The 72,089-nt window shown below is 42.5% G+C and overlaps 3 long non-coding RNA genes across 7 annotated transcripts; 2 read left to right on the top strand and 1 right to left on the bottom strand.

Annotated features, from left to right (window-relative positions):
• Nucleotides 1-19,372: 19,372 nt before the first annotated feature.
• On the top strand, nt 19,373-26,116 carry LOC137167151 (uncharacterized). Its single transcript, XR_010924024.1, has 3 exons — nt 19,373-19,477; nt 24,266-24,496; nt 25,981-26,116. It is a non-coding gene; the product is annotated as an uncharacterized lncRNA (long non-coding RNA).
• Nucleotides 26,117-33,713: 7,597 nt separating this feature from the next.
• On the top strand, nt 33,714-54,418 carry LOC137167069 (uncharacterized). Of its 5 annotated transcripts, XR_010923961.1 has the most exons (4): nt 44,593-44,692; nt 51,180-51,242; nt 52,707-52,813; nt 53,879-54,418. It is a non-coding gene; the product is annotated as an uncharacterized lncRNA (long non-coding RNA). The 5 variants fall into 5 exon arrangements; XR_010923963.1 differs by lacking the exons at nt 44,593-44,692; nt 51,180-51,242 and adding an exon at nt 33,714-33,874 and having other exon boundaries at nt 53,879-54,224; XR_010923965.1 differs by lacking the exon at nt 51,180-51,242 and having other exon boundaries at nt 44,594-44,726.
• LOC137167070 (uncharacterized) lies at nt 52,517-58,466 on the bottom strand. The gene is made up of 2 exons (XR_010923966.1): nt 58,336-58,466; nt 52,517-52,762 (listed from the first exon to the last, which is right to left on the bottom strand). It is a non-coding gene; the product is annotated as an uncharacterized lncRNA (long non-coding RNA).
• Nucleotides 58,467-72,089: the final 13,623 nt, after the last annotated feature.

Genomic DNA, 72,089 nt, shown 5'->3' with positions numbered 1-72,089 from the left:
TTTAACAGACTATAGGGAAAATAAAAATAAGAAACATACTGGTGTAGCCCCTGTAATGAGGAATGGGACCGAAAGCGTCTCTTATTTAGTATTTTAGATAACATCAAGGCTGAGTTAATTTTCAATAACATTTTAATAGAAATATCAGCCGTGTAATGCCTCTGCCTTTGTTTCTACTAGGTTATGGAGTAGGCCGTGCCCCATTCATGAGTTAGAGGTGCTGCTTTCCAAGGCCCTAGAAAAAAAAATGTGCTCCTTTTCAGACAATATAAAGGAATCAGTGATGGTGCACAAAGGGCTAGACTAAATTGTATCTGCTTGGCGTGTAGCAGCTCAGATGGAGGTGCACATATACCCCAAAAGAAGTGTTTTATTACATGCACATCCTCCCACAATCAGGCAGGCCTTTGAAATATACTAGAGCTCCAATCGTTCTTGTTTTAACTATTTTTTTCTGAATGGAAGAGAGTTGCACAGCTGTAATATTGCACAGCAAGTCACTCGGTGGAAACCATCTCCCTAAAGAGTGTGTCAGGTACACACCCGTTTGGGGGTGGGTGGGTGGTGTTTGGGGGCTGTGTAGAGCTGGGTAGGGCTCTGCTGTTTCGTTAGCAACCTAGCGGCTCGGCTCGGATCAGCTCCATCCTGAGCCTGAAACCTGGGTGGTCGCGTCTCTTCCTCTTAGGAAGAGCCGGGCCGAGTTTCACGCTGACAATGCCATCTGGGAACTCACAAAAGATTGGGGGGAAGGCAAGCTCATCAGGGGGCGAGTCTGGAGGGAGGGCAGCGAGGGGCGGATTCCAGACGGCCAGTGGGGCAGCAAGGCAATCTCAGGGGCCTTTGAGGAGGAGGGGGGGGGGCAAACGAGGGCAGAGGGGACAGATCCAGAAGTCAGTGGGGCAGCTGCCGGAACAACAGAACAGAGTCGAAGGCAGCAGGTCAGGCGATAGCAAGTGAGCAGGCTCAGAGCGCAAAACGTGGCAGCGAGGACTGAAGATTAGAATCGGGGGACATGGGAGGAGCAGAGAACCTCTATTTTTTCATCATGATCCCAGGCAGTGCCAGTGCCCACCCAGAGTGTAACCCACCCCCCCCGACTGCTCAGCCACGTTTCCACGAGAAATGCCCCTTGTGCTGTCCCTAAGCTATGGGGTCCGACCAGAAACTGGACAATCCATCCCAAGGTGCTGCTGCTGCTGTTTTAGATAAACGAGAATCTCCCTCCCTCTAGCGACTCTACTTCATGAGGGATGAAAATAATCCTTGCGTCGAGTGCCCGCAACAGGCGTGAGAGTTAAATGGTGCCTAGTGCTGGACCTTCATCCCTCACCCTGGGTGCCTCAGAACCTGAGTTTTTCTTGACGATTGCTTTTTTGTTTTCAAAAGTGGATGCTTACCCGCTTCCTTCCCAAAGTCCCCTCCCGCTCATTTCAGCTGTGATGCTCAGCAAATTCTGACTCTTCTGCATATAAAGTCAACAGACAGCTTAAAATGACCAGTGCCAGCAATGTACCAGGTATATGTTATGGCCATGGTGTCATGAAGGGGTTGTATTTCACAAGTGTGAGCTCACACTCACCCCTATAAAAGAGGCCGTTTTTAGAAATGTAAAAAACAAAACAACCAACAAATATTAATTATTATTTTTAAAACTTTCCCCAAGCAGAACTTTCTGTACTCTAGAAGAACAAGAGACTTCATTATATGCACTAGAGACTTGCTACTGCCAATCTGTTTTCCATGGAAAGCACTCAGCTACTTTAATGATGTGGGCAGTAGTACAAACCCATAAGATAGGTTTATACACATGTCCAATAAAAAGAAGTGTCTGTCCCTACTATGGTGTATTGAAAACTGTGTTGAAATTGAAGGCTGTCACTTTCAGGGTTTGGGGGGGGAGGGGTGTTGTTTTTGTTTTTCTGGTCCTGCTTGGAGGCTAGGGTTCTGTAGTGAAGCATGCTATCTGGGCTTTGTGGCAATTAGCAGACTGTCAACAGGGAGTAAAGTGGAGTGAGTTCTGTCTTTGTTATAGGGAGCAGCCTGTTTTGTCTCCTGCTGGTTTTGGGTTCTTGCATATTGTTTTGAATTCTAAGGAAAAAAGTAGCATTACACTGCAACCTTCTAGCAAGAATACTTATGTTTTTATCTAACTTCTCCTGGTACATGCTGTGAACATAACACCTTGCATTAGGCATTTCTCAACAATTCCTTAAATCTCCAACTATAAAATATAATACTTCTGTAATACTTCATTAGTAATCAGGTGACAGAAACTATTAGTTTGACATAGTTGATGTGAGATGTTCAATCTCATTTTATTTTCCTTGCTCAAATAAAGCTATATTCACATGTATCATTTTCTTCTTAAGCCAAATAACAAAAAAACAACAGTATCGCTTCAAAGAATGGTGAAGTGCAAAAGAAGTCTGCACCCAGCAACCATTTAATGTAGCAGATGAAGAGATTAACTGTGGCTGAAGACAAAAACATCAGGGTGAAATGGAAGAGGGAAAGAGTCAGAAGTGGGAAAGAGTAGGAGACGAGATGAAGTAGGGAGAGGAGACATGATGAGGGTGCAGCAGAAGTGGAGGCGTAAGAACAGCCATACGGGGTCAAATTGATTATCCATCTAGCCCAATATCCTGTCTCTGACAGTGGCCAGTGCCAGATGCTTCAGGTGGAAAGAACAGAACAGGGCAATTTTGAGTGATGCATCCCCTGCTGTCCGGGCAAGACAGATAATACATAATAGCAAAGAAAAAAAATAATGTGCTTTGTTACTGTATATTGCCACAGACAAAAGAAACAAAATCATGCATTTAAGGCCATAATTCTATCTTGACATACAGGTGACATCGAAACCCTCAAGTTTTGCTCTCTATGTTTATGATGACCCCACAACATCCTTAGTCCAATGCCCTCGTTCCCATTTTAAGGAACTTCAAGGATACTTAGGACTCAATTCTAACACTGCTCAACGTGTTTACATGAGTCTGCAATGGAACAGCAACAGAACTGGTAATTAGTGCACTATTCTCCTTGTCATCCATGTCTGAACTTCCATTAACATGTATAGCACAAGAGTGAAACAAGAAAAGAACATGCCGCATCTTATGCCATGTTTCTTATGCATGTAGCTAGGGCTGAGGATGTGTATCCATTATATTATTTGTTAATTTTTTTATGCTGAAAAGGATGTCCAGTCACAAATCTTGGCGTCCTAACCATTATTTAAAAGAATCTACAAGCATCATTATCCAACCGCAAAAAATCATTTCCACACCCTCAATCTATATTTGTGCTTTTTAAATATAATATATATAATATGGGAAGAGGGGTGGCAAAGATGCATACTATATCTATCCAACTTTACAGAGCACTTTCTGCTAGCCCTGGAATGGGATCAGATATCAAACGTCAAATTGTGAGTGTTTTCTATAGAGAAAAGCTAATTTTTAGAGATTAGGGTTAAAGGCAGTTCAGAATCAGGTCCGTAGTAATTAACATACTTGCCTTTACAGCTGGAGGAATACAGAGAGTTTTAGAGTTTAGAAATGTTTTAGAGTTGATATTAGATAAAGTAGTTTTTCTGCAAAAATATGTGGACTGTCCAGGGTACATGTATAGTATAATTTTTCATAGTCCAGTCTTTTTGGATGATCTGTGTAACTCACTTGTGATTTTGCTATGCAAGGCAGTTATCTCAAGGTTTAGGCTAGGTATTAGGAAAAACTTTCTAACTACAAGGATAATTTAGTACTGAAAGAGGTTACCAAGGGGGATTGTGGAATCCCAGTCATTGAAGGCTTTTAAGGACAGATTAGACAAGCACCTGTCAGGGATGGTCTAGGTATAGTTGGTCTTGCCTCAGCACTGGGGGCTGAACTAGATGACTTCTTGAGGTTCCTTCCAGCCCTGCATTTCTATGATTCATGCCAATAGAATATGCCACACCACCACATCATCATTATTATTTATCATTGTTATCAGAGGGTTACCTAAGGCCCCGATCTTAGTTGGAGCCTTCTATTGTTCCAGGCACTGTAAAGACACAGTAAAAGGAAGTTCATACAATTTAAATGCACAAGATAGACAAAGGGTAAGATAAACTGACTTGTTGAAGGTCATATACAGTAGCAGAACGGAGGCCTCCTGAGCCCCAGTCCAGTGCCCAATCCAGTGGATGACACTGCCTCTAATAAGCTGTTTAAATGTTGGATAACATAAAAACAAGTAATATATGACTTCGGAGGTCAGTGGAATGAATGTTGAAGTGATGCTAAGTCATTTGACAACTGCGAATGCCATTTACTGAAAGGATACGCTAGCACCCAAGAATATTATATCTAATACATGACAAGAAAGATACCACAAACCATAAAGTAAACATACAATATATGGTTCTTCCATCATTGGAAGTGTTGTGATGTCCTTGTTCTCTCAAACATCCCAGAACTGTCATATTTAGGGAGTGACTTTTGAGGGTGGATTTAAAAAATGAACAGTTGCATAATGGCAGATTCTTTAAACCAAATTATTTTCCAAGGTAGTTAGTAGTCTGTGAGGAAAAAGAGTGATGCAATTAGGCATGGTGTCTAAAGGTGTAGGTGTCATTTGTAAGGGGAGAGCACTTGATCTTCTTTAGGTTGTGTGTTGGCTGAAATCCTTATTGTGTAAATTACTCTGGACACATTTTTTCATTTTTGTTTTATTTTTTGAGTGGGAGAGCAGTGTACACTATATCTGTGCAGATTCATCAGAGAGAATTCCATATTTCTGTATTACAACCTTAGTACTGAGCGTGGTCCTTTGTAAATGAACCTCTAAGTTTTCAAAAAGCAACATTTAACCAGAGATGGCACTCAATACAGATTAGCAGCTTCTTAGCCTGAGCCCTGTGAGCCTGAGTCAGCTGGCAGAGACCAGTCATGGGCTTTTAACTGCAGTGCAGACATAGCCTGAGTGAATCTTGTGAATGTGGACAGAGTTAGAGTAGGGTACCACTACTTTTTTCCAGTCTGAACTTTGTCAAATATAATTACTATCCTTCACCCCTTTCATAGCCTATGTGAAACAAACTGGTGGTCTCATTCCAGTTCCTAGTGCCAGTAACAATCTTGATTCACACTATAAACTGCCAGTCTCAGCAGAGAGACTACTAAACGTACCAGCAAAGGACAGAAATATTTTTCCCTCTCATCCATAAATGTAGTCTCTTGATATCAAGAATGCAGCGTACTTTTCAGGCCTGCACTTCTTTTCTCAGGCAACACTTCTATTGAAGACAAATGCAAGTTTTTCTTGAGTAAAGAGTGCAGGATTGGGCCCCCAATGGGCATGAATTTAAGTTAAAAGATTTTTAAAAGAAAGCAACACAAATTAACAAAAAGCACAGGCATAGACAGCAATATCACTATATACACAGACATTTTTGTCTTTAAGATCATTTTACTTTTTCTCATTTGTTTATTTTCAAAGCCAAACACATGCAACGTATAAAATACAGTGGTGGCTTTAAAGTTTAAATAGCTCCAAAAGGCAGCGTGTTGCAACAGTCTCATAGGAAGATTCAGCCCTCTTGAATTAGTTATAGAAAGAAGGGCTCAGAGCTATTAGATTATCTAAGAGATGGGCTCTAGGAATTATTTTGAGGACGTTCCATGGCCTGTGTTATACAGGAGATCACAGTGGACTCTTCTGCCCTTGGCATCTATGAATCTAAACATTGTTTCCCCACACATTGCTTTGTTGTAAATTACATAAATTGCATTATATTACATAATTACATTACATAAATTTAGGCTCCCCTTTATTTATGAAATGCAACATTTGATAGCGGGAACTACCATCAAAATGGAATGAAAAATAATCTCATGAAAATTGATGTAGTTAATAAAATATAACTCCCTCCCTCTGCAACCAGCCCGTTGAATAAGATATTTTTAAATGTAAACGTTATATGGCTTGAGCTCATTATCCTAGAAATGATATAGGAAGGAGCCAGAGGCACTACAAAGATGATCTGAGAAAAGCCTCCAACTGCCTTTTTGTGTGTTTTATGGGATATTGTTATAAAAGTGAGTGCAATGTAGGGTAATAGCTTTATTTTTAGAGGTGTGATCAAATGCTAGAAGATCTCTATGTTATTATCTGTATCAGTAAGGATGAAGTCATTTTTCCTAGGGAAAGCATTATCTACAAAAAGGCTGGGAGGGCATTCATGTGTGAAACTGTAACCTGTTAAATCCTCAAATCAATCAAGTCTAGCAATAGCCTTATATTTAATATTTTAAAAATAAGCCTATAAAGCAAAGGGAGATTATTGTAGATACAAGGATTTACTGCAAGCCTTCCCCTCACCTTTCAGAGTTAATGTTTGGCAGAAATCCTAGGAACATTAATGAAGCTTGCAGTTCACTAGGCAGCATCAGTGATCTTCTTAAGGATATATCATTTAATTCTCCTCAAGGGTAAAATTTACCCTCCCAGCTCAAGTAATTTAATTGGGCTTTGTGAGAGGAACTCCTCATGGGTTTAGAGACGGGAGTGGAATTCTGCCCCAGTCTATGGACAGGCCACAAGAATCCAGTAGCCCCACACCTACAGCTGCCCCGGGCCATTCATTTTGATATTACATTCCTTTTATTTATCGTCTTCAGGTATTTTAAGTGTTGCAGGTTTTAAGTATGAAAATGCATAACTGAATCATAGTAGTTGGGTAGGACCTGGGTAGACCACTGGGGCTTTTGATATCTGGGAGGTTTGGGAAATGATTAGGAATTGTGTAAAAGCTGGATGTTTCCAGTACTGTGATCAGCAGCTAAACAGTTGACAGTATTGACTGCCATCTTTAGGTTTCAGAGTGAATAATCCATTGAGATGAATGAGGCAGTTCACCCCTCTCAGAGCTAATTTTTGGATGGCCACAAATTCATTTTGACAATGATTTATGCTTGGTTCATGCTATGATGCTGGCAGACTAGGTGCCAGTTCTTGCCAAGGCCTCTGGATGTCACTGACCATAGATCAATGCACAGCTGGAAACCAGTCTGGCTCACTACCTGTGTGTTAGTGTTTTTAAATGGATGTTAGAGTAACAAGAAGGTATTTAGTGTTTAGACTTTATGAAATTCTTGTAGGATGCTGCATGTATCGATCTTACTTATAATGTGTGTATCTTGTAAGGGAATATTTAAATGTTTGCTCTAACTATAAAAATGTTTGCCAAGACAGTAAACCCCCACCATCAAAGGAGAAGCCTTACCAAGTGTGGAAACTTTACCACAAGAGGTGTCATCTCCTCCCCAATAGAAGAAGGTCTATAGACATGAGACAAGCCATTGTGGACACATCAGTGGACAAAAGACCTTGTTGATTGCTTCCCCCACACCCAGGAAATGGGTACCTACACAAACCATCATCCCATCACAGCTTGAACACTGGGGGGGAGGAAATAAAAATCACTATTAAGGAGTAATTATTATCCCTGTGCTGCTTGAATTCTGAGGGGTGAAGAATCCTAAGCATAAGCAAGGGATTTCCCAAGCTGCTTAGCTTGGGTTGGCCCTAAAGGAGACACAGGCTTGGTCTACACTTACCCAGGTGATTTGGCAGCAGTCGACGGGAGTTACGCAAACTACGCAGAAAACTTGTGTCACTCCCGTCGACTGCTGTGCTTCCCTTCTGCACGCCGTCTTCACTGCACTGCACTGATGGGAACCACATTCCCATCGACACAGTGCTACACCACTTGCGGGGGTGGATTAACAGTGTCAATTTCTGGATTGACTGAGTGGGTCTTCACTGACCGCTCAGTGGATCCAGATAAGTCGATCTGATGGCGGCGACTTTGCTGCCGTCAGTGTAGAAATAGCCACAGAGCTTGCACATTACAGCAGCTTCTATTACTTTTTGAAACCTAGGATTGTAACTGATTTGTGTGTGCATGCTCACCTGCTTTAACCTTGTAAATAACTCTCATTTCTTTTTCTTAGTTAAATCTTTAGTTGATTTATTACAGGATTGGCTACAAGCGTTATCTTTGCTGAGAGATCAAAGGTGCACTTGACTTGGGGTAAGTGACTGGTCCTTTTGGGATTGGGAGTAACCTGAATATTGTTGTGATTTTTGGTGCAAGAGGCCATCTATCACAAAGACAGGCTTGCCAAGGTGGCAAGTTAGACCAGACTGCCCAAGGGGACTGTCTGAGATGCCATGTTAAGGCTATTGTAGTGCTTGAGGAGTTCACACTTGTTACTTGGTTAGTGAAATCTAATTATAGAACACACAGCCAATTTGGGTTTTGTGCCCTGCTTCTTGACAGTCTGCCCTGACGTTGACACCCATGTTCTTGAACCACTCCAGAAAGCTGGATGCATACTTTTAATCGTTTCTCCGTAGTCATCATTGCTAGAAACTTGTTAAAGCTTAGCTCCTGGAGCACATTTCTTGTATAACAGGTGAATTCCATAGTAAATGCCATAGCTGCAGAAGCACAGAACAGACAATGCCCTGTTTATAACACACTCTCATCCTTCTTACTCAGGCAGACATAAAGTGGCAGGATACTATGCTACAAACTCATGCTACAAACTCATGCTGCAAACTCATGCTGCAAACTCATGCTACAAACTCATGCCACAATGGGCATACCTCCTGCCTAGCGATTATATACTCCCCCAGCACTATATATGCACACCCATCTAGGACAAGGTTTTCAGAAGTATCTCTAGTGACTTAGGAGCACAAATCCCATTGATTTTTCCTTTTGGCACATTTGAAGATTCCAGGCCTAGTCTAGAGCAGAAAGACATCTGGCTTAAGGGCTGGTCCTAAGTACTATTGTACAATTCTGGTTGGTGGTGCTGGTGTAGGTAGTTACTGGGTGGAGCTTCTGGGACTTGTGGATTAATACTTTAAGTTTCTGATAACGAGTTTAATATTTACATTTTTCTGGTCTGCCACAGTTTTTCTCTGTCCTGATGAGTCACTAAATGACCCTGAAGCATGGGCATCACCATCACCCCACTTATTACATTATTTTTTCCAGTATTTAGGTGGTCACTTAATGTTAGTTAGATAAAATTACAACGGTGTCACAAAACAAAGAACAGTTACTATATATCCCTCCCCCGGTTCCCTCCCCCAGCAAATTCTGAGGCCCTTTCAGTTACCTGCTGCTGTTGAGGTTCTTGTGAGTTCCTGTTTCCATATCTGATGAAAGCCAGCCACAGTGGCCAAGTCCAATACCTTCTGTTATTCTCATCTCCTCAGGCCAATATTTTCTCCACTTGACATCACAGGGCATCTGAAGTTCCTCTCGAAGCTGGAAACAGGAGCTGCTCATGACAGAGGCTTGTACACAATGATACATTAGAGTTCTGAATAACTTATAATTTAAAAAAGTAATAAAATACTCAAGGGGTAGCAATTAGGCCTCATTTAAACTGTCTTTTTCATTTGGAGTAAAATTCACCTCCACCCAAGGTCCTTCATGAAAATTAAGCCCCATGTTGCCCCTCAACAGGGATGGTACAGGCAGTGGCTGTATAGAAGGAATCTTCACTCTGTGGAGGGCACTCCATGCTGGGTCCAAGTAGGCTGATGAAGATGGGATCTTTGAGAGGAGGCTAGTATTATTGATGTTCATATTTATTTCAATAAAACCTCCATTTTGAAGTATTTTAAATAAAGCTGCCACAGAATTTCCAGCTGGTTGCACCATGGTGCCGCTGAATCCAGGGTGCTGTGCTGCAGAATTTAAATCCATCTTCTTGGATATTTTATGCAGCCTTGGATAGAAGATGACTGGTAAACTGCCTAAAGAGAGAGGAGATGAGTCAGAAAAGAATGGGAGATTGAAGTGGAGTGAAGCTGCATTCAGGAAGACTGTGTGACGTTTACACTGGAGGCAAATGGCAAGTGTTAATCAGCAATGGTATGAGAATATTAAAGAGAGAAAAAGATAAAGAGGGATACAGGCATCCTCATCAGTACTTGAGAAGGGTCAGAGAGACTCAGTGGAGTGTCTGGAGGAAAAGAGAATAGTCAGAAGGGGAATGTATAACTTTAGCTTAATACTTTTCTTTCCATCCTAACCACAGGTATAATTAAAGGCACAGTTTTAGCCAAACTTGCCTTTGTTCATTTTTTCCCAGATCTGTTGCGTAAATTACACATGTAAAACATTTGAAATGACATGGCAAACTTTGCTTGACAGAATCAAAGACACTTATCTTCATGATGGGCTTTCAGTTTAGATATTTGCTGCTGCTAAACAGTACTGTAGGATGGGCTGCTTGACAGCGTGTGAGGCTCAAAGCAAAGATAGGGTCTTGCAGACAGCTGGAGATGTGAAACCAGCTGTGAGCTGCTTTTCCCCCCTCTGATCACACTGATGGAGACAAACTCTAGAGCAATATACCCTGGAACTTGGGGGCGCTAGTTAGAACCTGAACCGAGATCAGCATTCTGCATCTTGTGGCCATCTCTAATTTTCATGAATTCTGCTTTAAGGAACATACAAAACTGAGAGATCTAGGGTGAAGTCCTAGCCCTATTGAAGTCAATGGGAGTTTTGCCATTAACCTCGGGTGGCGGGGGATATGTTGAATTTCATCCCCTTAGTAGTTAATCAATGCTGTTTGGTTAGGTCTGAACAGTAGTGCAGGGAATGTCCCCCAGGCCCAGGTAGCCCAAGGTGTTGCTTGGGATGAGGTTACTCTAGGGAAGACAGAATCCACTCAAATGAAACAAATCTCATGTAAAAGCTGATGTTTTCTCACTCCCCCTCCCTTCAGCTTTCATGTCATTGACTCAGTTAATTAAAATTGAAGTAATGGGGGAGTGGATGGTTTAGCCCATTGGTAATGGGATATAGAGAGCCTTTCACCTCCAGGTCACTGGTTAGATTGTGGCCCAGGTTGGTAGTGACCAAATATTACCATCTAATGGCTGTTCAGTGACCTATGTGAAAAGAGGTGGTGATTTCAATCCAGCTCCTAGCAGACAGGTGTCCACATCACAAAAGCTGCTAGTACAGTTGGCACTAATTGACAGCCTCAGCAAAGAGACCAGGGACTAAATGGGCATGGGGCTTCATTACCCCCTTACCCTGGTGGTCTTTTCCATTCCTGTCAAGGTCTGAGGTACCTTAGAGTGGCTGGTGGAGGAGGATGAGGAGCTTGCACTGCTGTGGCCTAGTTCTGTGAATAAGGAGAACTCCAGCATCCAGGGCTGCTACTGAAGAGCTTCCTGCCAGCACCAAAGCAAACGTGAATGAGCTAACGGGACAGTTGAACCCTATGGTTCGTGGGAATGTTAGTCTGATAGTACAGTTACTTTCCTACATAAGCAGGAAAGAAAGTGGGTGTCAGTGAGACAAGGTAGGAGGACTGAGGCAGCTCAAAAAGCAGGTTGCCCAGTAGGAAGTTCAGGGCAGTTACATTGAAATTGAATCAGAGTCAGCTGCCAAAGTCCTAATCAATAGGCAGCAGTGAGTCGATCAGTTGGTCTTAGTGGGGTGAAGACTGTGCAGGGGCAAAAGAATGGTGTTTGGCAAGCTAGTCCACGATATAAATGTATATATATGTACATGGATCAACTGGTTATAGACACTCACAGATCCACAGCCTCTGGGGAGGGATGGGGACAGGGTTTCTGCTCTCCAGCAATCCAGTCCCAGTGACATCCACCCATGTCAAATTCAGCGAGTTTGGCTTCCTTGGTGGGGGGAGGGAGAAGGGCTAAAATATTCTGTCTCTCTAATGCTTAATTTAAAGTGCTCTTAGAGCTAAGTCTTCAACTATTATTAATCGACGTAGCCCCAGTGAAGTCACTGGAGCTGCTGAACTGAGTTATACCAGCTGAAGATCTGGTCGTTACGATTTGTGACTATTCCATTAGTCAGGGAAAACTTTGATCATATTTTTATTTGTAAAAAATGCAGTTGATTCAAAGTCTGCACCCAACAGCTGCATGGTTGCTGGGGATGCTGTTTGGAGTTGGGAAGATAAAACAGGAGGACTGTGTTTCTTCCTGTATCTATCTGTGATACCCCCCTTACCACAATATCTGAGCAACTTGTGGCCTTAATATATTTACCCTCACAACACACTGGGAAATAGGGAAGTATCATATCCCTCTTTGTAAAACTGAGGCACAGGGAGACTATGTGACTTCTCCAATGTCACATAGAAAGAGCAGAGAATTGAAGCCATGTCTCTTGAACCCCAGGCTAACACTCTTACTACTGGGCCGCTCCTATACAAGCTGTGGGTGCAGGCCTTTCTAGGCCATCTGTTTTCAATGATTTCTGGAGTACTCATGAAAAGGACAGAATCCGTTGTTTTCAGAGCAATATGACAGTGATGAACTTTTGGCATCTGCGATACTGGGCACTGAAATGCGTCTGGTGCCAAACATGTTCCAAAAAGCAATCTCAAGGAGCAGCATCTGCCAAATAGTGTACTGAAAATGCAAATCTTGCAGCTTTCTGTGTCCAGGGGAATCTGCCAAAACCCTGCCAAAATGCAACTAGTTTTCTGGAGAATTTGGCTTCTTCCATCCCTGCACACATGTTCTTGTAAGCAAATGGAATTGTTTCCCTTTAATTTTTTTTTTCAGCTCCTTGGTATCAATGCAAAGCCTGGGGCTGCCCCATTCCTTCTCTACAGTTACTCAGGAGTGAGCTCAGGCTGTGGGTTCTTTGATTCTACAAATAATGCCATCTGCTGTCATGTTTTGTAGGTCTTCATCTAGTGTTTTTTAAAGGATTATGGAACATGTTGGGTGGCATGTATAAGAGGCTTTGCATCCTCCCACAACCCTGTCTTGTATTCTACCAGATAAATCCCTTCCTATCCACACAGCATCATATAACGCTCAGCTTTGTTACCAGAAGTAGTGATGTGTTTTATAGACGCTAGGCCAGGCAGTTCACCTGTGTGTATGCCCAAGACTGGTAGCTGTCCTAGGCATACCACCACAAACTCTTGTTCTACTTTTTGCCTTTGCACCTGAGTGATCATTTGTGCTTGCTCAGGAATGGAATTTGTTCCTTAACAGAGGTTTCCAATCTCACCTTGACTTTTCAAGCTTTATACTTTCTTTGAACCACTCTATTTCAGTTTGTTACTTACTACATTCAACTGTGTTCCTGTGTTAACTGTGTATGTCATATGTGGACCCCTTGCACATATTTTTATTAGCCCTTATTCTGAGTTTGCCGCTCCTTTCTTTTTAGTGTTTTTATTAACAGCTTTTCCCCTTCACTTGAGGAATCTTTGCATTCTAACTGTAATCCATGTATTTTCCTTTTTTCCACATTTTTGCAATGAAAAGCCCTGGACATTTTCTATTCTCATGCCAGCTGCCACATCACTGACATTGTTGTTTATTTGGCATGTGTTTGCCTTTCCCTTTTTATTTTCTGTACTGCTTCCTTCCTTGTGCAATTGTGGTATTTACAGTCATGTGCTCTGTGCCTCTCTCTAGGGCCTATATTTGCATTTCTCTTTGTTCTACAGTGTTCTCTGGTATATGAACATTGCCTTTTCAAGTGTCAGGTCCCTGAAGAGCTTTGCATGTACCCTTTTATTGTTGCACACCAAAAGTGCTTGTTCCATAATGAAGGAATTCTTGTTTTAATATTCCAAATTAGCAAAATTAAAAAGCCAACTTTAAACCTGTGACAAATGCCTGTTTGTCTTCCTTTCTGTGTTTTTTCCTGGAAAATTTATCTTTCATAGGCAACAATCTAATACCTTCATTTAAGATCACTCCCCCTTGATCCAATTCTATTTCCAACAGGATCCCAGAGCTCTTGAAATATTTACTTTTTACTAGCAATTGCTTAGATACAGGCTGCTAGGATTGGCTTTAAACACACACAGATATTAAGGATCTTGAAAGACCACTGGCCTTCAAGTACACACACTTCATGTGCAGACATATGCTTGCACAAACATTATATCAAATGCACACTGCAAAGTTGTGCACCAATGCCTTTATTTTCTGTATGTTAATGGGATTCCTACAGCACAGCTCTGACTGTAAAGCTGTTGTGATCTGTTTTTTTCCAGAGATCTACTACATCATGTCATACAAGCTTAAAAGTTTATTATTATGTCTCACCCCACTTAAGATGTACATTGCCTTTAGAAATGTGTAAAGTATTATCAAAATTGGATGGAGGACAAAAACTGTTAGAGCAAGGAGTTGTTCATGTAGAAAGCCTTTCTAAAGTGTAAAGAAATTGTTCCATAAGGCATCTGTAAGCATCTGGCTAAAGCAGAACCTGGCCAAAGTGGGCAGAGGAAGGTGTTTGAAAATTTGCAACCATGGTGTAGTCTCCTTTGGTTGTTCATTCACTCCCCTAATCTAGAAGTAACCTTGGATTCCTCACAGATGCTGAGCTTTGACATAGCAGCACCCATGAGTAATGCTTTCTCTCACCTCTGGTTGGTGAGGAGGCCTTCATCTCTTCTTGGCTGGATTATAGCATTGTGATATACCTGGGCATTCAGCCTTTAGGAAACTAACTACTAGAACACTGCAGTGCAGCTCCTCAGCTACCACAAGCACATGAAACCTGTATTCCACTCTCTACACTGGCCTCCCATTACATTTTGAATCAAGTTTAGGGTCCAGGTCCTTATCTTCACAATGCTAAATGGCCTGGGTCTAGGATAGCTAAAGGAATACCGACAGCTATAGGATAAAGATCCTGGTCAACAATTCCAGTCCTCACTGGCACAATGGGACTCTACCATAAAAGCAAATCTCATCTGTGCAGCAGATGGAACTTTTCTCGGAGGGCAGTCCGCTACTGCGGAATGAGCCCCCCCAGGAGCTAAGGAACATCACAAACCTCATCCCTTTAAGTTAGAGTGACCAGATTTCCCAATATTATTAGGACCGTCCCGATATTAGGGGCTTTGTTTTATATAGGCAACTATGCCCTCCCCCCCCGCCAAAAAAAAAGCATCCCGATTTTCCACACTTGTTATCTGGTCACCCCAGTCCAAGTGCAAGGCACATTTCTTTGCCCTTGCCTTTTCTAATATAAATACATAGTGACAGGTATGTTATAAAAAACTAGCAAAACAAGACACTTCACTGCATATGCTTTCCTCTCTGGGGAGAGGAGGAGAGAACAAACAGCATGTGACAGATGTTAAGTCACATTGCTTAATGAGTTGCTGGTGTTCAGATACTATGGTAATAACTGCGGTAGAAGCACCTATATAGAACAGAATAGAACAGAATCTTCATTCAGTGCTTTCACTATTAGAAGATTGAAAGACCCAAACATTAAAAAATATCAGATCTGTAGACTAGTGAAATTAGAAGAAAAAATCACAGGGTTGCAGGAAGCAGCAAGAGTCTCTTTGTATTTCTCCTGCAACTTAAATAGTCTGGTAAAACGAGGAAAAGCTCAGATATAATTAGCCATCCTACCCTGGTCTTGTCTAAAATTCAGCCTACAATTCACTAGTTCTGTCTGATTTTAAACTTATATTAGAAGCTCTTCAGTCCAAGACTGTTCCTTACTATCGGTCTGTACTATGCTTAGCACAATGGGATGCTGATCTGATCAGGGCCTCTATAATAGAGGGCACTGGCAGGTTTTCACACTATCAAAATTAAGGGAGCAAAAAGGGTCAAACATGCTGGTGCCAAACAAAGAATGGACTTTAAAAAAGGTCAGGAGACTTAACTACATGAGTAGAAATCAGCTAACACTTACTTTTCAAAGAATACTGGCTTCCTAGTTAGTAAAAATTCTTAAAGGTTTCTCCTTAATACTGGCAGAGTTTAGAGCACTTTCAGGGCTTCTACAATTTATGCATAGGGCACAGACACAAGGGGTTCAGTTCTCTTCCCATATATTCAATTTTACAAAGATGTAACACTGGTGACTTCGCTGGAGTTACCCCAGATTTACATCAGTGGTAGGTCACTCAACACCCAAAATATCTACTCTAAAAAGAAGGAGAAAATGAAGAAACATCTACCAATTTTCTTGTTAATCAGGAATACCATTCTGTCCACTAATAAACCAACATGTCTACTTTTATTTATGGACTCCTACTATTTTTATGGTAAGGTAACCTGTAAAGAAAAAGTAAATTGAATTTGTGCTCTTTCTTCTTTTTTGTGATGTATAAAAGAAGTCTGAAAGGTTTTTGTCAACAAACAAATACTCCTATTTAAATTCAACACCAAATAAATACTTTGGAGAAAGGTTGTCTTTGATAAATATTCAACACTACTGCTCCTTTACTAAAGATCTGAGAGTTAAAAATATACATCTTCTGACACCTCTATGAGATTTTCTAGCAAAACCAGAGAAGATCAGACTTGATATTCCTGATATTTTCAAGGTAAAGAACAAGCAGATATAATCTTTTAAAAATACACCCAAGACTTATTTATATATCATAAAGAAACAAAAAAGGACACAACCCATTTTTAAATAAAAGCTTTCCAGGTGACATTTAAGAAACATTACTCACAGTTAAAAATCTCAGTTATGTTCATTTGGGATGAGTGGCGTCTCAGTGGGTGCAAGCTTTCCCCCCATTAGTCTGAGCAAGTTCTATATCATGCTTACTGAGATAACTGAAACCTGTTTTGTCTCCAAAGTTGCAACAAAATGGAAGTCAGATAGTATTTCAGCTTTGGCAAACAATGAGAGAGTTTTCTAGGAAAATACCTGTTTTTTTTAAATACAAATATATTTCAAATCATTTACACAAATAGAAAATGCTTTCCTGCTAATGTTATTAATAATGAGAAGGAAAAGGACAGGCTCAAGTCAAGTACAATAAATCTGCAATTAAATTAGTATTTCTGAAAAGAAAAATATTTAAGAGTGCAGTCTGTCAGCTGGAGATCAGACATGACAACCAATTGTAACCAATTAGCTGACTCTCCTGTCCTGCCTGAACTCACTCTGTAGTATATCTGTGCCCTGAACACTGTTTCAGCCAAGACTTAAAATAAAAAGAGGATGCAAGGCATTTCCAGCTGGGAGAGACATTTATTTAATGCCCTTTGCTACTCCCTAAAGACTAGTAGGCCTTGCCTACACTAGGGAAAACAGCAAACATTCTTCTGCACTGGTGCAGTTGCAGCTACCAGCTGGGTGCTGCCAGCTGGGTATCCTGTAGTGTAGACTGGCACAAGCATTAGACATCACTATATGGTTAAAAACACCTGTGCCTGCTCTACACTACAGCTTATATTGTTGGTAGCACCAGTCTGGCTGTACCAATCAGAAAAACATACCTCCCTAATTTTGATTCACAGTGTCCTAGGGCCAAAACCTGCTCTCAGTTATACTTGACTAAATCTCCAATAACTCCACTGAAATCAGTGGAATTACACTGCTGTGACTGAGAGTAGAGTTTAGCCCCTATCTGAAATCTCTTCTACAGTAGTTTGAGGGTCTTACAGCTACTTGGCTGGGGTACTTTGGAGAGCCAGGTCACAAGAGGCCAGGCTGAAAAATGGAAAAGTGGTCACTTCTTCAAAGTAGTCATTACTCTGATTCTTTTTGCTTGCAATTAATTTTTCCTATAATATAATAGGGTAATAATAATAATCACCTATCTACAAAGATATGTCTATCATTATACAGAGCCCTAGAGGGAAACTGGAATAATATATTTTGAACTGTCACTTGATGTTCTCAAAGTGCATTACAAACAAACCACACAGCACCCAGGCAGAGCAAGTAGGTACTGTTAGTCCAGATTTATCCTTGTTCCCATGCAGGTTTTGGTGAAGGAAGTAATGTGCTTTTCCTATCCTGGAGCGGACAAGACTGCTCTGGTAGGTTTTTGTGCATGGAAAAACAGCACAAAATATTCTGGATGAATATTGTCCTGAAGGACTATACTATATATAATACAAAGATGTCAATGTTTTACAGACTCACTCTTCTGACCATAATAAAACCATTTTCAATGCAGTGTCAGAAATCTTCTTAAATGTGGCAGTGCAGATGACAAAATAGTCAAACATAGCAAAAGCACTTAAAGCAGACAACAGAATACCTTCCCAGAAGACAAAAGGTCTCTGTGTGTGCTGCTCACCCTCAAGCTGTTGAAAGGATGGACTTTGTAATGGAAATGAAATGGAATTGAAGAAGCAAACAAATATTGTTCAGTCCACTGAATGCTGAGAGTCTAGTTGGATAAAATCCCTCAACCGATGCAAATAGCCTTTTCCCCCACTACTACCAACCCCTCTTTTTCTTTAAATATTTATTTAAATACATTAGCCCCAAATATTTAGTTCAGCATTTGAGAATAAACTTTTGGAAATATAAAATCATCCTTACTAAAAAATAAATGAATGTAGTAATATAAAGGTTGGGGAAAATATTTTGTTAAAAATATTGTTTAACAGTAAAGACTGTCTGAAATAACCACAATGGGCTGAAAAGAAAGCTGGTCTTTTTTTTTAGGAAGGAGAACATGTCCTGCAAGATATTTCTTAGTAATCAGTGCTAATTGATGCATTTTGTAGGTTATATTACTTCTGATTCTTTGCAAGTAAGTAGGTTTTTCACATTTAAGGAGACTTGCGCACAAACTGGATTTGTAGGGTGGGGTCCAAACAGCCTGACATAACATAAAGTTTGAATCCACAATGAGATCTAGATTGGAACTTCACAACACAGGGCTGGCTAAACTTGAATACATGTCAGAACTTCCTCAGGCTTTGGAGCAAAACTTCTGTATTGCAAATCTTTCTTTAACTTGGATTTGTTTTCATTTCTATGCAGATCCAATTCTGAAATGTAAAATAGATTATCAATGATGTGGTGATAATATTTAAAGAAGGAACTCCCAAGAACATTTTCTCCCTATCTTATGATCCGTGCCCATGTCCCTGGGGCCTGGGTGATCCAGAGGACCTGGGAGGGACTGGCAAATGTATTCATTTGTTTTCCCATGTAAAAAAAATGCCATCTCATAATCATAAATAAGTGAAGAGGCAGAATGACAGGCAAACAAATCTATATTAAGTGCACTTGGTGGAAGTATTTATGTTTTTTTCCTGAGAAAAGGGCTCTTTACTCTGACATGGTGTCAGGATGTCCTCCCATCAAGGGCAGTATCACCTAATGGTCAGCCACACCCCAACACCTGGTTTGGCCCTTTAAGTGTTCAGAAGGTCCAAAAGAAACCTAAAGGTCTTGGAAATGAATGGTGACTGGGGGAAGGAATCTGGAGACTGTCCCTTTAAGGGCCTGCAGAGAAGACAGGACAGGGCTTTCTCTTGCCCAACCAATTGGGAGAGAGTTGGGAGAAGGGGAACAGCATAAAGGCTGCCTCCTCCCTCATAGCAGACAGCCAGTGACAGGAGGAGCCTGGTTGGTTGAACTGTCCAGAGTGGTAGGCTGATAGGAAGGGGTGTTCCGATGAAGGCACTGGCAAAAAGCCTTGCAACTGCCTAAGCAAAGGTAAGAGACCTGAGCCACAAAGCCTAGCTCCAGAGAGAAGGCTGAGAGAGCTTCTAGTTGAAAGAGGGTAAGACAGTTTACTCTAAGGCAAAGAGGCCTGAGATATAACCCCAGTCCCAGGGAGAGGGCTGAGGGGAGCTCCTGTTTAAAGGAGAGGGATACTGACTGTTTTAAGATATGGGGCAGTATGCTCCAGCTGCCACAGGGAAGAGCTGAGAGTGGCTGCTAGGAAACACTTCTGTATCTGGCCCAAGGGCAGTTGTGAGGAATCTCAAAGTCAGGGTGGAGGCAGCAGAGTCTGCAGAGCTTGTGAAGATGCTGATGAGTGAGGCAAAGGTAGCAGCAGCCCAGGGAAAATGGTGGAGGGATTGAAGGAATGGTCCTTAGCTGCCTAAACAGGCTTCCTAGGCTGGAATCCAGAGGAGCGGGTAGGCCTGGGTTCCCCTACATCTCCTCTTGGCCTGGGGGAGAAACATGGGTGTCAAGAATAAAAGAAGACAAGACTAACAAGGTCAGATAGAAGATGGGATTGAAGGACATTAGGTTTTGAGTTTCCTATTTTCTGGACTTTTCTGTTAACCCTGGGAGGGGAACGGCCTGAGCAGTGATCTGGATGAAGGGCTAGGCCATGTAGATGGACAGACTGTTGTGGCACTAGGATAACTGAAGGGGGTGCAAGGCTGAGAATCTTTGCAGTACTGCACCCAGACGCTAGGAGGCATTATGAAGGTGGAAGAACTCTATGATAGTGATGCAAAGGAGTCTTAATGGAAATGGAACTGAAGCCCAAAGTATAGCACATTGTTCAGACAGTATAAAATGAAATGTGGGAAGGGATATGAAGACCATGTAGGTCATCTCCATGAGGAATCTTTGTTTAAATAACTGACACTTGGTGCAATGGTTCAGTCTAAAAGTAAAAACAATAAAATTTGCTATTCAGAAGTACTTTTATGAACCCTATACATCATCTCTGGCAGGCATGATTTAGCAGGATCCAGAGGGGGAGTAATAGGCAGAGAAATCATCCCAATCTCCCCATCAGCTTGGTGGTAGAATTTTAATAAAGGGCACCTGGAAGCTGTCAATGGGCCCCCTCCAGCACATCACTGCAATATGTGCTCTGAGTTTTAATTCCTTTCTACACTTGTTAAAGTCAACCAGTGAAAGAAAATGTTGCCAGATCATGATAGATCCACCTCCAACTGTATATCTGGTTCTAATTAAAGTTAAATAATGATCTTCTACCATATGTTGGGTATAACTTGAGGTTTTTACAAAATATGTCTTAGATTAACTGTACAGTATATACCACAGCCTCATTGAGCTGTTCCTCTGAAGAGAAACAGCCTTATTCCTGCTCTATAGTTAGAAGGACTTTTCCTTCAGGCTAAACCAGACAACAAATTAGGGGTGGGCCTTCAGTGTGGTCTTTTCTGATTTTAAGGTGCTGGGTCTCTAACCCGGAATGTTTTCTACAAGGGAAGCATAATGAGGTCAGCCACTAGGCCATTGAAAACACTGACTTCACTGTAAAAGGGTTCCACTACATCAGAGAGATGTATGTGTTGGAATAGAAATTTGTACGTGTAATGGTGAATGTTACAAGGCCCCTCTGTGCTTATCCGTGATGTATGTTACAGCTACTGACTAGGAGGCCTTAGCTATTTAGCTCACACTGTAGCAGTTCACTCTTTGAGCACTGAAAGTCCCTGGTTTAGTCCTTGGTATGTCAGCTAAAACTGTGGCTGTCACATGTGTAGACACAAGGTAAAAAATATTAAAATTAGTTTACATCCACCCAAACAATTTAAAAAGTTTGTAAAACCCAATAAGGGATGTTTGTTTGAGTCATTAATGGTCTATCAGGTAAAAGTGTATTTAGGCAACTCTGGAAAAGCATACTATTTTCTTGATAGACTATAATGGCTCCAAAGAATAGTTCTTGGATGTTCATTGTTTCCTATACTCCTAATATGGTGAATTTCCTGTGATTATTTACTGCTATTAAGAACATAATGCATAATTTTTAAACATCTCAGGAGCTAATATTTTCTGTTACCACTGTTTGTTTCTACCAGATGGACAGCGTTCAAAGACCTAAAAAATCTTAAATATTTAATTCAGTCAGATCTTCTGATGCTTCTAGTTAACTGAATTAGCCTTCTCTAATAATGCAAAGTGATTGTGGTCAAACCTACTAGCACGAGCAGGACAGATTGAGTGCAAGTTCCCTGCCTCTGAATTAATCCAAAAGGCTCTTCTCATGACTTCAGTGTGTCTTAATGGAAAGTTTATGGATCTTTCCCCATCCCACCCTGAAGCAAAGGCAAACATTGCCATGATCTGAAGCCATGTCATTATGCACCAGCAGCAAATGGTAATGTAATCAAAGATGCTAGGATTGGACCAGTGCAGGAGTGGTGGGTCTATGAAACTATTAGTTGGATGTGTTCATATATTGAATCTAATAACCCAAGCGGCATCACAGAGCCATTTAGAGAGCACTAAAACAGATTCATGGAACGCTGAGCATTGCAAACTTTGCTTTCAGAACAGCTCTAAAAACACAGACTGCTGTACAATTATGAAAAAGCAGGAAAATATAACGGTCATATTAGCAGTCACTGTTTGCTGACTAAACATGATTTTGCCAGAATTATTTTCAGAAATTAATGCTAACACTTGCATTATACAGTTGTTCACATATCAATGCCAATGATTATAGACAAAAATAACTAAAGGTTACTCTAAAAAAGGAATAACTTTAAAAGGCTGGTATTCATCCTACATTGTATTAACATACAAATGCCACAAACAATTGTAGATGCGGATTTGTAGGAAGCTGTCATGTGAATGGTACCTAGGATAAGCAAAAAGCATGTTTAAACAAAGTGTAAATCAGATGAGTGATAAATCTGTCCATTAGAAATCTGTTCAGTGACTGGAAACAAATACTTTTCAAACCTCTTCGTGGGCAGCTGAGTCATCCAAGCACATCTGATACACGATCACACCTGGCATTTTGTATCTAAGAGCACCATGTTGTGGTAGGTTATCTGAGGCCAAAGCTGAGTTACCCAAGTGTCTCCCATGACATTACCATAGAATGACACAGAAGAAGCCCTGATCATGCTGCACTCTGGGCTTAAAGATAAAGCTGTTCTTTTTTTAAAGAGAGAGTGGAAAAAGACAGGTTCCTAAAATGACTCAGAATAATACAGATTCATGTGTGAAACCCACCTAAGTTATGGTCATTTCCCTACTAGCAATGAGCAGAAGCAGGTAATATGTTTTAGGCAATATAAACATCTGGTACACAAAGGATTAGACAGGATTTTCACAAATTAAAGTTAAATCATGTGAAAATGAAGACAAAATGTAAATTACATGTCTTCACTAACAGTAAAATGTGCATATATTACAACTTTGGCTTGCTAAACAAAGGCCAATTCGCTGAGATAGCTTCATTAATTATAAAACATCATGATGGTGCATGGTGCTTTGCAGACAACGTCCCTGCTTCAAGGAGCTGACAATCTAAGACAGTGGTGCCCCAAACTTTTTCCACTGCACCTTACCCAGTCCGCCCCCATTAATCCCCCAAGCTGTGGTGGGGAGCTGTGGTTGGAACTGCAGCTGGGATTGGAGCTGGGGTCAGGAGCAGAGCCAGAGCCGCAGCTGGAGCCATGGCCAGGGGCGGGGCCAGAGCAGACATGGGACAGAGTGGGGCTGGGTGGTGCTCCCTCCCCTGAGGGGGGCTGGCTTAGCCCCACCATGCCCTCCTGAACATTCCTCCACACACCCCCTGGGGGGGCAAGCCCCACATTTTGGTGATCACAGATCTAAGGGGAATAAGCCTGCAAAGTATTATTTCCAGATGTAATGCCTGCTACTCTGAGTAATAGTAAATAGTGTTTGCAGGTCTGGGCTCTACGACATGCTTTGATGTGAAATGATAGCAAACAAGCTGATCATGTGGTTGATTTGGTAGCAGTGCATATGTCTTGAGGCTTTCACTTTTTTGCTTTAAGATTATATTGCTTTTAAAGGCAGGGGGCTTACACATTTGTGGCAGAATAGTGTTTTTAAAGTGACACTTGGAGGCCAGGGTGGTGATATAGCATGGAAGAACTAAGGCAGTGAGACATGAATGAGAGAAGGGAACAAGGGAGATGATGAGGTGGAAAAACTTGGTTGGAAAAAAGTTGCACAGGGAGAGTGAAAAGAGAAGTAGGCAGGAGCTATTCCAGGACCTTGCATGTGAAGACAAGGAGCTTGAATCTGAGATGGAAGATGAGTGGATGCAAGTGAAGGGAGCTGGGCATGGTTGGTATATGACTTTCATAGTTCCATTTTTGAGAGGGACAAGATGAGAAGCCTGCCAGCAGGAGGCTGCATTAGATGAGGCATGAGACAATCAAGGTTTTGATTAGGGATTTAACTGTGGGAATGGAAAGGAAAAGATGGGCCCTGGAGATGATGTAGAGGAAAAACTGGCTAGACTAAACAAAAGCATTGTCAGGAGGAGTGGAGAACTGGAAAATATTTTTATAAACAACATATGGCCCTCAGAGTATCTTGTGATATTAACCTGCCTGAATGTCTGCAGTTAAATCAAAGGAGGCTTCAAAGGGGGGGTTGTTACAGAATCCAGGAAAGGTAAAACAGTTATACAGATAAGACAGCCTCTTAGGTACTCAGCTCAAAGGCAAGTAAGAAAACAATGGGGCCATTACTGGGAGATGGTACTTTCAGGTGCTAACAGGCTTTGGTTTGTCCATACAGATTCCCCAAAAGATCAAAAGCCCCTGATGGATTAAAAAGGTGCCCCTGGCAGAAAACCTGGGGTAGTGCTCTGCTCAGCTGGAAACGGACAGACACAGAATCAGCATGCTGGATGGAGGCTGACGAAAGTCAGATTTTGCAAAAAGTACGCTGTAACTTGTTGTCTAGAGAATGGGGAGAAGCAAGGCTAAGTCATGTCTGCCTAAGGGCTTGAGAGAATGCCAAGCACAGGTAAAACAAAATGCATACAGATCTTTATTACTTTTAAAATCTACTTCCCTAAGCTCTATGTACTGTTTGGGCAAATAAATCATACTTTGTTTTGGAGAAACCGCTTCTGTGTCACTGCATACTGTGACCATAGGCTCCACGAAGAAGAATTCTAGCAGGGTAAAAGTCCTGTTGGACTGCTAGGTAACATGGTTGGCACACAGGAGACCAAGTCAGAGAGTAGCTGGATTACAGGATTCCACCTCAAAGGGAAGTGGAGGCACAGGTCTGCCACTTGAGAGGGGAACATATGGGGGACTGGAAAAGGGTTTCAGAACCTACCCAGGAACTGAGATGAGGTTTTTATGAGGGGAGAGAATAAGAAAGGCAACATGATGCTGAGCTTATGGGATAGGAAGGATGGTGAAGATGCTGATGGCAAAACAAAAGATAAAGGTCCAATCCAGCACTCACTGAAGTCTTACATTGATTTCAAGGGGTACTGGATTAGGTCCAAAGTGTGGAGGGATAGGAGTCCAGAAAGAAGAGATCGAGTGGGAGAAAGATTAGACCTAAAGTGGTCACGTCAGACCCCATTGCTACTGGAGCTAAAATCCTTGAGAAAGGTTGCCTTTCCACAGGGTCAGTGGTCCTTGATGCCAAGCCAAAACCTATTGATCATCAAACTGTTAGAGACAAAACACTATGACCCTGTGACCTACAGTAGAAAAAGAAACTCAATATAAGATACCTCCATTACTCCAGGGCTTAATAGGGGAAAGACTCTTTACTTGAGAGGGTTAAGCTTACTCTGTACTTGTACCCCAAATGCTGCACTGTTTCTTTAATTTTGTGCTGCTTTTTAGGCTTCCATTCCCTGCTGTCAGACACACAAGTCATGGGGAAAACAAAGAAATGATTCAAAATAAAAAAATATATTAAAGCATTTTAACATACACCCTCTGACACTAGCAGCATCTCATGCCCTCTGTTGTCCAGTGCTGATGACAGGCTGCACAGAAATCCTCCCTTATCCTGTGGCCATCAGATGGGAGGATGATTTTCAAAGATTTGACTAGATAGCAACCCAGGAGACAGACTAAGAGTTAAAAGAAACTATTGTAACCTTGGGCAAGTCACTTCCTTCTGTATCTCAGGAATAGTGACACTGATTTTCTTTGTGAAGCGCTTTGAGTTCTCTGGATCAAAAGAGCTACAGAAAGCTCGGTATCATTATTATTGCTAAGAAAGATAGAACTGACTCCCCATCCCCATAGGCGATTCATTACCCACTGCAAGAGGAGCAATTTCCTTCCTTTTAAAAGAATTTGCAAGTGTGTGTTTAGAAGTTGAATTTGTTACCTGTCTCATTAGAATGTGGGTTCCCTGCAGCAATAAAAATGATCAGTTACAAATTAAAAAAAAAGGAGTAGACATCTTCCCTCCCAGTTTGTTAATAAACCAAACTCCCATCTCCTTCCCTCTCTCCCCGCTTTATTTAAAAGGTCAAACAAAAACCGGGCAAAGCAAGTCATTCTTATACCAAGCCATGCACCTCAGACCACAAGAGGGAGCAGCTTCCAGAGGCACAAGCTGGCCAAGCCAAGTGTGGAACCTGGAATTGACAAAATAATCTCACAGGAGATCCTAACTCCTAAAATAGGACAAAGGAAAAGAGGATCTCTCTCAACTTAGTGGGTGTCGTTTAAGACTTTGTATATCATAAGCAATTCCATAAACTTCACCGCGAAATGGATAGGTAGCCAGATGCACTGCTATGTGCTCACAGTTGATTGCCCCATTCAAGAGATGCATCTGCACTAGCTGAAGTTCCCACGTTTGTTTGTTTTTTCAAGGGTAACCCTAAGTGGAACACATTACAGTAACCTAACGTGGAGATTATAGGCTCAGCACTCCAAACCTGCTAAATTAAGCTTGACAGTTACTTAAAAAAAAACCCAAAACACAACTTACTATAGGAGGATAGGCAGGCCAAGTTAGTACTGTAAAACAAAATAAAGACAGGCCAGCAAACCAAAGGGTTCAGACTACAGACTTTCTAAACTACCCAAAACCACTTCAAGTGACTTTTGCACCATCTCCACGTCATTGCTGGTTTTGTTTAACATTCTTAACTCTGGCAACAGATCCTGTTCACTTAAGCAAACACTCGTGAGCAGAGTGCTGTATTGCCAATGGATTTTACTCAGAGGCTGTTGCCACCAACCCTAACACAGAACGTTGCCATTTTCTGTGACTGTCTCAGATGCTGCTGCATGTCTAAACAGACTACTCGCCCACTCGTTGTACTGTAAGGTCACATTTTGAAAAGAAAAATGTCTAGGTCAGCCAGGAAATATAGTGTGGTATAAGACTTCTGAGGGCCAGATCCTTAGCTGGTATCAATCACCTAATGTGTGGCCCCAAATCTTCAGTGCCACCTACACACTTCTGGTAATGCTGACTAGCACTTGCAGGGGTATTTTCTCTCCTTGATCCTCATGCAAAAACTCCACTAGCTTCAATGAGAGAGACTGTATACATGCAAATAAAGGGGAGATGGGGGGGGGGGGCTGAAATTCTGGCCACCCCCACGAAGTCAGTCCCACTGACATAAACAGGGCTAGGATTTCACCCATTATGTTTGTGATGTTTATCTAGCTGGGTGAAGCTCAATTCCTCCCAGATGGAGAAATCATAAGTGAGTGGGATGGAGGTTTCTTTCCAAGTTGTTTTCAGATTAAATAAGTAAAACGTTGCATGACCATAGTCTCTGCCCCATCTCTTAAAAATGCAATATTAGGCCAGGTTTATACTATAAACTTACATTGGTATAACCATGGCACTCAGGGCATGAAAATTCCACACCCCTGGGCAACGCAGTTATATGGACCTAACCCTGCAGTGTAGACAGCGCTATGTCGACGGGAGGATTCCTCCCGTCGACATAGCTACCACCTCTCACGGTGGTGGATTAACTACGCCAATGGGAGAAGCAGTCCCATCAGCGTAATAGCATCTTCACAGAAGCACTACAGCGGCACAACTGCACTAGTGAATGGTATGGTATTGCCACCCTTACTTCTGCACTGCTGCCAGCAGTGGCATTGTCTTCAGAGCCTGGCATGCGGCAAGCGGCCACAGCTCTCACAACCCCCATACAATAGCCTTGCAACCCCCTTTTGGGTCAGGACCCCTCAGTTTGAGTACCACTGATATGGCTTGTCCATGCAGCCCTGGAGAAGCTCCAATTTTCATAGCTATCCCCATGCATTTGCATTACAGCAGGGAGTGGGACACTGCTCCCAGCCATTCCTGAAATTATTCAGTGCCTCTGGTTACCCACAACAAAGAATTAAAGCCATTCAACTTATTTCACTTCTGGCACCATGTGATGAACTATTTGCAAAGCATAACAACAACTTTATTGAATCGACTAACTTATGGACAACGCTGTGCTTTCTCTTATACCAGTAGATGGTGCTGTTCATAATAATACCTATCTACGTATATACACACACAGACAGATACATGTAACTTTTATACAACGTCTGTTAACACTATTATTTCTCCATTGCTTAAGAGTGAGAAGTTTCAGGCCACTTGTTCAGATGAATCAGAAAATCAGAAGACAAATAAAAAGTTAAAAAGTAAAGTGGATACAGGCAGACACAACCAAAAATAACTATCCTCCCTTTGAGGGGGTGTGACTAGCATGTGAGGTTTCAGCTGCTTGGTGGCAGTGATATTTAAAACAAATATTATTAATGAGTTGGGTTAGACTTGATGAGAACTGAAGCAAAACCAGAAGACTGCTATCTCCTTTGCTTTTTGGCCCCACCTTAACTCCACCTTCACTATCACAAATCCTGTTGACTTTTGTGGTTTTTGTCTTGTTTTTGGTTAATGAAAATATAGTTCCAACTGTAGGTACAATTCTCAGGCAAACTGCTCAGTGTGTCCCTAAGGAAGACAGCATCAGCAGCAAATCATGCTAGAGTTCTGTCACATAATTTCCATCTATTCTGAGTATAATGGACTACATATACACATTCCCTTGAGGCCACCCAAACTCAATCTGGCAGCAAACAAGAACATTAAATCCACCTACTCCACCGACATGAGAGCAACCCACAATGCAAAACACATTAGCAGAGATGCAGTCATCAAATACACAGATCGTGTCACAACTCCTATGTACTCAGAAAATGCAGTCTGGCTGAGTCATTGGAAACAGGGTGGTTGAATACATAGTACCAGAAGTATTTAAATCTAATATTTACTACATTTAAAAATGTATGTTAAAAGAACATTACGGTTGCAAAGTCAAGTGTTCAAAAGTTAGGAAATGCCAGCATTAAGGTTGCCTGTGCAACCTTAATTCATCCTCTTATGTGTATGCATTATGATACAGTCATTGTTTACATGATCACATATTATTTTTTCCAAAGGAGAAAGGTGGCCAACCTGGATGACCTTGAGGAAGATTTTGATGAATAGAGCAGGAGGCTTGATCACAGTGAACAAGGTCAGGATCTCAGAAAGTTGAAGCAGAGGCACACAGAAAAAACACCATGTCCTGGTGCAGTCACAATAGCAGTGCAAAGCACCTGGAGCTTTCCAGGGAATGTGACATTTAATTAGTGAAGATTTATTATTACTTTTTTTAGCATAGCACCCACAAAGTCCCTGCCTCAGGGAGTTTACAATGTAAGTGATGGAGGCGAGAGACAAACTATTTAACACAAATATGACGCTCACTGGTGAGCAGACAAAAAGGAACATTACTTGCTCTCACTTAGATGGCCAAACACCAGACTTAGGCACCTAAGTCTCAGCGTTAGCCACCTAGGTCCCAGTTTTGGCTCCACTGTGTCCCACAAAATTCCTGCAGAACCCTGTGAGTGCTTAAGCTCACTCTGAATAAGCTTTTAGGGTAAAAATTCCCTCCATGCCTATGTATCTACCTCTGAGCATGTGCATTGCTGCCTCCCTTTAGGTGTCACCCACCTGTCACCCACCTATCACCTATCACCCACCTCAGCCCCAGAGCGAGTCACAAACCAGAGGAGATAGGCAGTTGACTGCCTATCTGGTAGGTGTGCTCAGAGGCCTCCTCCAGGACTGCATCCCATTTGAAACCTGGCCAGAGGAGGAGGTGGTGGTGGTGCCCATCATCTAACTTTTAGCCCAGAGGTTCGAGCACTCACCTGAAAGGTGGGAGACCCCTGTTCAAATAATTTCTCCTCCTCCAGCAGAGGAGGGGAATTGAATCTGGGTCTCGCACATCCCAGGTGAGTGCTCTGACCACTGGGCAAAAAGTTATAAGGTGGGCTCCATCACCACCACCATCTCCTCTAGCTGTTTTGGGTGGAGGAGGGCTGGTGCCTAACTTATTTCCACAAGAAATGCCTTAGGTGCTTAAACCATCTGACTCCAGGCAACTGTTTTCTGTTTAAGGATTGCTATCAAAGCTAGGCACTGCCCTGCAGCCTAGATTTAGATACCTATTTCCAAGAGATGGGTGGGTCTTAGTATACCTCCCCCCCACATCCCATTGGCATCTCCTATTGGCTAGTTTAAGTGGCTCCTTGATGGAGTCTTGGCTTTTGTGGTTCACCTTCTTAGGCATCTATCTCACCCCGTTCATTATATAGGGGACCTAGGCACCTAACTTGGCTTAGTGAACCACACTGTTGTTCTGGGATTTTCTAGGTGCCTAAAGGTTAGGAGCAATGACACTCAGCATTGCAATGCCTAAATTCCCTTGTGAATCCCACCCATAGTGGCTAGATTGGTTTTGGATTCTGGAAGACCAGGTGCCAGCTCATGCCAAGGCCCTTAGGCCTCAAAAGAACATTGACCAATACATAGCTGGCTTACCTGTGTGTTAGCATTGTTAAAATAGATAGTAAGTTTGTAAGAGTGTGTTTAACGTCTAGATATTATGAAATGCCTGTAGGATGCTGCATGGAATGATCTCACTTATAACATCTGTACCCCATGTTATAAGGTTATATTGAGTGTTTGCATTGTAAACCTCTGTTACCGTGTAACACATCATACAGGAAAGAAGCATTAATTATTGTAAAATGTTGGCTTGCTACAGAAGGGGTTAGAGTCCTGCCCACCAAGAAGGCCCATTGAAACCAAATGAGCCATTGTGAAACATCAAAGAACAAAGATTTTGTTAATTGCATTCCTCTCCCTCTCCCGCATGAAGAGACCTGCATGTGAACTCATCCCATCAGCTTGAACTCTGGGAGAGAAGGAATAAAAATCTCCAGCAAAAAGACATGGGTCTCTATGCTGCTTGGACTTTAGGAGGGCAAGGTTTCTAAGCATGAACAAGGGATCCTCAGCTGCTTAGCCTGGGTTAGCCCTAGAGGACTGTAATGAGTTCACACCATTCACTGCCAGACTGGCACCTCCTGCTGATCATCTGGGGGTTAGTTCCAGGCCAACACCCGCCTCCAAGGTCTCTGCACTGTCACTCTTTCTCCCAGTTCACCTATAGCCCTTCTCGCAGCTGTCAGGATCCGCAGCATCCTCTTCATGACTCACCTCTCCGGCCGTGTCACTGTCTATGTTCCCCCCTTGTGGAGGAGGTTTGGCTTCTCAGTAGTCCAGTCACTTTCCCTAGTGCCTTCTGCAGTATCTTGTCCAGCCACTTCCTCAGTGGCACCTGTAGTGCCAGTGTGGGGCGGACACCCAATCACAAGGATGCATGGAGCTGGCATATTACAGCTCCGTGTATCACTTTTTGAAAACATAAGACCATAACTCATTTGTGTATATACGTTTCCCTGCTTTAACCTTGTAAATAACTCCTTTAGTTAATAAATATTTAGTTAATTTATTATAGGACTGGCTACAAGCATTGTCTTTGTAAAAGCTAAAGTGCAATTGACTTGGGGTAAGTGACTGGTCCTTTGGGACTGGGACTAACCTGAATATTGTTGTGATTATTGGTGAAAGGGCCATCTATCACATCTTGCTTACCTGGGTGGTAAGATAGATCGGAGTACCCAAGGGGACTGTCTGTGACGCCATGTAAGGCTGTTGTAGTGCCTGAGGCGTCACACTTGATACTTGGTTGTGAAATCTAAATACAGAATTCATAGCCAATTTGGGCTGTGTGCCCTGCTTCTTAACAGTCTGCCCTGAGGTTGCTACTTATGCTCTGGAGCCACTCCAGACAGTTTGACATGGCTAAATAAACTTTTTAAAAGATATCTCTAGAACTACCAGTGAAAAAAAAAACTATTGAGCCAAATCCTAAATCCTTACTCAGGCAAAACTCCCATTGACTCCAGAAATTGGCTCAATATAAACCAGTGTCACAGATCAGAGCAACTGCACCTGCACTCCCCATCTATGGGGCACCAAGGGCACCCACTCTAGGCTCCCAGTTCCCCAGATGTTACCTCTCTTAGGTAACATATCTCACATCTCTTTCTCACTCCTGACTGGGTTTCTCCAGGCTGCACTGTTCCCTGCCTACACTGTGATATCCTTAGCAAGCCAGACTGTTTGAAGAAGCCACTCTCTGTGCTTTGGTTTCTCTCCAAAGCTATGAATAGCTGTAATAGCCAGCAGTTATAAGTTACCACACAGCCCTTTATAAACAAGCACATTTATCCTTAAGGTGAAAGCATTACAGAGAAAACATTGAAACAATAAAAGAACCTACACCCATGCTAATAAGATCATCAGAGATTACCCTCCTTAAACTCTGCCTTAGCTCAGAACTAGCCTATCTCCCATGAATAGGTTATTCTTTCCTTTATACAGCTTGGGTCTTGGATCTTGAGATTCTGAAAACAGATAATCAGCAGGCAATGGTCTTACTTTCAGGGTGTAGTTTCAATAGGCTGGATTATTGCATAACTGGAGGTGTAGAACTTGCATTCACCTCCCCCTTGAGAGGGTGCATACAATCCCAGTCCACAATAATACATAAACCATTCATTTAATACAGTTGATCCCCAAGCTACATAAAACTTCATTCAATAAGGTCTCCCAAGAATATGGCTGGAAATTGCCTTATCTGTTACAACCAGTTCCACAGATGGATCGGTATCTGTCTAGTTGTGTAACCATCCTTAAAACAAGCCCCATTCTTAGTTACAGTAGTGTAAATCCAGAGGACAGTACTGACATCAGTAGAGTTACTTTGGATTAAGATTGGTATAAAAAGAGCAAAAATTAGTCCACCATGTTTTAAAAAGGAAAAAATAATATTTTCTTATATTTGTGCCAGTAAAATAATTAAAATTATTATACCCGATAGCCAGGTAAATGTCATTTTATAAATTTCAATACAGAGAACAAAGGTACAAAGCCTGTTTGAAGCTGGTTGTTTCCCACACAGTACTAAATTACACTGGCAGTAACACACACATCCACCAGCAAAAAAGCAAAGAAAATGTGCTTGTGTGAGTGGCATAACGGCAGACTTGTGTCTATAATATATTCCTCCCAAGATGTTCCTGTGAATCTGTTGTAGTTTTTCAGGAACACGTTTCTGCTATTAATTTGAGAGCTATGTAACTATCCTGTTCCCACTGAATGTGATGAGTTTTACTATGGACTTCAGTGGGAACATGCTTTGGTCTCAAGTAAGCATTCCATAGCTTACTGGATGTTAGGAGCGACATCTGAAGATCCAGGTACAATACCACAGCTGTACTTCAGGCAGAGTTTGGTTTTCCAATGTTCCTGGTCTTCATTCACCCCCAGTTAAGCAAGCTTCTGCCAGCATGATCCTAGGAGATCTGATGTAGAGAAAAGTCCATACAGAGGGGACTGAAGCGACACAATCAGCATATTCATAATCAGCATGGTGTAACCAGAGTGCCTGGGAAATGTGCTGATTCAGCACTTCCCTGGAGAAGCTTCCACTGTGGAGCCCAACCTCAAGCTGCCCTTTCCTGATGATATTCCCATGAGAGCACAGCAGTGCAAAGACCATTATAACTTCTTGGGAGTGAATCTCCCCATAGCACGGTAATGGGGGGGGAGGGGCAATAAAACCTTCTTCCCAAGTGTAGCAAAGGGGCGTGACCTCCCTCTGAGATGGAGAGGAAGGAGACCCTACCTGCCCTCTGATGCGTGGAATCAGAACAGTCACTCCTGCTCTACCAGAAGCAGATGGGCGGGACAGGAAGTACAAAGGGAGAGCCCAACAGCTCAGTTGGGCTGGAGCTGCCTGAGGGGAAGGATGTCCCTTCCCTGGTGCTGGGGCTCAAGCCAAATATCTGCACCACTGAGGAGCTGCCTGCCACCTGTGACACGGAGGAGCTGATGGAGCTGCCTGTCGACTGCAATGTTGAGGGCCTGTTGGGGTTGCCACTGGTGGTTTACCCAGGGGAGACTGATGATGACCCTGAGGCCCAGGTACTCCAGGGAAGGGGGTTAGGAAGAAGCCCTGGGGAATTAGATGATTGTCCGGTTGTGTTGTGGCTAGAAACTGTGTCAGCGAATTTTGGCTGGAGCCCCACTAACCCAGTGGTGGAACGCTCTCCCACTGCCTGAAGGCCTGGGCTATAAACTCCCTGGTTGCCCCACAAATGCTAATTTCCCCTTTGGGAATCAGAGCTCACAGAGACACCATAGTGAGGGGGTGTGACCTCCCTCCCAGATGGACAGGGAGGGATGGTCACATGCCTTATACCAACTGTGTGTCATTTAATCCCCATATCTGCTTGACATGCTTTTTTTTTTTTTTTTTGACAAAGCCCAGCTATTAAGAACATGAGAATGGTTTGGCCCTGAATGGCCAATGGGCCATCTAGCACAGTATCTGGTCTTCTGACAGTGATCAATGCCAGATGCTTCAGAGGGAATGAACATAACAGGGCAATTATTGAATGGTCTACTCCTGTCATCCAGTCCCAGCCTCTGGCAGTCAGAAGCCTAGGGATATCCAGAGAATGGGGTTGCATCCTTGACCATCTTGGCTAATAGTCATTGATGGATCAACCTTCCATAAACTTATCCAATTCTTTTTTAATCCTGTTATACGTTTGGCCTTCACAACATTCCCTGGCAACAAATTCTGTGAGTTGACTACATTGTGTGATGAATTACTTCCTTTTGTTTTAAACCTGCTGCCTATTAATTCCATTGGGTGACCCCTGGTTCTTGTGTTATAGGAAGGGGTAAACAACTCTTTCTGGAGTGGTAACAGCTAATTTAGACCTCATCATTTTGCATGTGTAGTTGGGATTATGTTTTTCAATGTTCATTACTTTGTATTTACCAGCATTGAATTTCATCTGCAGTTTTGTTGCCCAGTTACTCAGCTTTTGAGATCCCTTTGTAACTGTTCGCAGTCAGTTTTTTATTTAATTATCCTGAGTAATTTTGCATAATCACATTTTGCCACTTTCTCCGCTGTGAAAACTGACTATTTATTCCAACCCTTTACTTACTGTTTTATAACCAGTTACTGATCCATGAGAAGACCTTCCCTTTTATACCATGATTATTTACTCTGCTTAAGACCCTTTGGTGAGGGACCTTGTCAAAAGCTTTCTGAAAATCTAAGTACACAATATCCACTGGATCACTGTTGTCCACATGTTTGTTTGACCCCCTACCTCCCAAATAATTCTAATAGATTGGTGAGGCATGATTTCCCTTTGCAAGCCATGTTGACTCTTCCCCAAGAAATCATGTTCATCTATGTGTCTCATAATTCTGTTCTTCACTATAGTTTCAACCAATTTGCCTGGTACTGAAGTTTAGGTTTACAATCTTGTAATTGCCAGGATTGCCTCTGGAGCCTTTTTTAAAATTGGCTTTACATTAGCTCTCCTCCAGTCATCTGGTACAGATGCTGATTTTAAGTGATAGATTACATCCCATAGTTAGTAGTTTTGCAATTTCATGTTTGAGTTCCTTCAGAACTCTTGAGTGAATACCATCTGGTCCTGGTGACTTATTACTGTTTAATTTAAGTTTGTTCAAAAACCACCTATATTGACAGTTCAATCTGGGATAGTTCCTCAGTTCTGTCACCTAAAAAGAATGACTCAGCTGTAGGAATCTCCCTCACATCCTCTGCAGTGAAGACGAATTAATTCTTTGCATCAGTCTTCATTGCCACAGCCTTGTTTTCCTTGAATGTTCTTTTAGCACCCCGATTGTCCACTGACCCCACTGGTTGTTTGGCAGGTTTCCTGCTTCTGATGTACTTAAAAAAAATTGTTGCTGTTAATGTTTTTGGTTTTGCTAGTTGCTCTTCAAATTCAAATTTTTGGCCTGCCTAATTATACTTTTTACATTTGACTTGCCAGAGTTTCTATTTTCCTCAGTAGGATTTGAATTCCAATTTTAAAAGGATGCCTTTTTGCCTCTGCCTCTTTTACTCTGTTTAGCCATGGTGGCATTTTGGGAGCCCTCTTACTATTTTTTTTCTTGGGGTATGCATTTAATTTTAGCCTCTATTATGGTGTTTTAAAAAGCTTCCAAGCAGATTGCAGGAACTCTTGTGATTTTTCGTTTTCATTTCCATTTAACGAGCTTCCCCATTTTTGTATAGTTCCCCTTTTTTATGTTAAATGATACTGTGGTGGGCTTCTTTGATATTTCCCCCCTCACAAAGATGTTAAACTTAATTACATTATGGTCACTATTACTGGGTAGTTCAGCTATATTCCCCTCTTGGACCAGATCCTGTGCACCACTTAGGACTAAATCAAGAATTGCCTCTCTCCTTGTGTTACTTTTAGCCAGCAGATGAATAGGGTTTATAGTTATGAACCAAGAACTTCATTTTCACAGACATACCATCAATTAGCACATTATATCACCAGTTGATATCACATTGTTATGCCCCTCTAATAAAGTCACAGCAGCTGCCATGTGTCAATAACCGAAAAATAAATATGGATTATGAATATTTGCCATGATGTTGTCTAGTCAGGTCCACCAACAGGGGGGAGGGAAGGGCAAAGGAGGCAAATGCCCAGCGGCCTGGCAATTTTAAAAGTGCCCAGGCCATGGATAGTGGGTGAATCTTCCCCGTCCTGCTTCTTCTGCCTATGGCCCCACCCACAGTCCATCTCCACTCCACCCCAGGCCCCTGCCTCACCCCCTCTCCTGCTCAGCCCACTTGCTGCTGCATCTCTCCCCCCCCCCTACTCAGCCCCCCTTCTCTCTTCCACACCCCCTCTTCTCTGCTTGGTCTCCCCGCTGCCATGTCCCTCCTCCCCACTCAGACCCCTGCCATCGCTCACCACATGTCCCTCCTCTACTCCCCTGCTCACCTCCCACTGCTGCTTGCCACATCCCTCTTCCCCCCTCCCGCCCTGCTCAGCCCCCCTGCCATCACTCGCCGACTGGGGGAATGGGGTGTGGAAGAGAGGAGGGGGACCAAGCTGGGGTAGGGAACACAGCAGTGAACAGGGGAGGGGGGAAAGGCCTGGGGTGGATCAGGGGCAGAGCCTGGGGCAGAGTGGTGGTGGAGTGTGGGTGGGGCTGTGGACAAAAGAGGTGGGATGGGGAGCTAACCTCCCTGAGGGGAAGCTTCTCCCACTGCCCATGGTCTTAAACCTTATCCATCCCTTTCTAGAGGGGCAGGGGCCATTGACTGTTCTGCCCTGGGGTCCAGAATTGCTGTTGGCAGGCCCTGTCTCTAGTTGTCTATCTAATGGGAATTCAAGGACATAACATGTAATATTTTAAGTTATCGTATAAACTATAGAAAGATATAAACCCTTCTGAAAATGATAGGAGGGAAAAAGCTGCCAGAATTTTTTTTCCTTCCCTTTCCCTGTTGTATTAATATCCAAGTGAAATTCTATCAGGTGCTTCAGAGCAAGTCAGCAAGAAACCAAGGCAATGACAGTAATGGAAAAATAAGCAGCTTTTTAGAATTGTCTGTAAATACATCTAAAAACATCTGGCAGAGAGATAGAGGAGGTTTATTTGAAAACACCATTCTAGCTAATTAATTTTCCTTGGATTTGAGAAGTTTTTGGAATTTTCTATTAAGGGTGAATTTGGCAATTTCCATTAAGTTGTAACTTCTAATAAAAATCCTAGATACGTCCCAGACTTTCAACTCTATTGTCCAAGGACTGTGTGACTGACATGAAAGAGCTGGTAAATGTATTTTATCACAAGTAGTCCTCTGCAGTGAGAGAATTAGCATATGAGAGGGATTTCCTTGGTGAGAAGGTAATGCCCTCTGCTGTAAGGAATCAGTCCTAAGTGTTTGTGAATTGTCACCCTCTAGTGGCTGGACTATAAAAAGTAGATAAGCAATGCTACTGAAAACTGAAGCTGGTTCTTCTTTAACTTAGACCCTGTCTACACTTACCTCCAGGATTGGGCAGCAGTCAACGGGAGTTACGCAAGCTACGCAAAAAACTTGCGTAACTCCCGTCAACTTCTCTGCTTCTCTTCTGCACTGACAGGAACCGCATTCCCGTCGACGCAGCGCTATGCCACTTGTGAAGGTGGTCTTAGTACGTCGATTTCTGGATCGACTGAGTGGGTCTTCACTGACTGCTCAGTCAATCCAGAGAAATCGATCTGACGGTGGTGACTTTGCCACCATCAGTGTAGCCATAGCCTTAGACAATGTCTACACTACAGACATCTGTTGGCATAGCTATGTCAGTCTGGGGTATGATGAAGTGTGATCCCTGAGCAACATAACTGTGCCAGCAAAAACCTCTAGTGTAGACAATGCTATAACAGCAAATTTGTGCTTTTGCTAATGTAGGTAATTTCAGTCCGGGGAGCTAGAATAAACAATACTGGCAAAAGCACAGTTTTGCCTGTATAAGGTGCATCCACAATAGATGCTCTTTGCCAGTATGGAAATTTGTAGTGCAGACAGGGCCATAAATGGCAGAGGCTTGGCATGTTTAGAACGGAAGGTCATAAACTGTAACTCCCCAGATCGGCTCTCTATTGTTATGTCTGTATGTAGGTGATCAATGACTGGTGAGTCACTGATGCTAAAATATCTCCCTAAAAATACTTACCCTGCATCCCAGTTTCTATTGCCAATAAATGAGGCTCATGAGTCCTTCTCAAGAAAATATTCCATTTCTGAAACACTTCTCTGCCAAAACATCATATTCCCCATGCACAATGATGGGCACCACTGCATTCAGGAAACCTACCTGCTGCTGGCTATTAGCAGTGCAATACTAAACAAAGAGTGGGATAAAGGGAAATACCCTGATTTTCAGTTCAGAGCTATGACAATAAACATCCTAATAACCAGATCACATACAGTAATCATACATTATTACAGAGAAGTCCCATGTCCATCACACCAAGATTATGTTGTAAGGACCCCCACTGGGGCAGAAGATGACTGACCTATATGCTTGTGTATGATGTGGGGGGAGTTCGGGCAGAGCCCCCTGTGAATATATGTCCTTTAGACCCTCCTACAGAGAGGAGTCAAGAGATGGAACCTGGGTTGTCTCTGGCTAAATAAAGTTATTAGTGACCCCTCTCCATACTGACTTTCCAGCCCTGGGACCCCCAGTCCCATTCTCCTCATCTTGTCAGTCCCAGTTTCCACTACTCAGGCTTCTCATGTCAGTCCCAGGCTCTTTGCCCAACCATTCCCAGCTCCCTCCCTCCCCCCCAGCTCCTCATGTGATCTGTCTCTCTCACCCTTGCCTCCAGTTGCCCCTCCATCTCTGTCCACATTCCCAATCCCCACTGGCTACTAGTTTCAACCTCTCTTCTGGGCTTCTTATCCTAACTCAGCTCCCTGTTCCCAGTGTCATTGCCCAGCTAGGCCAGTTCTCCCCGCACACCCTGGCTCCTCATCAGATTTGTCTTACTTCCCCTATAATGGCTCCCAGTCTTCCTCTAGCTCCTCATCCAAACTCAGTCTCACCTCCAGCCACTGGCTTCCTATTGCTCTTCCCCAGCTCCCAGTCACATTCTCCTTGCCCTCCAGTCTCAGCCTCCCCATTCCCTCTAACTCCCAATACCAGTTTTTCTCTCCTCCACTTCCAGCCTCCAATCCCAGGCTCCTTCTCCCAATGTACTCTATTCTGATCAGGCAGCTTCCTCCTTGTCACTGCCTGGGCACCACAGGTGGTTATTGTGAGGGGTGGGGTTCAGGGGCATAGAGAGCACAAGCCAGACTGTCTCCCTATTCTCAGATCCAGTGCCCGTCTCTGGCCCAATTTGACTCAGCTCTCAGAAGTCCAGAGCTGCAGTTGCAGGAAAAATCCTGCTCGGGCCCCTGCAGCCCTGCATAGGAACAGACCCAGTGCTGACAGAATATTTGGGGAATTTAACCACGAATCTCTAGCAAGTCTCAATTCAGCATGTGCAAGCTGCAGTTTTTCAGAGCTTTATAACTTGGCCAAATTTGGCAGATTTTTCGTAAGGATAGCAAAAGGCACATCCCAGACACACAGACCACCTCCCTACCAAAAATCAAGTTCAGCCCCAAAGTGTGGAGGTGCTAGAGCTTCTCAAAGCAAAGGTTGCCAGAATTATTTAACATGGGCAAAACAATGCCCTTAGCCTCATTCTCAGAAATGGCTGAAATGTTTTGGCAGAAATTTTCCAAAATTTTCAGCCTCCAGCTGACTTCCAGCATGCAAAATTTTAGCTCAAATTATTAAAGTTTGGCAAAGTTTTATAAGCAATTGAAAACAGGGTCTTATAATGGGAAGTTTTGGGCAGTCCTAAAAGTAGGCAGTGCTACCTATAACTAACATAATGGGGAAAAAAGTCACCTAATTCTCTGAGCCAAATCCTGAAGTTCTTACCCAATCATTACTCAGGCAGAACTCTAAATGAAAGGTCAGTCAAAGTTTTGCTTGAGTACAGACTGAGTAAAAACCGAGTAAGTATTCCTGGGATGGGCTCTGTCTGTCCATTTGTCTGTGTCTCCCCCATGAGTGACATGCTAACACTTCTCATTATCTTTTTCCTCAATGGCGCTCCATCGGATATGAAGGACAGCCTGCTTTGCAAAGTGATTTCTACTGCAGAGTTAGGAAACTCCACTCCAACAACTCTCAGGCAACTTAAACATGAGGAAGGAAAGTACACTTACTCCTGACCTTTTATTTGGATTCTAGTGGTTCTCCTCAAAATACAAGTAATTTTGAATAATGTCCAGATCTTGTGGAAATCTGTTTAGAAAAAGTCTGTGCCCTTGTGGCTTTGTTTGTGGTTCTGCTGATTTGTTTTATTCCAAAGGGAACAATAGAGGAACATGCATTTGCTTGGCTTCTGTTCCTGGAACATCTCTGCTACATCCAACAAAGGTGACCCATATGACACTTATAATACTAGCTTGCCTTTTTATACCAGTTTTCAGTACAAACTGCCTCCAGTTCATTAAATATACCCGTCACTTAACCAAATTGTTATCACTTCTCAGGTGGAACCAAGTGAGTTGTGGCACAGCACAACCACTTAGGATAGGAAGTGAGTGAGTCTACCAAACCAACTGGAACTACAGGAGGAATACAGTGAGCCAGGCTAGACAGGGCTAACACTTCTTTTTTGAAAATTGCTTCACTAGCTTTAATGATCATGAATGGTCAAGATTCTATAGTTGTGTATTATCCAAAAATAGCACTTCTATAAGTATAGTGCCTTTTAGTACTATGCTGGGACACTTGTTGAGGTTTGACCTAGTCAAAAGAATCCTTCCTACTGAATTACTGCAACACAATGGCTCTTCCTTGATGGTTTCCCCAATCAAGTCCTGACCATCCTAACCTCATTTGGAGTGTGAGATCTGACAAGATCACAGCCTGGAGCAGCATGTACCCATTTCAGTGTCCCATATGATTAGAATTTTGACATCTTAGGTCAAGAACCCATAGCAAGATGTATTAAAGGGATCAGCAAATATCATTGCTGTACTTGATGTATTCAGATAGCACAGGGGTGGCATGGCATGAAAATGAGAGATAGAATTTGTGATAAAATTCTGTTACAAATTATGCTTCAGGAGATCATTTGACTTCACTAAACTGAGCTTTCACAGTTTCAGGCATATTTTATCAAGTGAGAAAGATGGTCATAGGCTTATTGTTTTTTTTACATTGTGGAGCAGAACTTCTTCCTGGCTGTGACTGCTGCAGATGGTCCCAACTGTCCTTGTAAAGGATACACCAACCGAAAGATTCAGTGGCATTTGGAAGTGAAAGGGTGAAATGTTTAATTAGCTGCCCCAGATAATAATTTCAGTAGATAGGCAAAAGAGCAATGCCTCTAATGGACCTTTTTTGACCAAAGGGAAATGAGCAATTGTGTTTGCTAAATGGACACAGTATTGAAGGCATCTGGGAGATGAGCCTGTGATAGATGGATTTATGCAGTTCATCAAGTAAGAACACATGTGTACAAACCCATGTGTGGTCACTCTCAGAATGTGATCTCTATGACCTCTAGTTGCATCTTGCAGGTGAACCACACCTGAAGTTCTATCAAAAAATGTGTGGATGTGTGAGGTGTTTCTTTAAATCTCTGATAAGTAGTGTGCATGATCTCCTGTACCTAGGGGACTAGCTATCTCTTCCCTGTTTCCTTCTTTCTGAGCTCTTTCCCTTCCTTTGTTTTATTCTACACTCCCTTTTCATTTTAGGGATGTGTTAGAGAAACTCAAAGTGCCCCCATCTTCTTTCTCCTCCTCCATCAAAGGCTCCACATGGCATTGGCAGAAACTTTATAGTCTGTAAACCATGACCTGTGACAGTCATCTAGCATCTAGTCTAGCATCTGCTCACTGGTCCTCATCTCTATGGCTCTAGTCTATACGCTGTCTTACAAGAAAGCCTAAACTGCTTCTCTGCAAACACAGCTATGCAGGTTTTTTTAAAAGTGTCTAAAGGGGTAACTAGATAATGGAACTAAGTGAATATTGGAAATGTACCCTGCTTTGGTTAGTTACCTTAATCATTGATTCAGGCAGTGTGACTTAGGTAACTAACCAACACAATAAGAATTGTAAGTTGCAAATATCCACAATGATCTGTCTGCCTAGGTTTTAATATGTCACCCGTCACCACTGTATCTCTGTTCAGGAATGATCTTCAGGTCAACAATTATTTGCTGAAGAAATGCACTAGTAATTTCAAATAAAGTGTTGCAGTCTAAAGGAAAAGGGCAAAATTCATCATATAAACTATTTGCTATGAATTATTCACCCAGCTCTGCTATATTCCATTGTTCCTTTGTTATGCTTCACAAAAAGCTCTCTGGAAACTGAAAGCAAAGGCTGAAGATTTTGACAAGAATCAATGTAAATTGTGTGAATCATTTCCTCATTTCTACCATGAAAAAGAATACAGTTTTTAATGCACTGCAGAATTTCCTGTAGGGTCATCTAGCACTAAATAGCAGGGTCTTCTGACATTGAAGAACTGCTTTTGATAGTGGAGTGTTGTACATCAGCATTTCTTTGCATACTATGGACTAGGATAATAGTAACAAATAGAAATGTTTTCCTGTCTGATAGTCGGGTAGATCAAATCCATCACACACACATGCACAGACACACATCCAGCTGAAACTTTAGCTCATTTGTACTTTTTGCTTTCTGCTAATTGGTTTTAGGTGAAAATAGGTGAAACACATAGTATATGTGGATGGTGTAAAGGCAGTATAGAGAGATTTAGAACCTGTTTTACAGAGGAGTTGAGCATCCACAGTCCAGTTAAAGTCAATGGGAGCTGCAGGTGTGAAAATCAGCCCTAAGTGACTTGGTGAAGATCACGGTGACACAAAACCAGGGCTAGGATTAGAACCCAGATCTCCCAGTCATGTACTCTCTAACCACTCAACTATGCTGTCTTTTCTTAATCATCGCTCAGTATATTAGAACTTGAAGAATGCCTATCAGTTTCTCTCTAGAATTTGTTTAATTTTCTGCTTTTCATGGGTATGGAAGAATTGGTTTGGACATTACTGTCCTGATTTTCAAAACTGCATATAAAAAGGTTAGGCATGCAACTGAACCAAGCATGGTTGCAGCATAAACTGACTAGTCCTTTAGACTTGGCTGTCAGTCATGTATTTAACCATCCACTTATCTATGCACACCTACTTATGCATTGAACTCTTCAATTGTGGCACCTGTGTATTCAAACTAGGCACACCATTGGATTCAAAAGTTTTGCATGTGCAATTACATGTGCACATGAAACTCAGGCCTGCTCTGATTATTTTTTGTGCATGCAAATTAACTTTTTTCCTTCTGCAAGTGTCTATTTTGAGAGGGAGCTGAGGAGACCAAACCATGCTGCCAGAAAAAAAGAATAGATGGCAATAAATTGCCAGAATTCAAACAGAGAGTTTAATAAATATTTAGGCCCATTCAAAAAAACAAAATAAAAAAAGTATCCTACTGCTTTGGCAATTTTAGATTAAAAATATTTGTCTGCTTCTCATTTCTTTTGTTGCTGACAGTCACAGAATTGGTTTGCTTGTGTCCCTTAAAAAAATGCCTTGTTGATTTGACAATCTTTAAAACTTCAGCAAAAAATTAAATAGATGCAATGGTGGGTGTCTTCACATTAGGGATGGCTTTTGAGTATTTTGAACTGATTGAAGGATCACAGGTTGCATATGCATACAGTATTTTGCAGAAATAGGAGATACAGGAATTTGTAATATATGTATTTTGGGGTGCATTTGGGAATTAGAGATTGTACATGTATATATGGTGTAAGACTATTTGGGGAAGATTTGGAGATTAGGGATTATATACATTTGTAGTCACCTCACACCAAAAACTATAGCCTATCAGCTGGCTGTCAATGAGAAGGTCTTTCCCCAGTTGAACTGCATTCACTCACTTCTCACTTTGTTGCTGTAGACCTGGTGAACCTCCAACAGGTGGCACTGGTGTTGCCACTGCTCAACAAGAGGCTTCATTTAACCCATGGATGTCCTCATGCAATAAAAAGAGTTACACAAAGGGACAGATTTTGAAATGAAACCATAAGGATGTGTAATGGGTATACAAAGCCCACACTGGGAAACCAGGGGTTAAGGACTCATTCCGGGCCCAGCCAGCATTGCCCTGACACACCTGCAGCAAATGCTCCATCAGGTGGAGCACTTAAAAGAGAGAGGAGCAGCTCATTTGGATGGCAGAACTGGAAAGAAATTGACCTGCGGCCCCCAGCTCCAGCAGAGCTGCAGCAGGCCCTGAGTCCAGCACCACTACTCCTAAAGAAGAGCCCTCCCTGATGGAAGGTAGGCCCCAAACCTGGGACAACCAGAAGCAGAGGTATCTTCCCACTCCTTCCCCCACTGGTGAATCCTGGACATTAAGAATCCCCTCCCCATAGCCCCCCTGCCAGCCACAGACTACAATGTGACCATTAGGCCATGCTTCCCTCGCAACTCCCAAGAAGGGGGGGGGTACCCTTACAGGATGGAAGTCAAAATTTGTGATGTGGATAACAAAATCCAGGAGGTGTGACTGTGCTGGCTCAGACACATACAGAGGATGAATAAAGGCCTGGTAAAGATAACATTACTGTAGAGGGTGGTAGGAAAGAGACTCTGAGGTAAGCTCCACCCAGTGGATGGATTGCATGAAAGAAGATAGTAAGAAAGTGGACCTTTGAGTCACCTTGGACAGATAAAGATGGCAGATGCTTATGCAACAACCTGACCCCAGATGATTGGAAAAGGGGAAGAAGCAGCAGCAGTGGAAGAAGATACATCTGAGTCTGTGGAATGTGTATGTGTGTATTTTGAGATTCTGTATCTGTGTTTGGAAAACATATTTAGTTATGGACTGTGTATTTGGGGGATGTGTATATTAGTAGTGTATTTAATGCATACCACCAACAAAAGAATAAGAAAGTTATCATAAAATCACCAAAAGAATTTAAAATAGGAGTTTAACTGAAATACATTTGGGGTGAATTTGGCACATCCCTCTCCCCTTTTTAAAAAAAAAACAAAACAGATTTTGGAACTAAAACTCCCAGTTGAACTGCTGAAATGTGGTAGACTGAGACAATCCTCCACAAAGCTGAAAGAAGCATGTCTCCCATGCTGCACCTGTTACTGCAAACACATTGCATGGGCAGCATGCCAGAGTGAACTGAGGATACCAATCTCATTTCTGCAGAGGATACTGTGACCAGAACTGATAATGCCAGAGCCCATTGCCAACTGTGTGGGATACACAGTGCCCAGGCATATTGCCTTTTGTCTCTTCTGAGTTTTTTTAAAACAGATTAATACCACAAAATTGTCCTGGACTCGTGTTCTTTTCTTTGGAGCTTTTGAATACTATTGTTTTTATTTCTCCTGTGGCTTGTGACACCTGCTATGGTCTGGAGTCTTTTTGGTTCTGGATTTCACAATCCTGAAGAAAATGATCCCTACAAAAATCCTTTTGAAGTGTTTGCAGATTTCCTTGAACTGATCTTTCGAAGCCTGTTCTAATAGCATCAGGACACAACCAAACATTTGTTCTCAGACAAAAATCTTTGTTTAGATAGTGTTAGAATTCTACAGAGTTATTGTTTACATCAGAAAATAACATCATGAGAATGTTATAAAAGCCAAACATTTGAAAGCCAGGGAATTCACTTAAAGATGGAAAAAGTAAAATTTGACCATTCAGAGTTGAGCTTCTAGATACAAGCTTTAACTCTGTCCTTGCTACACTAGACACGAAGTACATGAGCTAGTTTTGCATGTGTGATAAGTATTATCACTATTTTCATTTTTTTTTAAATAATAAATGGAAAAATAACAGGGACCAATGGGAATGATCACATGAGTAAGGATTACAGGATATGGCCCATGCAATGAAGTCGCATGTGAGCTTCCTTTTGCTCTCTCTGTGCCATAGCTAAAATTAATATCTGCTTAGCTTATTTACTGTTTTGTAGAATGAAGCATTCTTTGCTCTGTGGTTATTAATGATACAGTGGATGGTGTCAGGCTAAGTATCTGGTTGTATATAGTTCTGTGTCAAACCTACATCAAGACAGAAAATAAAATAACTATAGTGGTGTTGGTTTCTTTTGCTAGAGGACAGAAATGGAGATATTCGAATTTGTTCCAGTTTGGTTACTTTGTCATTGTGGCTTATGGTGGAATTGTGGTGGTTAGTTGAGGACTGTGTGTATGGGCAAAAAGTGAAAATGCTTTGCTATAGTGGGAGTGTAGCCAGGAGGTGTGGCCTCCCTCGGAGATTGAGGGCGAGGGAGCGCCAGACCCCCTCTGAGGGGCAGAGCCTGGGAGTACCACAACACCTGACCAGAAGCAAGGAGATGGGTCAGGAAGTATAAGAGGCAGGCCTTCTTGCTCAGTCAGGGGAAGGTGGCCGAAGGAGAAGGATGTCTCTCCCTTGGAGCTGGGGTCTGAACTGGCACCTGACCATTACCCAAAGGAAAAGCTGCTGGAACTGTTCACTGCCTGAGGCCCGGAGGGCCTGGAGAAGCTTCCTGAGCCTGGTGAGCTGGAAAAGACCACATGACCCTGCGACCTGGAGTAGCTACCTGAGCTGCCAACCCCCTGCGGGCCAGAGGAAGCCCCAGGATCCAGTGACCTGGAGGAGCTGCCCTCCGCAGACTATTCCGAAGAGTTCCTGGACCAGCCGTCAAGCAATGAGGCCGAGGGCTTCTGGAACTTTCCTTGGCAGGGTAGCCCGAGGAACCGGGGTGCGACTGAAGGGACCAGGTGCTCTAGGGAGAGGGAGGGAGAAAGTAGTCCAGGGGTAGCCAACTACGGTCCAGCTGAGCTTGCGCTCACCCTAAGGCAGCGTGTTTCAGCTGAAGCCTCGCTGACCCAGTGACAGGATGCCCCGTCACTGACAGGGCCCTGGGCTGGGATGCAGTGGAGATGGGTGGGCCTGCATCCCCCTTCCCACCCCGTCCTGGGGTGATCGCCTGCTGAGGGCCAGAGCCTGTTTCCCACTGTCTGCCCTGTCCTGCCTAAGGGCCGGGTTTTGGGACTGCTTGCTCACCCCTCAGGGTGGGGAGGAATAGAGACTGTTTTTCCCCATTGCCTGCCCACCTTGCTGAGGGCTGGGCCTCGGACTATTTCCTCGCCCTGTGAGAGGCTAGAGACTGTTCCAATTGGCAGGCTTACTCTGCCTAAGGGCTGGACCTCAGAACTGCTTACTCGCCAGATGAAAGCCTAGAGATTGTTCCTGTCTGCCAGCCTGCCCTGACTAAGGGTTGGGGGCCATGAACTGTGTACTCACCCTACTGAAGGGTCAGAGTCTACTCCCCCTTTTGTTTGGCTTGCCCTGCTAAGGGCAAGAGACGGCCCCCTTTGTTTGGGACTCCCCACAAGGCGCAGGCACCGGGAGGTGTGGCCTCCCTTGAAGGTTGACAGCAAGGGCGCTGCCCACAACAAGGGACCCTTTACAGGTAGGATGCACTGAGGGAAGGAAAACTTTTATCAGGAAACGGAGGGTAAGAGGTGTGCTACTAGTTTAGCAGTCTCTGGAAGTAAGGGTAAAGTGAAGGAAGATCTATGGCTAAGAAGGGAGTTCAGAGGTTTATTCTGTAAATTTCCCCTGAGCCAAAAGCTGCTGCTGGAGCCAGGACTCCTGTATATTTTATAAAATCCACAGGCCCTGTAAGCTATTAGCCCCAGAGGATCTCTCTGGTCATAAGGAACATGTAAGGTCCTACACTTTAAAGGCCATGGTTCTCCACTCTGATGGAATTCATAATCTCTGTAGTACATGCCACTTGACCATTGCTAGGCAGCTGATGTGCTGTGACTGCTTCTTATTATACTGATCATAACTCTCTCGCTGTTACATTGTGCTCCTGCTATCTGTTTCTTTTGTCCACCTGTGCAGAGTTGCCAACCTTGCATTTTAGTTTTTACTGACATAAAGATCTGAAGTTGTGTGTTTGGTTTTTCTTTTTTTTTTTTTCTTTCTTTCTTTCTTTACTGACATGGTAAACTTTTTGGTATAGAAAAATGCAAAAAAGCTTTAAAAGATCATCATTACCTTCTCTCCTCTTGCCCCAATTACTAACCCAAAAAAGTGGACAATCTTACCTCCAGTGATCTTTTTAACCTCCTCTTCCAACTCAAGGTAATATCCTGTCTTCTCTCTGTGGGCTGTCTCCAAACTGTCAGTGTTGTCTTCCCACCTCACAGTAACATCCATTACGGCAACTATCCCATCTCTTTCAAACACAATATCCAGCTTTCTTAAATTTCCCTCTTTATTTCAAAGGTGTGGCTCAACCAACACCCTCCATCCAAATTTACTAATCTTGTCAGTCAAAGCTTTTACAATCCTATTGTGTATTTATTCAAGCATCCTTGGTCTTAATACACTGTCCAGATATATGGGGAATAGTTTCTTTAACTTTCCCACACCATCTGCACAGCACCCTATTTTTCTCTCTTCCTCTTGCTAGTGTCTCTCTGGTGGGGAATACATTCACCCTCATCTGTAGAGCAGTTGTCAAAGATGAGGACTTGGCCAAATATGGATATTTTAGAAAAAAATTACTAACAATGTCATTTTTAAAATACCTCACACCTACTCCGACACCTCAAATTACTCCATCTACCATATTCCTTCTCCCTCCATGTCTTGGGGTTAGCAGTAGCGGCACTATATATTAAATCTTATCTACCAAATTTTCCCCAGCATATAAAAAAGATTGTTTCCAGGGATGATAAATTTAACCAATGTCTTTTCCACTCTTGGATAAGCATATTAGGGACCTGCACACTAAATTTCATCATAGCTAACCCCCCATCCCTAATTCTTGCATAAAATAAGCCATCTGTAGTGCATTGGGGCAGATGTAAAATATTTTAAAGAACTTTTCTAAATAAAACATTCAATTCAGTTAAAACATAAAAAGGGGGCTCAATTAAAAGCAAATTATAAAGTCTTAGTAAAAGATCAATTTTGGGGCAGTTTTAAGCAGAGATTTATATAAACTATCACACCGCTCACTCAATTTTCCACTAGGGAATACATTCTCAACACCAATCTAGAGATCAGTTCTAGCTCCCAAATATCTTTCTGCTTGCCCTGGCTGTACATAATCAATAAAATCCTCTCTTAATCTCCATCTTTCTTTAGGATTTGCTACATACATTTTATTTGCTGGTTAAAATATGAAATTGTTTAGTCTTTTTTACATTAACCTGTAGGCTAGTATTTCTACAAAACTGATTTAAAATTTCTAAATTGTGGATCATCCACTGATAAGAATAAGCTTAAAATTGCTACATCATCCACAAAGGCTAACAACATAATTTTCCTTCCTTGAACTAACAACCCTAATCCTTTACTCTCTAATCTAGTTAAAAGAGGATCCATTGCAATATTAAATAAAATAGGGGATAAAGGATCTTCTCATTTCACCCCACTCCTAATAAAAATAGACTCTGTACTTTTTTCCCTTACCCAGATCTTAGTAAAACTATCAGTATATAGGTCCCTGATAATCTCAATAAAATGTTCCCCAATTCTGAATCTTTTCAATCACTGTATTATGTGCCCATGCCCTACTGAATCAAAGGCTTTAGCCAAATCAACAAAAACCACCCCTATTTTGTCCCCATTCCTTTTAGCCCCTTAATTAATTTCTCTAAAATAGATATATTTTCCTCACAACACAGGACTGAAATAAATCCTTTTTGCCTAGGACATATTTTAATGGTGCTAGACAATCTCTTCTCTAAAATTTTAGTATAAAGTCTAACTCATATTGAGCCTATAGTCAGGGGCCTCCTGGAAGAAATTTGAGTTAATTCCTGAGAATCCTAGACCTTAAGTATTAAAATGGTCCTATTTTTTTTTTTAAATATTCAGGGACTTGCCTATTTAAAAACCAAATGTTAAAAATCTTGGTAAGTATATGGATATTTAAAAGGTCCTATAGATCACTAACCATGACCTTATCCGGACCTGGGTTACTAGTCCTTCTAATTTCCTGTAAAGCTTCCCTAATTTTCCTCTGTTGCTATAGGGTTATCCAGTAATTCATTATTAGCTCTCTTCTACTGGAGGTAATCGTGCAGTGTTACCATGGTCAATCTCATCTGATACTTCTCTATAATGCTGTTCAATCTCCTTTAAAGGAACACTACATTTAGCCTTATCGGGCTCTCCCATAATAATTCTTGCCTATCTTTGAACAATCTTTGATAAAACTTAAATCAAGCCTTTTTTGTAGCATATCTCTTAGAGATTGTCTGATGCCTCCCCTCCCTTTCATTTCTTCTCTCTATTCTTATTAACCTCAATACCTTGCTCCATCCCACCTTCACTATCCTGAGTATTCATTAATAGTTTACACAATTCTTCTAACATACCCCATGCAATTGCAGCCATAGACAACTGAGTTAATTGTTCTATTCTAAATTATCTAAAATCTGCCTGACATTTCTACCCCTACAAGACTCTAAAATCCTGTTGATCAATGGGTGATCTCTTAAAGTTCTTATCCTTTCTCATGGGGGTAGATCTTCTAAAATATACCCTCCCACACCCTCACCCCGTAAAAGCTCCATAACAGTCTTTTTGGCCAAGTCTCTCCTCTTATCAGATATTTGCTTATTTTGTTTTCATCTTTACCTTTCTCTATACATTTATTAATATTTCTTACCCCAGCATACTTATTCTCAAGCTGGAGTAAAAACTCAATTTCCTGATCCATCCAGATTTGAGAGCGAACAGCCTTCCCCCAAGTTTCTTTCCTCTGTTTGTTCCTTGCCACAGGATGTCTGTCTAGTGTGACTCAGCCCTGATCGTGTGTGGAATGCAGACCCACAGATCATACAGGTAAAATTTCTGAGTTGTCCACCTCCCTGGGCCCACATTTGGGGTAATGGCAAGCGATGTTGTGATAATAAGAATACTTGCCACATTTTTTGCATACTACCCTAATAGCCATACTTCTATGAACTACATTTAGATGTTTAGCTTTATTTATGGTATTTTTAGTGATGTCTTGTTCATATATTTATTTTTGTGACAATGTCACAAGTGTGTACTTACTTGCAATATTCTCTACACAGAAATTCAGAATTATGCAACTGTTTTAGCTGCAATTAATGGATCGATCGGGTTCTTTGGGCATGTGCAATATTAGAAAACAGGAAATTGATAGTCATGGTCAGTGTAGTTTTATAATACAAGAAGCGATTCTGAACGATGACAATGGCAAAATGCAATGTTTTATTTCTACCCAATTTCATGGACATTTTCATTTATTTATGGGTTTATGGACAGTGTTAGAATTGTGGGGGGTTTTTGTTCTTTTTTTTTTTTTTTTTTTTTTTAACTGACTGGCTATAAATTTACAGACAGTTTGCTACCCTGTTGCTTCTCATCATAGTTAGACTGTAAAGCCTTTTGGGCAGGGACCATCTTTTCATAATATATGGCAAATACAACTGAACACAGTGACTGACTGGGCCTCTAGGCATTACTGCAATAAATAATTAATAATAGTCTGAGACCCACATGCTCTCTAGTCCTACTGAATTTATAGATGCTGCAGCTTCTTTGACCCCTGCAGTTCTTATTGGCCCAAGGTAGATTATAAAATCCACAGGCTCCTCAGTCTCAATACTTCTCTTTGCTTTTATGGAGATTATAAACTGGGCAGGCACCATTACAGTTCTCACTGACAAGTTCTCTGCAGGAATCCAGCTCAGGCAGCTCCCTGCTCTTAACAGAGCTGATAACTTTGCAAGAGAACCTAGAGAATCAGAATTTATCAAATGGGTCAGATACTGTAGAATTTGTAAACCCCATTAAGACCCTGCTTAGTTTATAAACTCCCCAGACTCCTTGGTGGAGTTCTCAGACAATCAGAACAAGTAACTCCAAAATGCCATTTTACAGCTTCCCCACAATATTAAAAAACTCAGTACTCTGAGAACTACATCAAATGTGGAGCTTGTAAATCCAGATGGCTTTAAGATCTTGCCTTTTTTTTAAACAAGAACTTTCATAAATGTGAAGCACAGTATCTCTAATTTTCAAATTCTCAAATCTAATAAACACTGTTTCCAGATACCCACAAGCCTCCCAAAAAATTATCTTCTAGCAGAAAGACAAAATATGTTTATTTCCTTTTTATTACTCTGTATTTAATTTTTCTGTGTTGGAGGTGGGGACTTTTCCTGAAACATGCCAGGGTGGTTCTTTTTCCAGTTTCCACACCTGAACCTGTTCAAAGTTCAGAGCCAGACCTTTTGTTGTGAAACTGTATCCTAACAAATTCATGCTTCCTTGTAGATTCCAAGATGGATCAGGACATGAAGTGGCCCAGACAGACCAGAAGATTCCCAGGTCTGGAAAGGGAAGGCAGACAAACTTCACATGTCAGCACAAGTCCCAGATAGGTAGCTTAGTCAAATTCCCACTCCCAGACAGTTTTGTGTGTGTGGGGGGCGGGGGGGGGGGTGTCGTCTCTTTTGAAGAACAGAGAGTGATTTGCCCAACTTTTTTTGATCCAAAGTGAACAAGTAACTATTACTCTGCACACACACACACAATGAGGTATAGTCCCCATAATCTGGGGCAGGAATCTAGATTTAGGGAGGAAAACAAAAACCTAGCCACCAATGAGAAATGAACATTGTTTAAAAAAAAATCAAGGTGGCTGAAGTCCCAACATATGACCAGCCTTTTTAGATTACAAAATTCATATATCCCTTCTGGATTTTTTAAGAACAAATTCTGCAGGAAAGGACAGCAGCCCTTCACTGCTATGCAACCCTACACTTAAAAAAGGAGAGAGTTTTTCCCCTCTCAAACCAAGCAAACGGGGGGGGGGGTTACTGTGAAGCCTTCTAATTGTGTATGTAATTGTCTATTTGTGTGGTTACCTACAGTGTCCCCCGACCTCTCAGTGGCTTTATGGCGCGCGTGCATGTATTTGTGAAAAAGAGAGATTTGTGTGTGTAAAAGAGAGGGGGGGGGGTGTTCATTTTTTCCTTTCCCCTGCCAGTAATTACCAACACACAGAGCCAGAGAAATCAGGGGGAGCGACAAGGGAGGGTTGCACCAATTCAATAGCGCTTTGATTTAACAGCTCCAAGTCCTTTGAAAACATTTTGCCAAGAAAAGCTTGCCATCAACACGTATAATCTCTTATCAGAGGCCATTGAAAGTCTGGGCTCCGAGGTTAATTCTCCCATCGCAACGAGTTTGAATCAGCCCTGAACTCACATTGAGATGAAAGCCGCCAAGCCCCTCGGCCGGCCTGGCCCGCAAAACCCACTGAGATCAGCCGACTGGGGAGGATTAGGACATGTTCATCTGCTGGCTCTCCAGCAGGACGGGCAGACTCAAAAGAAAAACAATAATTAGGGATAATTGCTTGTGTCCAAACACAATCATTAAAGCCCCTTTCCCCTTTGGTACTTTGTGAGCCGGAATGAAAGAGACACCCCCTGTTTTGACAGCTGGGCAGGCGAACAGAATTGGTGACAGATGAAGTGAGACGTCTTCAGGCATTAGCAGGGCAGAGAGCCGGGAGCAGAAACGGGGGAATAGGAAAGAAGGGAAGCTTCAAGCAACCAGCCGGGATCCTTCCCCTCCAGCTAAGAGAGCAGGCGGGTCCTGCCTGATCCCCCTCCTTGGCACTCTCACCCAAGAGAAAGTCCCTTCTCTAGCCGGACAGGTCAGTGACCTGTCCAAGAAACAGCCACGCCCCAGGCTGGCTTCAGTCTCCTCGGGAGAGAGGGGGGTTCGCTGTGTGGTGTGCGGGTTTGGCAATGCAGTTTGTTCTCGGCGGTGCAGTCACTTTGTTTTTCAGCCCCAGTAGTACCCAACGAAGCTAAATGGCCGTGTCTGGAACAAGTGCAAAGCTAGAGAGAGCGATAGGCCTTGGGCCTGATTCAGATCTCACTTACACCAGTGTAAACTGCGAGTGAGTCAGACCAGGCTCAGCCCCCTTACCTCTAAAAGTCACGTAAGGGTGGGGAGGTCTCGGAAGCTTCAAAGTGCAACCTAAGAGGAAAATTCACTCCTGGAGGAGGAGGAGGAGGAGGAAACCGTTTCCAAGACAAACACCCGGTGCCCGTGTTATGTGTATGTGAGAGAGAGAGAAGTCACTACAGAGGCATTGTTTTCATTACAGGTACTTTCTAGAATAGCTAAGTGGAAAATAGGTTCCTTACAAGCACATCGGGAGGCCGTAAAACTAGGTACTCGTCAGCAAATAGAGCCAGCTACATCCGTGCTTTGTGTCCTCGAAAGAAAGACCGAGAAGAGAGAATTCAGATCACTATCCAGAACAGCAGATTAAAACAGAGAAGAGGATTTACATAGTGTGTGGTAGCCTTTAAGTAACCGCAGTACTTTAAACGCTGGGGAACAGGGCCTAGAAAAAGAAGGGGAAGCAGAGTGAGCTGGGCAGTGAGTGGCTGGCTGGCAGGCAGCTCCCGGACATGGGACTGGTGCCTGAGTGCCTCTCACTGGTGGGGGTGAGGATGAGGATGGTAATGTTTGATGTCTGAGCCAGCTGCTGCTGCTGCTGCTGTCCCGACCACAACTGAGCTCTTGGGCCGGCGCTGCCGGATCGTCAGGCGAGGAGCAGCTGCCGCGTGAGGTGAAGTAAAAAGGTTAGAGATGGTCAAGGAAGGCTTTGAACTATCAAGTCTGTTCATGCAAAGGGAAACGTCAGATGCCATAACCTCTCCGGGCTCTGACGTCTGCAGCGGGGACTCCCCGTGGAAAAGGGAGCAGAGGGAGAGAACTGTGAGAAGTAGAAGAAACGTAAGCAAAGTTGGCTTTTCAAAAACCCCTCTCTGCCTAGTGCTTTTCCTTTCATGACAGGCATTTTCTTCTGCTCCACGCCCTGCTCTTTCTAAGGGGAGCCGGCCTGCCAGTCACTGGAAGTATTGCTGAGAGGGAAATGCAGGATCTTCCTTATTAAAATCAGGGAAACAAACTGGGTGCAGTACAGTGGAAGGTAAAGGAAGATCCTTCTGAACCCTCCCTCCTTGTCAAATCAGATGTGCCCATGACTGAGAAAATTAAATCTAAGCCCTTCATTGACAAGCGTTACGTTTCTTGTATACTTAATCTGCAAATGCAAATCAGATGGGTACAGTGAAATTCATCAAAACAACTGACTAAAATTACACTCTGGAACTGCAATGTATACAAGGGCATGAGTGATTAATTAGAAAAGCCCACATCCGACAAGAGAGATTTTTGAAAGGAATCTTGGAAAGCGCTACAAATACAGCTGGAATCCAGATTAATATACTTATCAAATAAAGCTCTCCATCTCCCCTTCCTCCTGCTGCCTCACATTAGCACAGACCCACATATAAGATTTGCCAGATAGGACGTTTTAACATGTTTAGCAAAGGATTATATTTGTAATTTTTTTTTCTAAAGGGCCAGTATGTTGCTGTAACAGTGGGCGATCCAAGCACTCAAGTAAATTAGCAAAGTTTGTTTTTCTCATAGTTAATTAGAGGAATGCAAAATCTCGGCTGGAAATGGGCATTTAACTGCTTTCTCCCAAAGTCTCCATGTGACATATGTGTTCATTTTAGAAACGTGACTTACAGTATCACGTTTACTAATGTGGCACTGAGGGTTGCTCGTGTGTTTCAGACTGTATTTTTGGAACTGTTCTAAATTAGTTGGGGTGGTATTACTGCGGACTAAACTAGCTCAGAGATTATCATAAAAATATGGGCTGAAAGGCATAATAAACCGGGCCGTGTAAATGACATGTTGATGACAACGATGATGTATAGTTCTCCAAAACTTACACCTCTGAGATGCCAGCTAAGAGACTCTACATACAGAGTAGCAGCAGCTGATTTTACTTTAATGCTGCACATTGAGAGGGAAAACAGGGAGCATTGTATCTTTCAGTCTTACGCTACAGAGGCATGTAGGTTTTAATAGTACACATCTGAAAAAGCCTTTTCTTCTGTTTGTTCTAGGCTTTCGGCAGCTTCAGGAGATAAACTTTATTTTTTTGTTCAGAATAAAAACAATTGCAATGTGTTTTCATGGTTCCGGACTATAGAGTTACTCAATTATCCAGACCAATTTTCTGATTCCTTTCAAACACAGGACAGAACAGACAAAACAGCAGGCTAAGCAAAATGTGTAACTCTTATTTTGGCTACACGTTCTCCCGAAATATATTAAGGCAAATAGGCAGATTACAAATGACAAACAGCCAAGCAAATGAAGCTGAGACGGAGAAAATACACTATCTTGGTAAATGTCACAGTGCCAGTGTCCACAAAACCCTCCTCATTTCCCCAAGCTGATCGAAATGTAATTTTAAAAATGCCGCAAACATCTTAAATAATTACCAGACGCTTTGTTTTAATGTAAAAAAGGTAGCAATAAAGCCCACCCCGGGTTAAAATGGAGCACATCTTGTACCTTCTCAACGTATTTGGTTATCATTGTGGCATTCTTCCTAAACTGGTTTTTGTTTCTATAGGGTGGCGCAAATGAAGCACCAAACAAGTAGGATGTTCTGTTTTAAGTATAAGTTAACAGAACAATTACAGTTCTAAATAACTAAGCCATAAAAATGTTTGAGACCTTTCTTAGAGCAGTAGCAGGGTGATTCGATGGTATAAAAATTATCATATACATCTATTTGTTCTAGGGGATAAAAACGTGAAATATTAACTCTCTCACATGAGAATATTTTATGTAATTTTATAGAAACAAAAGCTAAAGTGATCGTTCCTTAAGGAGCTTCAGCATTTCAGTTGTGAATTGTAAATTTATCAACCTTATAAAATAGAAAACCCTATTTAAAAGTGTCCCTAGGTCATTTTCCACCTACTATACCTATACAAAATTACATTTACTTTGTTTCACTTTTATTTTCTTTGACTAGACGAGTTTTGACAAGCTGGAGAACCCTTTTAGAGATCCTAGCCCGCGTCTCAGAGCTCGGGGGAGCTATTTTATTTTTGTTTAACACACATACATACACACAGAGAGTGAGAGGGATTATTTTGCATTGCAACGTCTTTGTAACTAAAGATATAATAATCTAACATTAGAAAATGTTAGTAATAATGATAATAGTAATAATTAATTATTACCAATTTTGTTCAAGTCCACAGTTCTTTTTGAAAAGTTCCCAGAATCACAAATACTATAACTCTGGAAAACACGGGGGGAAACAAAACACATTAAAAGGGAATTACGTGGTAGCCTTTTACCTATTCTCAGGTACTCCTGGCATTGTACTGAGCTTTCTTATCGAATGCACAGCTAAGACCAAAACAATAAACACCGGCAAGGACTAGACTTTTGGGTAGATGTCACTATAGTCTGTTTAATATCAGACTAAAAAGAGAACTAGGTACTGACAAATGAAAAGACTATCAAGGATCTAGTCTTAATGCGGTCAAATCTGTCTTGATTATATTTTGCACATAATTTCTGTCTCCTTCAGCTAGTTTCATATTTAATACAATGTAAATTAATAGGGGGGAGGAGAAATAAAACACATTTAAAACTATTTTAAAATAGCATTGTGAGGTTTTATATTAATGATTTAAATGAAGTTACTTTGGTATCTAGGGCACTCAAATTGTGTGATGCCCAAAACTGGGTTTCAACCTGTATAATTGGGTATAAACATGCAAATAAGACAGACATTTCCGTGGGTGCTCATGTCCGAGTTCCAAAGATTTCATTCTAAATGTTACATTCTGCGATTTGAAACGGTTTGCTTAAATCAATTCTTGCCTGAGTCATTTTCTTTCAATTTAAGTAAACACCAGGCACAGTGATAATTCAGCCTGTATCAATTTGCCCGTTAGGTTTTTGGTGGAAAACCGAGTTTGACACAGCTAAATTGGTACATTTCAACAGCTATTTCCCGTTAAAAGGAACAGCTTTCACACTTACATACCTTGTAGGGCTTGATTTATGGTGAAACAGCTTGCTGCATTTGACTGCTCTGGCCCTCCCAGCTGCCAAAAATTTGATTGCAACACGTGGGATTTACAGCGAGTGAAATCCGGATTACTGAGGTATCGAAAGTTTCTTCTGTGTGCATCTGCTCAGTCAATAGATAATGCAAAACTCAGCACTGCATAAAACACACGCATTTATAATCAATTTCCTGGCAACTGCCCAGTCGAATGGTACAAACGGACAAACAGGCTCCATGTTCCCCGAGTCCAAGGTTTGCTTTGTACAATAGCCGTGTTTAAACTGCCCTTTTTAAGTAGTAAATAACAGTTGAAATGGGGCATTGACACAGACTCTGGCTTTGACCAAAAATCTGAGAAGGGCAAATTTGGCTTTGAATCCAGAGGTTTGCACACGAAGCTATTTTGGATGCAATGGTTACAGTCAAAAGTAATACAAACAAAGTATTCATTAAAATGTGAAACCAAATGAATGTGTTAGCCCGGTTCCAGATCCTAGAGCATGTGGGTAACTAAGGGCGACATTTGGTCTTTGGATTTTCAGGAACAAACACTGGTTTTGCTTTACACGGGTGTGAGTTGAGTTAATGGATTTCCACTGTTGTTCAGGGAAGATTTGGTCCTAATTTGGGTATTTTAACATTGATGCACAAAATAAACTGTCAACGTTTTCTCCGAGTCTGCTGAATTTTTATTTATACCCTCATCATTACGGACCAATGTCAGGTCAGGTCACTCTATGAAGTAGTTGCCAACAAAATTCCAGGGTTTTACTATTATAAACGGGAACTAAAATGCAATTTAAAAAAGCAATTACAAAAAGTTAAAAATCCCAAAATTCGCGTGTAGAATTAAAAAGACAGACACGGTCATATCAAAGTATGGGAGAGAACATTTCGGCTTTCGGTTACCTGCCAAGACCAGCACTGGTGGGCTTCTGTTCCCCGCAGTGGCTGCTGAAGCCGTGAGCACTTACAGCGGAGGAGCTGATCTGTGCCTACATGTAGGTGTTGGTGAGGCACTGCTAGCAAGGATCAAACCCCGGCGCTTAGACCTTGCCAGAGATAAATGCAGCAGCTCACGGACTTAAAACCCTCGTGGGGCGTTCGCTCACGTTCTAGCGCCGTGTCTGCTTTTCTAGCCTGAATTGTAATCAAGGGCACGGCATGATGGACAGACAGCCACGCTTTTCGCACCTTTTCTGAACGTGGATTCGTTCCTTCGGCCAGCCCATGTAATCCTGACCTGCCTGCGGCAGTGCCATGCGAAAGAGCCTTCAAACGGCATCTCAAAATTGACACTCTGCCTCCTTTGGCTCTTGGTTTTGCCCACCTTGTCGGCAGATGGCTCTGTATTTCCAATGGCATCCAATGTATCTGCAGAGCTTCTCTGATCCACCACTTGAAACTGACCTGCCTGGGCCACTTTTACTTGTAAGGCAGCTAAGTTTGTTGATATTAATGCTTGTTATCCCACTGTACAGTGGTGAAACCTGTTCTAAACAAAAATCCTGGTTTATGTTGAGGTGATTGGCAAAGGACTAAGTAGAACCCCTCGGACAGACCATAAAGACTCTGTGGCCTGTATAGGGAAATCAGGACCACCACAACCAACAGATCTAGGTCCCTCACTTCACTCACTCACCCTCATTTCATTCAGCAGATCCACATCCATCAGGTAACTTCTTTTTATGCAACAATACTAGATGGTCACCATGGGGCTGGAAAACCTATGATGGTGAAATGATTTCTAAGATTCTCCTGATTGCTCCCCTGGCACTCTGCTGTGCTCTAGGGCCTTTCCTAGCCCTTTCAGCACTAATTCTCCCAGCTCAGAAGCCAGAAAGCTATATTTAGGGGGGCTTTTTTAGTCTGATGGTTTTTACAATTACATTGAATGTTTGTGGGGAGGAATACGTTGCAGGGTGGAAATTTGGGGCTAGCACAACATCAGCTCTGGGGAGGGAGAACTTGCACTTGAAATGCATCGTGCCAAGGTGATAATTGGAAAAATGTTTCAGCAAACCATGTTTTCTATAGGATTTTATTCTTCTGGTACAGTGACAAGTTCGTGTAAGCTTTCAGCAGCTAAGCTCGTCAGAGTTTCCATCACTCAGCCAGAAAGCCACTGATCTGAGTTGCTTGGCAATTATAGACAATTATAGGATAGGGATATGTTACCAAAAAGCAAGAATTAGTGTGGCATTTCATCCTTCTCTCCCCCTCCCCCCTTTGCATTTAATTAAGTTGCTCTGTCTGTTCATCCACACCATCTTTTTTAATCTGCCTACAATGGACCTTATTTTAAGAAACAATTTTGCTTTCACAAAGTGACACGTGGAGCTCAGAGTGGATGTTTTGGTTCACTTTCTAGAAAGATTTCGGTTCTTGCTGCAATATTGTTTAGACTAAATAAAAGTTGATAGTGTTCAAATACTGGCAGATATATCAAATAATTAGAGAGGTGTTTTATTGCATACATCCCAGCAGAATAGAGGTCTCAAACCAATCAAAGTTTTGCCTCAGTAAGAACTATACTCCATACTCTATAATTTTAGCTGATGCTGACAAACCAGCTTTTCACAAATGTTAATCAAACCTGTTTAATGACTTGAGATTCCTTACCTACCTTGCAGGAGTGTTGGAAAGGTTAATGGAAGAATGTTTGTGGGATGTTCTGCTGGCTTAGGATGAAAGTTGCTACAGAAGTGCAAAGTTATTAAGTATTAAGTATATTATTAAGTATTATAAAACACATTGAAAAGTGATCATAGAAATTAACATCAATACTAAGAAATGCACAGAGTGTTTCTAGTGTTATATAGATGTTTTTGCCATATCTGTGGTTTTTATATAATTTTTCTGATATTTTAACTGCTTGTAAATGTTTAATTGAATGTAAATAGATTTACCCTTACGAAAACTGAGTTGGTAAACTGTGGAGCCAGCAGGAGGCAATCATATCATGGACTATGGCTTCTTTGTTGAGAAATAATAGAGCACACTGTAAATCAAAATTTGTCATCTCAATGGCAGTTTTAATTCATTGTCTCTGGTATCCTAAATAGAGTACAGGACAAGTGTTGAAAACAGAACAGAAGGAACATATTAGGAAAAGATTTTGTTTAAAAATCCCTAAGTAACAAAACTGACCATAGTTACTTCAAATGGTTGCAGAGAGCTCTCTATCAATGCAGCTTTGTTTTTTTTAGTTTAGTACATGGATTTCATAAAATCAAGCAACCTAGATTCATAAAAAAAAAATCAATAGTGCATTTTTTAAAGTAAACTTTGTGAACTGAAATGATTATCTGATTTTTAAAAAAATCTATAGACAAAATTTTCCTCTCACACTAGTGTAACTCCATTGAATTCCATGGAGTTACTCCTCGTTTACAATGGGGAAAATGAGAGGAAAATCAGCACCCATACTAATATACTGAGTGAGGTATGGAGCTCAAAGACTTGATGCTTTTGTTCAATTTGAAGTTTTATCTGAACCTTAGCGATCATTCTGATCCCTCTTTCCCTTCCCACTTATCCACATTCCATCCTTTCCTCTTCATCTTCTTCCCCTAACCCCAATACATCTTTCTCTTCTTCTAACCCAAAACTCCTTCTCCTTGACCTCCAACAAGCTCCCAGGACCCCATCACTTCCTCTGTCTAACCACCTACAGGATCCTTGATCTTCACCAACTACTTCTCCCTGACTTCCCAAACACCCCCTACACTTCCCGGCAGGTTGTCTCAACAGGCCTGACATTTTCTGATGAGTTCTAGCAGTCAGCTCTGTTTAAATCTCACATGTTATGATGCAGCTTCTTTAATGAGGCACCAAAGAACATAGGCCCAGATCCTGAAAGGTATTTAGGCACCTAACTCGCATTGATTTCAGGACCTTTGAGAATCTGGGCTGTAGTGCTTCCCCTTCCGTCTAGCAGAGGCAGTGCCAGCCCATTGGGAGCCCTAAGCAGGAATATCCTTCTTCCACTCCCTCCGCAATACTTATTAAAAAGCGAATAGGGGCATCCTTGAGCTGCTCAGATCCCTAAGCAATTGCTTAGTCTGCTTTTGCCTAGCGCAGGTTCTGCCACCTAGCATTTGTGAACATTGAAGACACAGACCTAACCCAAGCTCATGTAAAGTGGTGTAGTTCCATTCACTTCAGTTGGCACTACTCCAGTTTACACCAACTGAGGATCTGCATTCCGTTCAATAGTCAGTCTAGCAGAGACTGCCAGACATTGGGATCTTGATTTACTTGAGCAAAGCACACTGTACCAGTAAGGGTAGGGGTAAGGGAGGAAGGATTATTGAGTGGAAATTTTTCTAAGCTAAGAAGAACATGGATCTGATCCATGTTTGTGCCAATTTTTATTTTACCTTTTGGAGTTTTACCCATTCTAAATTATAAGCAATAAAAGATACTTCCATATAATTTGATGTTACAGATATTAAAATGAGTAACCATGTGCTATATACGTAATTACCATTCCACCTTAAAAGCAACTGCCTGCTGTGTAATAATTACAAGTTGATATGTTACTATTGTTTTGTAGCTTTGAAAACCTGATGGAATATGTGCCAGTGTAATGAAGGGCAATTCCTTGGTTATTTGCCCTCAGTGTCTCTGTGGATCTAGGCTTTGCCTTTGTTAGTGATCTGTCATGTGATTCATGCTGATGACTGAAAAGAGCAGCCTTGTAACAACATTATTTCAGGGGGAAAATAACTAGCCATCATAAATTCCTTTTTTAATAGTTTATTGCAGGTTGTAGTCTATTCACAGGGTCTGTTTTACAGCATGAAGAAAATAGTTCCTTGTTGGTACTAGTCACTAAAACCACTTGATAGCTAGCGCCCTTTTTAGTGCCCTCAGAGAAAACCTAGTCTTTCATGAAATGAATCATAAATAGTTGAGTCAAAGAAGCCACGCTAAAGGGGGGAAAGAGCAAAAAGATCAATGTCTCACTGTTATTGAAATGTGTTTGCTTTAGACAATTCTCCATTAAACACTATTTAACCAATATAGGTTAGGATAGAGCTGGTTGGGAATTTTTTGACTAAATGTTTTTCATCTGAAAATGCTGATTAATCAAATGAATTTTTCATGGCAACTTACTGCTTTTGATAAACTTTCATTGGGATGATTTCTCAGGTTCAGAATGGAATTTCACGAGCAAAACCCAACCCCAGAATAGCCAATAGCCTAGTGGTTAGGGGACTCACTGGGAAGGTAGGAGACTTTCAGAGCAGGGATTTGATTCTGGGTTAGCCACATCCCAGGTCAGTTCTCTAGCTACTGGCTAGTCTGAGCTCTTGCTCTCTTGCGTTTTTTTCATTAAAAATTTCAAAAGGTTTGTTTTGCTTTGTTTTGTTCTGATGTGGAATTAAAACAAATTTCAAAACCTCTAATTTTTTTGCAAAACAGAATTCCTGTTTTCCAGCCAACCCTAGTTTAGGGCCCAATCCTGCAGTCTGACTTGGGAAAAACTGCATTAACTTTGGTGGGAGTTTTGTGTTTATCAGGTCTGTGGCTCAGGCCATTAAATAGGTAACTATTTAGCGACTCTCTCCCTTTGAGGTTTCTGTTATCTGTAATGGAGTATGAAAAACTTTAGTTGGAGCTCAGCTTTCTAGAAACATAAGAACGAAAGAATGGCCATATTGGGTCAGACCAATGGTCTGTATAGCCCAGTAATCTGTCTTCCGATAGTGGCCAATGCCAGGTGCTTCAGAGAGAATGAACAGAACAGATGATCATCAAGTGATCCAGTCCGTCGCCCATTCCCAGCTTCTGGCAGAGAGAGCCAATGGGTTCTAAAGATTAGAGCATGTGACAGAGACTCTGCCACTTGCTTGCTGTGTGAGCCTGGGCAAATGACATAATCTCTTCATGGCTTTGTCAGCCCATCTTGCTTGAGATGTTGTGACCTTTTCCTATAGATGCAAACAACTTTATAATTATCCATGTCTTGTTCACTTCAACAGTGGACTACTGCAGTGCTCTCTTTATGGGGCTACACCTATATATCACCATCTTAGTTGTGCTTCTTGCTGGAAAAACATCACACATGCATTCTGTGATCAGCTGTAGCTTCCAATTCATTTCCAGGAGCAATTCAAAGTATTGATCTTGACCTATAAATATGTAAATAGCTTGTGGTCGTCTTCACTTAATAACTACTTCTCACCTTGTGTGCTATCTTGGTAGTTAGGCTCAGCCATAGGCACAACCCCCTGATTTTAACAGGAGAGAGATGGCATCAGGAAATTTTCAATGGGGGGCACTTGATGCTGGAACTCACTTCCTCTGTGGTCTGACAGGGTCCAAATTTGTTAACCTTTAGGAGAATCCACAAGGCCTGTCTGTTCCCCTAGATGGTAGATGGGTGTAGGTACACTAAAGGGTGTGTTAGCCTGGCTGAGTGAGGAAGAATTAACAATTTATATTGGTTAATTCTGTCATTTTTGCAGGTGCTTTTATATTGTGTCTGTGCCTGGAGCAAGAGACAAGTACATTTTACAAATAACATAAAGTGTACAGTAATTCTCTGCCTCACAGGGTGCTGAGATGCCTGTTTTTTGTAAGTCATTTGAGATCAGAGATGAAAGGCACTGTACCAATGAAAAATATTATCACTGGTGTATTTCCTTACTGAAATGAGTACACAAGTACATATTGCCACTACAGCTGGCAGGACTTCTGCTTTTATAAATATAGGCCCTGCTCCTGCACAAAAGAACATGGATGGATCCACGCTGAGCCCCAGTGAAATCACTAGGGCTCTGTATAGATGCAGGAGTCTGCTGGCGTGCAACAAGCTGCAGAATCATGGCCACAGGTCCCAATCCTGCTAATAATTATGCACATGAGTAACTTTAGAGTAACACATGAGTAACATGTGAGTAGTCCCACTGATTTTAGGGGGCTATTCACATGCATAGAGTTACTTATATGGGTAAGCATTTGTAGGACCTGGCCCACAGTGAGTACAACAAAATAAACAATTTATGTTATGCCAATGTATCTAGTTTTGTCCATAAACCAGTTCTTCAGTGGTGCTCAGACTGTGAAACTTCCAAATCCCATTCATTGTGTAGAGTTAGGTTATTTCTTATTTCTATTGCCATGTGGCACATCAAATTACTTAGGTGCATATATAAATGTCTGTGAGAAGGAATTGTCATTTTTGGAGGGATACTCAACATCACCATCCTTGGATCCAACATGAATGCTCTTCCTTTTCGAGCAGTTCACTCAACATTAGCTGAAATAAAATGAGCAAATCTTGATATTCTCCAACTGCCTTTTTTATATAGCCTGAGATTAGTAAAGAGCAGAAATACTGTGCATTACAGACCCCTTGCAAATGTCTGTCTATAAAGACTTAGACATCCTACAGTGTGTACTGATGGGGTGCACGTCATACAAAAGAAAATCCTAGTGTGTCAGGCAATATTCTGAAAAGCTGGAGTGGAGAGGTAATTCTTCTGTCCTTTCCTTTGAAATCTCTGTTTCTTCAACTGGAAAAAGAATAATGATAATAATAATTTAAAAAAATATATACAGCTTTAGAACCATGTAAGTAAAATACATATGTGCCCAATCATTTGGGTGATATATTACTTTGCCTAATCATTAACTGGAAATGCCATATAAGAATTTGTAAACCACAGTAAATCATTTTGTAGGAATGATTTAAACGTACTGCTGACTAATGTAAAACAGCTTAGTTTCCATAGTCAGTTGGCTGCCAAATATTGTTAAGATGAAAAAAAAAGGTTTGCGACTTACTTAAGTTAATATAAATTATAGTGGATATAAATCCTGAAAACAGCAGTGGTGGTTTGCAGATTATTGGGCTTAAGAGATAGGAAGATGACATATTAACTATCATAAAGACTGCTAAGACTCTTGTGTGTTAATTAGGATGCTTTGCAAGAATATGTTTTAATTTCTTTTTAAAGCTCTACCTTGGAAACATCTTTATGACCATCTTGTTGTCAGTGATACGGAAGAAGTCAGCACATGACCTTGAAATGCCAGTTTATTGAATAGACATACGAGTGGACGAAAGAGACTACGTCCGTACCAGGTCCATGAGTTTGTTTTTCATACTATGGTGATGGAAAAAGAAGCTGGCTTAAAAAAAAAGCACATCTGAGTGAAATCAAGCATACTCAAGCCTGCAACACAGATAGAAACAAAAAAAGTGGTGACATAAAACATCTCAAGTGGCAGCAGTATTGAGGAGGAAAGCTATCAGTGGCTGAGTTCCTTGGGTTTAAAGGATCATCACGCGATGACACAGCAGGTAGTAGGGAGTGTGAGAGAGTCATTTGCTCTATTGCCAAGTGCTCACCTCTTTTCATTTACAGTTTCTCCTTTTAAAAAAAAAAAAAAAAAAAAAAAAAAAAAAAGAAAATGACACCAAGAAAAGAAGGGTCCTCATTTCATCATAGGAAAACATATCACAACATTTGTTCTGGAACTTCTATATGCTATTCATCTTGACATATACATATTATTTCTGACATTACAACCCCAGTGCTTTAAAATGCAAACTAGCCTTCAAGTGAGGGAGAGGGGTAGTTAATCTGTGTGTACATTCCCTGTTGTTTCTTATCTGTACTCAGACTAGAAGATATCCTTGGATGAGGGACTTGTGATCCTAAATCACATAGGGTGGGATCTATTAAGCATTGCAATGCTGAGCATCATGGCAACTAACTATTAGGTGGCTAGAAAATCACACGAACACCACTGGGATCCTTCAGAAAAGTGGACTTTGACTCCCTCAGGGAACTGATGGGCAGGATTCCCTGGGAGGCTAATATGAGGAGGAAAGGAACCCAAGAGAGCTGGCTGTATTTTAAAGAAACTTTATTGAGGGCACAGGAACAAACCATCCCGATGTGCAGAAAGAATAGCAAATATGGTAGGCGTCCAGCTTGGCTTAACAAAGATGTCCTTGGCAAACTTAAACGCAAAAAAGAAGCTTACAAGAAGTGGAAGCTTGGTCAGATGACTAGGGAGGATTATAAAAACACTGCTCGAATGTGCAGGAATGAAATCAGGAAGGCCAAAGCGCAATTGGAGTTGCAGCTAACAAGGGACGTGAAGGGGAACAAGAAGGGTTTCTACAGGCATGTTGCCAACAAGAGGAAGATTCAGGAAAGTGTGGGCCCCTTAGAGAATGAGGGAGGCAACCTAGTGACGGAGGATGTGGAGAAAGCTGAGGTACTCAATGCTTTTTTTGCCTCTGTCTTCACAGACAAGATCAGCTCCCAGACTGCTGTACTGGGTGGCACAGAATGGGGAGGAGGCGAACATCCTGCAGTGCGGAAGGAACGGGTCCAAGACTATTTAGAAGGCTTAGACATACACAAGTCCATGAGGCCAGATGCAATGCACCCGAGGGTGCTGAGGGAGTTGGCTGAGGTGATTTCAGAGCCATTGGCTATTATCTTTGAAAGCTCGTGGCAACAAGGGGAGGTCCCTGAGGACTGGAAAAAAGCAAATATAGTGCCCATCTTCAAAAAAGGGAGGAAAGAGGATCCAGGGAACTACAGAACGGTCAGCCTCACCTCAATCCGTGGAAAAATCATGGAGCAGGTCCTTAAGGAATCCATTTTAAGGCACTTGGAAGAGAGGAAGGTGATGAGGAACAGTCACCACGGATTCACCAAGGGAAAGTCATGCCTGACCAACCTGATTGCTTTCTATGATGAGGTGACTGGCTCTGTGGATGTAGGGAAGGCGGTGGATGTGATATACCTTGACTTTAGCAAAGCTTTTGATACTGTCTCTCACAGTATTCTTATCAGCAAGTTAAAGAAGTATGGGTTGGATGAATGGACTATAAAATGGATAGAGAACTGGCTAGAGCATAGGGCTCAACGAGTAGTGATCAATGGCTCCATGTCTAGCTGGCAACCGGTCACAAGCGGAGTGCCCCAGGGATCGGTCCTGGGGCCGGTTTTGTTCAACATCTTCATTAATGATCTGGAGGATGGGGTAGATTGCACCCTCAGCAAGTTTGCGGACGACATTAAGCTGGGGGGAGTGGTAGATACCCTGCAAGGTAGGGATAGGATACAGAGTGACCTAAACAAACTGGAGGATTGGGCCAAAAGAAATCTAATGAGGTTCAACAAAGAAAAGTGCAGAGTCCTCCACTTAGGAAGGAAGAATCCCATGCACAGCTCTAGACTGGGGAGCGACGAGCTGGGCAGCAGCTCTGCAGAAAAGGACCTGGGGGTAACAGTGGATAAAAAGCTGGATATGAGTCAGCAGTGTGCCCTGGTTGTCAAGAAGGCTAATAGCATATTGGGCTGCATTAGGAGGGGCATTACCAGCAGGTCACGGGAAGTGATTATTCCCCTCTATTCGGCATTGGTGAGGCCGCATTTAGAATATTGTGTCCAGTTTTGGGCCCCCCACTACAAAAAGGATGTGGACAAGTTGGAGAGAGTCCAGCGGAGGGCAACAAAAATGATTAGGGGGCTGGAGTACAGGACTTATGAGGAGAGGCTGCGGGAACTGGGCTTGTTTAGTCTGCAAAAGAGATGAATGAGGGGGGATTTGATAGCGGCCTTTAATTACCTGAAAGGGGGTTCCAGGGAGGATGGAGCTAGGCTGTTCTCGGTGGTGGCAGATGACAGAACAAGGAGCAACGGTCTCAAGTTGCAGGGCGGGAGGTCTAGGTTGGACATTAGGAAAAAGTTTTTCACTAGGAGGGTGGTGAAGCACTGGAATGGGTTACCTAGGGAGGTGGTGGAATCTCCATCCTTAGAGGTTTTTAAGCTGAGGCTCGACAAAGCCCTGGCTGGGATGATATAGCTGAGGTTAGTCCTGCTTTGAGCAGGGGGTTGGACTAGATGACCTGAGGTCCCTTCCAACTCTAATATTCTATGATCCACAAAGCCTGAGTTGGGTGCCTAGGCTCCCTATACAATAAATGGGGAGAGACAGGCACTTTAGACTGTGATCCACAAAGCCAGTTTGTTAGCAGGGAGCCAGTAGGAGACACTGACCAGAGGAGGGTGTGTTTAGACCCTCCCTTTCTCACAGTTCTGCACCTATGGCTATGTCTACACTGCCATTTATGTTAGCAAAACTGACGTCACTCAGAGGTGTGACTATTCCATAACCCCTCCTGAGCAACATAAGTTACACTGATACAAGTGTTCATGTGCATAGCGCTATGTCAGTGGGACAGCTTCGTCTGCCAATTTAGCTTATGCCACTCACAGAGGTATTTTTTTTAAGCCAATGGGGGAGCTCTTCACCAGATGCACTGCAGCAGCACAGCAGTATCACTACGGTTGCACCACTGCAGCGCTGTACATATAGTAGCCATACCTTAGGCAGGCTGCACGGAAGCACCTAGCTCTGCAAGTGATTCATGAACTGGGGGAAGATAGGCACTTGGCTGCCTAAGCTGCAGGAGGGAAACAAAACAAAACAGGTCCAGGGGCGCACAGGGAAAGATGTCTACCAGATCAGGCTCCCAGATGTGATGTGGGCAATTGAATGCCTAGCTTTCCTGTTTGTCAATCACTCTGGGGGTTTAGGTAAGAAATAGTTGTCTGTATGTCTATCACGAAGCAGTAGTGTACATGCTTAGGGCCTATGGGGGGTTGCATGATCAAAGGAAAAAACGTAAGTGCCAAGTGAGTTTAGGTACCTAGAGGGTTAAGCAGCAGCTGAGCAGAGTTTTGTGGATTGCGGTGGTGCCTAAAAACAGGCTGTAGTACCTTCATGGATTCCACCCAAGGCTGGTCTTTGGGGGGTGATATGGGCAACTGCCACAGGCGTTATGATCAGGGGGCACTGTGGGCAAGAGGCAAGGAGTGGGATGCAAGCCCAGTCCCCACACTGCCCCCTCACTGTGCGTCAGCTGAATGACTCCAGAAGCCCCACAACACAGGCAGGTGTGTGATGCCAAGCAGCACTGCCCTGGCTGCGGCAGAGTTGGAGGACATCCTAGGAAGAGGGAGCATGCAGCTGTTCCCAGGCCTGGCCCCCCTCTCCCACATGACCTCCAACAGCCAATGGCATGGGTGGCACACAGGGATGATGCTGTTAGCCCTTGCCAGAGTCCTGCCCAGAAGCAGGGGGAGCCATAAAAAGGCCTGGTGCTGCTGGCAGAGTGCTATCTCCCTTGTCCTTCCCACCTCCTTCCCCCATCTAACTACCTCTCCACTCCATTCTTCCTTCCCACCTTTCCTCAACTTGCCTCTTTGCTCCTCCCCTGTGGTTCCCGAAGGATGGGGGTATGGGGTTGTCACAGGAGAACAAGGGACACTGGCCAAGGGAAGCCAAGGAAGGCTGGATGCTGCGGTAGGAGAAGGAGGATCCTTCCATAGCCCCAACCTTCCAGAGCCCCTGTCCCTCAATCTCCTCTCTTGAACCTCCCGTCCCTTGTTCGCCTCTAGCCATTCTCAGCTTCTGTCCTTCCCGAGCTCCGGCCCCTTCTCCCACTCTGCCCCTTCTCAACTCCTGGCCCTTTTCCTTCACCCCCGGGGTTCCCCAAGGATGGGGGTGTGAGGTTGTCACAGGGGATGCTGGCTGAGGGAGAATGAGAGCAGAGGAAGGGCTGATGCTGAGGAAGGATGAGGAATATCCTTCCACAGCCCTGATCTTCTGCAGCAATGGGGAGGTGGGGGCAGCCCAGGGAGACAGCAGGGTCCAAAGGCAATTGGTCGGGGGGGAGAGGGGGGGTGGACCAGAGGTACTGGGTGGGGGAGTCAGTGGAGGCCTGGGGAGATAGGTGGGGAGGCAGCATGGGTTTGCGGGGGATGGGTGGGGAGGGAGTGATAATTTGTGCTTCTACTTTAGGAGGGAGTATTGCATGAATTCCCATTTGCTGGCGTATACCTTGGCCGTACATATTGAGCAAGGTTTTCCCCATAGCGCACTCTTTGAAATGTGTAGTTTTAATTTATATAGTAGTGAAAGTACTGGACACTTGAAAACAAGACCTGGGGTGGAATTTTCAAGGGTACCTAAGGGTGGAATGAGGGTCGGCCTTAGGGAAAATGGTGCCCTGGATGAAGTTGTATTTTGATGCCCCCGGCCCTTAATATCTCCCGCTGCCGCCCCACCTCACCCCCATTGCCCATCACCTCTGAACCCTGCAGACTTCCTTCCCCCCATTGTTCCCACTGCCACCCCACTCATCCCTCTATCCCTGCAGCAGTGGGGCAGGGTAGGCAGCAGGCAATGCGGGTGAGGGTGGGGAGCAGAGGGAGACAGCAGTTGTTGATGTAGGCCTATTGTTCTTACTTTACCTAGTAAAGTCTTGCCGGTGCAGTTCCCAAAGGACAGGGGCCCACATGCTAAAATCCATCTTCACCTAGTTCACACACTGATGACAATCTCAGCAGAGAAGCCAGAGATTGAATGAGGCTGGAGACTGAACTACCCTGTCACTTGATCAGGGCTGCAGCTCACACTGCTTTTGCTACTGTGATATCTATTTTTGGAGCTAAGCTGAGGACTTCAGCAGCCAGCGCCACCACTCCTGTACCTTTCTTACAGGAATTCCTGAGCTTTAAGCCTGACTCTGCCAATGAGCTTCTGTGTAGCCTTGCGCAAGTCAGGGATGTCTACATTGTCCGAAGTATCCACAAAGTTTCAGTGCCTCTATTTTTTTGGATGCCCAGCTCCTGACACCTGGGGCCTGATTTTCAGAGGCGGCAGCCCCTGCAATTTTATTTGAA

The sequence above is a fragment of the Emydura macquarii genome, unplaced genomic scaffold (assembly GCF_026122565.2).
Source record: "Emydura macquarii macquarii isolate MOO-44397 ecotype Brisbane River unplaced genomic scaffold, CSIRO-AGI_Emac_v2 contig_2897, whole genome shotgun sequence".
Classification (NCBI taxonomy): domain Eukaryota; kingdom Metazoa; phylum Chordata; order Testudines; family Chelidae; genus Emydura; species Emydura macquarii.
Note: the sequence above shows the minus strand (reverse complement) of the source record. Positions and strands in the feature narration are given on the sequence as shown.